We start from the raw sequence: 72089 nt of genomic DNA, 5'->3' as shown, positions 1-72089 counted from the left end.
TGGTGGCATGGTCAGTAACGAGCAGAGTTCCAGCACGAGCAAACAGGTGTATCAGAGGAGGCAAAAACGTAGTCAAAAAACAAGCAGGGTTCAGGCACAGAGAAGCAGGTTAACAGGCTCAGGCAGAAACGTGGTCAAGGACAAGCAGAGGTCGAGAACGGCAAAAACACAGACTATGACAGGATACAGGTGGCTTGGAACGAGGCAGAATGCACAACAAACTAGCAGTGAGCTGCTGAAGACAAGGGGTTTAAATCAGAGGATAATCAGGGCGTGATGATATGCAGGTGCAGGAAAGAAGGCGTGGCTGAGTGAGACGAGTGGAGTGACAGGTGGGCGTGTCAGACAAAAGCAGGAAAAAGAGGAAGATGACAGTGACAGAACAAATGTTAAACAATTAGGAAATAATGATACCTAGAATACAAATGTGGAAACAGAATAAACAAAGGCAGGAACAGAACAGAAAATTAAAGGCTGGACCTAAACTAGATGAGAACTCAACATGTGGCAGGAGTGTACAGAAAACCCTGTGACTGAATAACCAGAAAGTAAAGGATGAAGACTAAACTAGAACAGAACTCAATAAGTGGCTGAAGTGTAACAAATAATCCTCAAAACTTAATGTGATAACACAGTATGACTAAATAAAAAGCAGAGACTAAACTAGGACAGAACTTAACGTGGCTGAAGTGTAACAGATCATAAAACCAAGACCAAAGTGGAAGAAACAGAAAATAAACATTCAGGGTCAGACAGAAGGACAAAGAGAGGGAAACAGACAGAGACTGGGGGACAAAACCAGATTCGGGGCAGGTCCAGGGCTAAAGCATGACAACAAGTCTGGATTGTACACGTATCGATACCTGCAAAAATCACAGAACAAATACAGGACAAACAGATTGACAAATTCATGGTCAGAAACTTTTTTCCAATTAAAATGAGAAAAAATGATGCACAAAAATATATGGCCGGGGTCATAAGTGACCCCACTTGGTTGCTTGAGGGTTAATGACTGTAACTGCATAAGGAGCCACGTGGCTTGTGCCTCTGAGTGTGATCCAGCATGCAAGTGCCTGAGTGCTGAGACCCTCAGTGTCTGAAACGCACCAAGGGAGCAAAATGTTTCACCTCCCTGGAAAAGACTGAAGATTATTTTCAACAGCTGGGGTTGGATTGGTTATCTGTCTGGGTGGTTGCCATCCAGGGTCCAACGGGTTTCTGTAGTGTGGTGAATGTGGCATGAGCACATGCTGACCAGGCCTCACCTGTTTGATGGAAATAAAAAGAAAGCATGTTTCCATTTCAATCACAAACAAACACATTGTAGTAATTCTGCCTATCGTTTACAGGCAGAATCGACCCAAAATTCATTGCGTCGGCGGCATCAGACATTTTCTGTTAGACAGCTGAACCTCTGATCACTTTCATACAGTGAATCATTTCAGGTTGCAGCAGAAGACAGTTGCGTTTTACCTACAGCAAAGCCGTGCAAGTTTATCTGATTTTGGAAGAGCGTGAAAACTCAAAGAGGAACGCAGCCGACAATTCCAACGGGAGCAATGTGTGCGATTCCCTGCTTACTGCCTGTGGTTTGGCAAAGGAAAGAATCAGAAATGTGCAGTGATGGGGACAGTTCTGCTAATCTGCTAACTGCTAATTATTGAAGATAATGTTTTCATTATCAGATTAGCTTTTCAGATAACTTTGAAAACTATCATTCGACCAATTACCTTCCAATACGTTTTGGTCCAATAATTTTTAGACCACTAACATTTTTGCAGATGTAGCTTTTTGTAGTAGATACACAGTTCTATCCTTTACAAACAGAGAACTGCTGGTTCTAGAAAAAAAATCACTCTATCCTCTGCAGGCAAAGCAGAACTGGTCATAGAAAATAAAAAAAAACATTTCCTTTGACCCCATACTGATAAGCTGGCAATAGCACCCAAGACATCCAGAGGCCTACAGTTTTAACTTATGGTTAACCAAACTAATTTCGGAAAATTTATTTAAATTAACGTCACGTCTGAAGTTTTATAAAGTGAAAATATTAAATATATGTTTTAGTTTCAAAGTACAGTGTGTGGTGTCAGACACACGGTAAAAACAACACACACAAACAGATTTCACACATGAACATTCCCAGGTCAAACACCTCACTTTCTGATTGGCTGCATGTCACATTTAGCTCCTCACATCCTTCTTAACACACCACACACAACAGGAATATCTGATAAGATTATATTTAGCATCATCATGATTGTTGGGGCGTTATGACACCGCACCGAGCCGCTAACCAATCGGATGTTATGACACCTCGCGGAGCGACTGATTGATCCGTTATGACACCGCACCAAACATGTTTTCACTATTATTTGATTTCTTTGTGCGACTAGCATCACTAGTCAAGCATTCAAACAGCGATTCCTGTCGCTACACAACTCCAACACACGAGAAAGTTTTTTGACAGTTCTTGTTATTGAAAAAAACCTTGTCTCCCTAACTGTATAGAGTTGTGATGTCATAAAGATCAAATCAAATCAATTTTATTTATATAGCGCCAAATCACAACAAACAGTTGCCCCAAGGCGATTTATATTGTAAGGCAAAAGCCATACAATAATTACAGAAAAACCCCAACGGTCAAAACGACCCCCTGTGAGCAAGCACTTGGCAACAGTGGGAAGGAAAAACTCCCTTTTAACAGGAAGAAACCTCCAGCAGAACCAGGCTCAGGGAGGCGCAGTCTTCTGCTGGGACTGGTTGGGGCTGAGGGAGAGAACCAGGAAAAAGACATGCTGTGGAGGGGAGCAGAGATAAATCACTAATGATTAAATGCAGAGTGGTGCATACATCATCATAAAGATAAAGATAAAGTCATCACGCATGCGCTTAGGCGCTGTCTAGCAGGATTTTGAAAATTTCTTTCTTTTTTTATACAAATGAGAAAAATGACATATTTTACAGAAGCACATTTATTTGTAAACACCAACATGTTACATTGATTCACTTGTGTTGGTTTTTACATAGAATGAATGAATCAACCAATCAGTATGAGCGGAGGCTTAGTTTACCCATAATCCCTTTGGTGTGTTATTGTTCAAATCTTCAGAATTAGTGCATTATTTATAATTAACAGATATGTGTTATATATCACTTTGTACATTTTAAGAGTTTACATTAATGTAGTTATTACCCTCTCAAAAATTCTTGAAAGGGTAGTTGTAAAACAGCTAACTGATCATCTGCAGAGGAATGGTCTATTTGAAGAGTTTCAGTCAGGTTTTAGAATTCATCATAGTACAGAAACAGCATTAGTGAAGGTTACAAATGATCTTCTTATGGCCTCGGACAGTGGACTCATCTCTGTGCTTGTTCTGTTAGACCTCAGTGCTGCTTTTGATACTGTTGACCATAAAATTTTATTACAGAGATTAGAGCATGCCATAGGTATTAAAGGCACTGCGCTACGGTGGTTTGAATCATATTTATCTAATAGATTACAATTTGTTCATGTAAATGGGGAATCTTCTTCACAGACTAAAGTTAATTATGGAGTTCCACAAGGTTCTGTGCTAGGACCAATTTTATTCACTTTATACATGCTTCCCTTAGGCAGTATTATTAGACGGTATTGCTTAAATTTTCATTGTTACGCAGATGATACCCAGCTTTATCTATCCATGAAGCCAGAGGACACACACCAATTAGCTAAACTGCAGGATTGTCTTACAGACATAAAGACATGGATGACCTCTAATTTCCTGCTTTTAAACTCAGATAAAACTGAAGTTATTGTACTTGGCCCCACAAATCTTAGAAACATGGTGTCTAACCAGATCCTTACTCTGGATGGCATTACCCTGACCTCTAGTAATACTGTGAGAAATCTTGGAGTCATTTTTGATCAGGATATGTCATTCAAAGCGCATATTAAACAAATATGTAGGACTGCTTTTTTGCATTTACGCAATATCTCTAAAATCAGAAAGGTCTTGTCTCAGAGTGATGCTGAAAAACTAATTCATGCATTTATTTCCTCTAGGCTGGACTATTGTAATTCATTATTATCAGGTTGTCCTAAAAGTTCCCTGAAAAGCCTTCAGTTAATTCAAAATGCTGCAGCTAGAGTACTGACGGGGACTAGAAGGAGAGAGCATATCTCACCCATATTGGCCTCTCTTCATTGGCTTCCTGTTAATTCTAGAATAGAATTTAAAATTCTTCTTCTTACTTATAAGGTTTTGAATAATCAGGTCCCATCTTATCTTAGGGACCTCATAGTACCATATCACCCCAATAGAGCGCTTCGCTCTCAGACTGCAGGCTTACTTGTAGTTCCTAGGGTTTGTAAGAGTAGAATGGGAGGCAGAGCCTTCAGCTTTCAGGCTCCTCTCCTGTGGAACCAGCTCCCAATTCAGATCAGGGAGACAGACACCCTCTCTACTTTTAAGATTAGGCTTAAAACTTTCCTTTTTGCTAAAGCTTATAGTTAGGGCTGGATCAGGTGACCCTGAACCATCCCTTAGTTATGCTGCTATAGACATAGACTGCTGGGGGGTTCCCATGATGCACTGAGTGTTTCTTTCTCTTTTTGCTCTGTATGCACCACTCTGCATTTAATCATTAGTGATCGATCTCTGCTCCCCTCCACAGCATGTCTTTTTCCTGGTTCTCTCCCTCAGCCCCAACCAGTCCCAGCAGAAGACTGCCCCTCCCTGAGCCTGGTTCTGCTGGAGGTTTCTTCCTGTTAAAAGGGAGTTTTTCCTTCCCACTGTCGCCAAGTGCTTGCTCACAGGGGGTCGTTTTGACCGTTGGGGTTTTACATAATTATTGTATGGCCTTGCCTTACAATATAAAGCGCCTTGGGGCAACTGTTTGTTGTGATTTGGCGCTATATAAAAAAATTGATTGATTGATTGATTGATTGGTTATTCTATCCTGAATAATTTTATTTTTAAAGCAAAACCATAATTCAAACCTGCTTTCCATTTCAAGACCTCTGCCTCATCGAGGGGCCACCGTATCCTGTCAGGTTAAATGATGCTTCCCTACAACAGGGGGCAGAGCGCACAAAGATAATTTGGCTGTTTGACTTTGTGATCGCCGTTGCTTTTGTCAGAAGCTTTTGCAGTGTTTAAACTCAAAATCAACTTCTTAGTAGCTGAGAGTGAATGGGAGGCAAAACTGAAAGTTATCGGTTATCTGTAGCTTCCGATAAGTTTTTAGATAGTTTATCGGTTTAGCGTTAAAAAAGATAACTTTTTGGTTAGCTGTGCCCACCAACACCATTTTAAATGTGACAGTGACAATCAAATGTTGAATGACTGGCATGTAAACCTTTTGGAACTTGGGAGTCGAGAAGCATGCAAAGCCACGTGAAGCCTGAGTATCGTCGGGCAGCAGGACGATATTCATGTGGTTAGTGTCTCACTTGGCTGTGACAGCCTGTGAACGCCATCCACCAGTCAATTCTTCCAGTTCAGAGCGAGGTTCGTTCACATCCCTTCGCCTCTGTCACAGGGCGCTTGTGGGAAAGTCTTCTATTTTCTCTTTTGTTGTGTAAGTTGCAGAGTGTGATGTCACTTCCGTTTGAGTGCATGTGTTGTTTTAGCTTTACTTACATAGTGTAACAGTCGAGGTCGTGTGATGTACCTTTAAGAGAGACTGTGCCACACCACCAGAGGGTGCAACAGTTAATATTATTTGCCAGTCTATGTGGCACTCTCGTTATGGACGTACGAGGTCTATTAGAAAAGTATCTGACCTTATTATTTTTTTCAAAAACTATATGGATTTGAATCACGTGTGATTACGTCAGACAAGCTTGAACCTTCGTGCGTATGTGTGAGTTTTTTCACGCCTGTCGGTTGCCCCGTTCGCCTGTGGGCAGGCTTTGAGTGAGCACTGGTCCACCCCTCCCGTCAGAATTCCTTTGTCTGACTTCTTCCTTAGAGACTGGCGCTTTGCTTGATCAAAATTGTTTCAGAAACTGTGAGACACATCCAAGTGGACACCATTCGAGAAATTCAGACGGTTTTCGGTGAAAATTTTAACGGCTGATGAGAGATTAAGGAGTGTTACTGTCGCTTTAAGGACTGCCCACGGCGCTGAACGGCGCGTCGCGCCCCGAGCCGCCGTCGTCAGCCTTTTTTGAGCTGAAAACTTCCAAATTTAACCCTCTGTTGACCCAGGACGTCATGAGAGAACAGATAAGTTTCAGAAGAGGTCGGGATCAGCAGTTTATCCGGACATTCCACTGTTAAAGGAGATTTTGTAATGAAAGACGTGCGGACGGATTCGCGCGTCGGCACGCAGCTGCTCATCGCACAGAGCCACAGCAAAACACCTCCGTGTTGGAAGCCTCACAGGACAAGTTTGAACATGCCCAGCTGTTAAACAATTTCTCGGATACTCACTCAACTGAAAGCCATCGAAAACCGCCTGAATCTTACGAATGGTTATCAACCCGCAATTTGTATACTCAATTCATGCGCAATTAATCCTCTCCCCAGTGGGACAGGGCCCTTATTTCAGCCACACCAGTAGCGCTCAACATCCGTGAGACTGCCGCATGCCATCATGTGCAAATCCTTGTGCCTGCAAAGACCACACCAGTGCAGATGGACTTTTGCGTGTTTATTGTGTGGTATGCACACACTTCTCCCAGCAGTTCTGCCATTGTTGGAAGCATTTGTGGAAGTTCTCTTTTGGAATGGTGTCCAGCTGGGCCATCATGTTCCACACAATGTTTTCTCGCCACTCAAATCAAGTCCCTTTTAGTGTTGTCTTGATGTTGGGACAGCCAAAAATCAGAGGGAGCCATATCAGGAGAGTAAGGAGCATGGCGAATCACAAGAGTGTTGTGTTTCACCAAGAAAGCCTGAATCAGCTGAGCAGAATGGGCGGGTACATTATCACGATGGAGCTGCCAAGTTGTTTGCTGTGCACAGTGTCACAAAGGTGATGTAGGACCTCCAAATAATACTCTTCATATATTTTGTCCGTCTGGTGCATACACATGATGCACCACTCCACGGGAGTAAAAGGAAATGGTCAGCATGACTTTGACGTTGCTGCACACCTCCTGTGGGTTCTTCAGGCCACAACCACAAATGTTACATTTGGAGAGGAGTCAACAAGGCCTCTGATGAAAGGTACATGTCATCCAACCCTGGGGAAGGCGTTATTTGTTTGCTGGTGTTTCTGCATGTTTTTGTGTTAACCCCAAAAGCACCATAGCGTGTAATGTGGCCAACAAAAGACAGTGGAGTTTGGCAAAGTGGTGTGGTAATCTAAGCTGTGTGGTGTGGAGAACAGAGTACAGGAGGAGAGGTCCGGAGAATCAGGAACCATACTGATACAGGCACCACAGGGCCCAGCTGGATTACTGTCCGGAAGGAGCACCACAACATGGATAACACGCAGCGGCAGGGGGAACCCTGCTGTGTCCGTGAGTACATTTCATGTGTTTGTAGTGGTGCTCATAAAGCCAGAGCCTCTGGCTCCAGAGACGTGTCGCTGTGCGTTCGCTGGTCCTGTGTGTGTCTGTTAGGTGTACAGGAGGAGACGCTGGGAGAGGAGCACGGGAGGGGCAACGAGTACCACGAAGCTGATCACATGCAGCAGCAGGGGAGAAACCCTGCCCCGCCTGGGAAGACTGTGACATGTGCTGGATGTCCAGAAGACCCTTCCCAAACAAACCGATGTCTTGAAGATGCCCCAGCAGGGTGATATTCCTGCGGGCAGTGCGCCATTTCCCCCACGGATCAACCCGACTCCAGACGCTCCGCTTGACCCGGACTGTCTGCCCACTGGCATAGTTATTATTCTTATTTTAGAGGCTATCCATTTTAACTTGTGTTTTCCATTTTTTTAAATAATTTTAATCATTTGTTAACTGTTAATCGTGGTTGTCTTGTTTGGTTGCTCCAGTTCCTCTTTTTAAAACCAGTTCAAATCGGTCCATTTGAGTCATCAAATACACTTTTTTTTTTAACAAAATTGCAATAGTCATACTTACCCTCATCATATACACACTTCCTACTGTGAAACGTAGGTGGATGGCTGATGTTTTGGGGATGTGTGAGCTGCAAAGGCACAGGAAACTTGGTCAGAATTGATGTCAGGATGAATGCAGCATGTTATCAGAAAATACTGGAGAAAAATTTGCACTCATCAGCCCGGAAGCTATGCATGGGATGTACTTGGACATTCCAATATGACAATGATCCAAAACACAAACCTGTCATTGGTTACAGCGGGCTAAAGTGAAGAATACAGAACAGCAGGGCTTCTTAAAGAAAAGCTAACAGGTCTGTGAGAGCCAGAATTCTTGCTGGTTGGTAGGTATTTCATGCAATGAAATACAAATTAATTATTTAAAAATCATACAATGTGATTTACCGGATTTTTTTTTTTAGATTCTGTCTCTCACAGTTGAAGTGAACCTACAATTAAAATTACAGACCTCCACATTCTTTGTAGGTGGGAAAACCTGCAGAATGGACAGTGGATCAAATACTTATTTACTGTATGTAAACTTTTGATCAGGGTCATTTGTGTAGTTCCAGTTGTCATTATGATTTAAAAAGAGTAAAAACAATAAATGGCTTCACCCAACCACTAACCATGAGTGAAAAAAGGTTTTGTGTTATTCATGTTCTCTGAAAAATGGACCAAAAAAAAAAAAAGTCAAAAATTCTGCCAGCTTATGTAAACATTTGAGCACAACTGTATGTTGTGTTTATGTGTACTGTATTTCTGTTGCAGTGAACATTAAATCATAACAAAAAAATTATTAAAAATTAAACAAATAGCTACAGTTGACATGGAAGAATGAACAAACTGTAAACAGAAGGAAAACTCAGAATGCTGGATAGCAAAATCCACAGCAAGTTAGAGTGCAGAAAGAAGCTCAACAAGGAGGCAAAGCAGCGTTATTTGGCCAAAATAGATGGAGGAGTTGATTCATATGAACATCGAGTGGTCTACTAATTTTGATGAGCTATTGATGCTAACATTCCCCAGCATTTTGTCACTGCCTACAAATACGAGCAGTTTTGGAATCTCAATCACTCAAAGTAAGACCCTTCAGCAGCTCCCTTGTTTTCACTCGGGTCACAGCAGATCCAGTGTGATCTGCATGTTGATTTGGCACAGGTTTTATACCGGATGCCCTTCCTGACACAACTCCACATTACATGGAGAAATGTGGCAGGTGTGGGCTTTGAACCAGGAACCTTCCACACTGAAACCAAGTGTACAACCACTTGGCCACCGGCCCTGTTCTCAGTCACTTGATGGCTGCTGCAAGATCTGCAGATTTCTAAATGCAGCAACCAGAAGACCATCCTGGGCACAGATGTAGGTCACCTCCTCACTGTGTGTCTCTCACGGTCACACAAACATGTCCTTGTCGTAACCACTTTAAACACAACAAAGCAACTTATTTTAAGACTATTTCTATGTTTCCACTTCTCTTTGTTCACTTGGCGATTTGAGCTGCTTGATGGCGAAACCTTTGGTTTCCCATTGTGATGTATGAACGGTTGCAATATTTCAAAACACAACAATTCACCAAACTGATGAGTTCTCAATTTCCAAAATTCAACTAATAATGACAGTTTACTCTAACAGTACTTGTGCTAAAGTGTAGCGTGTGTGAACAAAAGGCCCACAATGCATTGCCCTACTGTTGTCTCAGTTCCATTCTCTACCCATTCTTTCATTTTTCAGCTTGTGAGCCAAATTATTTCTCTGTGCAGTGTTCTAGACAAATACTGTTTGTGTCCCATTCTTAAATCTGAGATTGTATGGAACATTTTGATAACAACATGGGCATTATACTAAAAGAAAGTACCTTAAAACAGGAACTATTGAAAGCACCCTTGGATTGTGGGCAGAGGATAAATGAGGTTCAACCCTCTGAGAGCAGCATTTGTAATAATAAATCAATTCTCTCTGATAAAACATGTGCAACAAGGCTCAAATTTATGTTGCACAATGAGAATTATGCTATAGAATAGGATGACTCCAGAAACCCATCATGGCTCTGTTGTCTGCTTCCACAGAAACTCTGCAGGATTCACGCTGGGAGCTCGAACATGAAGCTTCAGGAAAACACAGAGAGCGTTTCAGCCGCTGACCCTGGTGATCTGCACAATGCTGCTTCATCTGCAGCATGTCAAAGATGAATCCCTTCTTGTCTGACTAATTTGACACTTTTGGACAATCAAAGTGAGCACAGAGGCATCTGTCTGCTTCACAAACCTGAGGCAGTCAGCAATAGATTTTAAGTAGCCTTTGTGTGAGTGTGGTGCCACCTTGGATCCATCGTGGGATTACTGCCCGTCTGGGCATCCTGCATATGGGCCCGAGACGCTTCAAACCAGCAACTATTTCCTTGTGTTGCTGGTTCAGCTCAGTCTGCTCTCCTTTGACCTGTTTGTTAACTCGTTCAGTGAGCTGCTGAGGGAAGAGCCAGCTGTCCAGCTGATACTTTTCATGTAAGAATGACAAGCTGGTGCCTCTTCATCATTTGGATTCATTTTTGTTTCTTTCTTCTGTTTTTTTTTTAGCAAAAAAAAAAAAAAAAAAAAGAGTGTACGGTTTGACATGAGGTAAACTAAACCGTATCTTCTGTCATGTAGCATCCAGGATATTGCAGTCCTGTTCAACCTGATCGTCATCACGCTGATGCTGTTTAACACCTACGTGTTCCAGGTCGGCCTGGTTGCGATACTGCTGCAGCGATTTCGAGCGGTGCTACTTCTCTCTGCTCTCTATTTGATGTTCAGCATCATCCTCCATTCCTGGCTCATGGTATGTATGTACACATCATGTCTAAAGCCAAGAACAGCCGGGTCGCGGTGGCAGGAGGCCAAGCTGCTCGTTCCATACTTCCCTACTCTCAGCCAAGTCCTTTAACTGTTCCTGAGGCGTTCCCAAGTTAAAAGTTTAATCTTGGTGAGTAAATTATTTTTCAGAATAATTAATTCATGATATTTATTTTTTTTGTTGTTTTTTTGTCATCTTTGCAGAATCTACGCTGGTTAAATAGCAAAGCATTTATTTGGACAGACGGCCTTCTGGTGTTGTTTGTACTGCAGAGAATTGGTAAGATAACAAAAATGCATCTCTTTTAAATGCTGTGCAAAAAAGTAGTATGCATGTTGCTGGTTGTGATTTTGTATGAATATAATTAATTAAAAAGACACAGTCCAGTTTTTCAAGGCAGCACAGTGATTTAGTGATTAGCACTGTTGCCTCACAGCAAGAAGGTTGTGGGGTTACGTCCCACCAGGTCCTTTTTGTGTGGAGATCCCCATGTTCTCCCCATGTTTGTGTGGGTTTCCTCCGGGTGCTTCGGCTTCCTCCTACATCCACAGACACACAGGTTAGATGGACTGGAGACTTTAAACTGTCTGTAGGTGTGAATGTGTTTGTTTGTCTATGTGACCCTGTGACAGACTGGCGTCCTGTCCAGGGTGAATCACAACCTGAGACTGCTGGGACAGGCTCCAGCCCCACAACCCTTAATTAGAGTAATCAGGTGAAGATGAGTGAGTGAGCCCAACTTTTAACTTTAGGAATTTAAGAGTGCTAAAAAACAAACTTACGTAAATTTTAATGCTTTGAAACAAAAAGGGAGTGTTGGAAGGCAGGTAGTGTGTCACTGTGGCATTTCTGGCATGAACATGAACATGGACACAGACAGTGTCTTAGCCTGTGTGTCAGACCTCACGTCGGGTCTGCTGCCTGTGTGTCAGACCTCACGTCGGGTCTGCTGCCTGTGTGTCTGACCTCACGTCGAGTCTGCTGCCTGTGTGTCAGACCTCACGTCGGGTCTGCTGCCTGTGTGTCTGACCTCACGTCGGGTCTGCTGCCTGTGTGTCTGACCTCACGTCGGGTCTGCTGCCTGTGTGTCTGACCTCACGTCGAGTCTGCTGCCTGTGTGTCTGACCTCACGTCGAGTCTGCTGCCTGTGTGTCAGACCTCACGTCGGGTCTGCTGCCTGTGTGTCTGACCTCACGTCGAGTCTGCTGCCTGTGTGTCATACTTCACGTCGAGTCTGCTGCCTGTGTGTCTGACCTCACGTCGAGTCTGCTGCCTGTGTGTCAGACCTCACGTCGAGTCTGCTGCCTGTGTGTCTGACCTCACGTTGAGTCTGCTGTCTGTGACATCAGATAACCATGTGGGTCTGATTTTCATACACACATATAAGCTGATAAGTGGATAAAAGGATTAATGATGAAGGCATCCTGTTGATGTGATAACAATGTTCTGGAGACGTGTTCTAACGACTGCCCAGACTGTAACGCAGGGTGGGAATCAAGGTTGCACCAGTTCACAGAATCTCACTGATTCTGAACGTCCTGTGTGATGCCACGATCATCTCCAGGTGTGTTGAGTAAATTACTGTTTGCACAGAACAGTCAATAAAGTCAACACACTTACTGAGAACAAACAATATATCTGACATTCAGAAAGGCAGCATGAAAAAGCTGTTCATCTGCTCACACTCGTCTGTGTCTAGGAGAGGAAAACATGATGGTGTCAAACTTTTCCCCCACTTAGAGTTTGATCACACAGGTGGATGCTGAGATGAAGGTTATTGGATTACATACAAAAAAGACCCAGCAGATTAACTGAATGTGCCCACCTGATATGTTCCATGAGACCTGATGTTTTACTCATGGTTTGTCCTGTACTGACTCTACAGCTGCTCATTAGTACCAACTTTAGTCTGCTGTCAGTATCACACGTGCACATGTGAAAAAGCCCCGCAGTGGATTTTGTTGCAGTACCTGTCACGGGTCCTTATTTATGTGTTTGGCTGTTACTTTTGTCTTCTAGTCTCAGTGTTTGGCAGCACGGTGGCTTAGTGGTTCGCTCTGTTTCCTCACAGCGAGAAGGTCATGGGTTCAATTCCCACCTGTGGTTTTTCTGTGTGGAGTTTGTGTGTTCTCCCTGTGTTTGTGTGGGTTCCCTCCAGGTGCTCCAGCTTCCTCCCACATCCACAGACATGCAGGTTAGGTGGATTGGAAATTTTAAACTGTCCATAGGTGTGGATGTGTTTGTTTGTGACAGACTGGCGCCTGTCCAGGGTGAACTGCACCTCATGTCCTATGACTGCTGCGATAGGCTCCAGCCCACTGCAACCCAATTTTGGATAAGCGGTTGAAGATGAGTGTGTGTGTGTGTGTGTGAGTCTCAGTGTTATCTCCAGTTATTATTTTTAGTATCGTGGCGTATTAATTGCTACCTAGTATAAGTTCTTTTTGTGTTCTCTTTTGCTTTTCCTCCCTCGTGTTAGATATTCTGTGTGTTACTAAATCTCTTTTACGTGTAGTCTGTGCAGTTTGCCTTCTTGTTTCTGACCTTTGGGGGTCACATGTCTCTGCACTTGTGCATTTCATTGTTTACTCACTGTTTTAATCACCATCAGTGTGTTATCTCATTGCCAGATTGTTTAGATTCGTACCTGTGCTCTCGCATTATGATCTCCAGATTGTTTAGGTTCGTACCTCTGCTCTCACGTTATGATCTCCAGATTGTTTAGGTTCTTACCCGTGCTCTCGCATTATGATCTCCAGATTGTTTAGGTTCGTACCTGTGCTCTCGCATTATGATCTCCAGATTGTTTAGGTTCGTACCTGTGCTCTCGCGTTATGATCTCCAGATTGTTTAGGTTCGTACCTGTGCTCTCGCGTTATGATCTCCAGATTGTTTAGGTTCGTACCTGTGCTGAAATGAGAGAAATTAGAGGTCTACACAGTCTGTGGGGCCGAGCAGCAAAGCTCGCTGCAATGTCAGTGACTTATGGAAACAAATAGACACGTGTGTGTATAATCATAGTGTGCAGACTCGTACTGTGTATTCTGAGTGCAGTTCTGTGCACCGAACTGTACGGTTCACTACAAATACATGTGACACCCATAATAAACATTTTATATATATACACTTTACATCATATTTTATCTAAATAGAAATGAATATTTTAACTGCCATGGTTGCTGAGTGTATCATAAAAAGCAAAGCAGCTCATGAAAGATCCTACAACAACAAAAAGCATCTCATTCATTTGTCTTGCTGCACCCCCCCCACCCACACACACTTTGGTGGGAATCAGTGCCGTAGCATGAGCTTGACACTTCTGGATGTCACAACCTGAGTGCCAGTGCTCTGGACTCCACAGAAATGCAAAGATTATGAAGCTCTGTCTAAGGTGGTGACAGAAAAATGACATTTTCAATCATCTTGAAAATTCAGTTGCAGTCAAAGAACACCCACACACACACCCACACCCACCCACACACACCCACACCCACACACACACCCACACCCACCCACCCACACCCACCCACACACACACACCCACACACACACCCACACCCACCCACACACACACACCCACGGTTGTAAGGTTTGTTGAGGTGAGGGAAAGGTTTCAAACTGTGAGAGAACTTGACTCAACATGTTGTATTTGTGTGTTTGGGTGGATGTTAAAACGTCTTCATGAATGTCCACAGCTTCAGTGTTGTACTACTACTTCTACAAGAGGACGTCAGAGTATTTGGGGGACCCTCGTCTCTATGAGGACTCTCAGTGGCTGCGAGAAGCCTTGGCTCAGCCCAGACAGTGACGAGTGGCAGATGGCGTGAAGCCGAAAACAGCACCATGAACTCTTCCCCACACACATGCTTGTTTATCACAAAGAACATGATTTTTTATTTATTTGGTTGAAGGAGCCGCCTCTTCACATATGTCAGATTGGTCTGTTAACCTGAACAAGTTGGCAGAACTCAAATAGTGATGTAACTGATTGTCATTTTTTTTCAAGTGTATGTGCTGAAAAATAAATTATTAGGACTGAAGTACATGTTAGATGTAGCTTTTAATTTCAGTTTAAAAAAAGATTAACTTACAATATTCAAGTTAAAAAAATGTAATATTTTTAAGTACAAATAACACACTGTTCCTGAATGGAGGCTTGAGCATGTTGCAGTTTTGAGGCTTTTTCAAGATGTCCCAGTTGGTAGTTTGGAAGCAGTCCTGGAGCTGTGGAATGGCATCTTCAGGCCAGATCTGAACAGGTCTCAGGTCAGGCAGAGTTCTTTGTATGAGAGGCCTGTATGCTGAGGTGAGGAACAGGGACAGATGGTCTGATTGTCCGAGGTGGGGGGGGGACTTTATATGCATCCTTGATGTTACTGTAAGAAGCCTTATCCAGCACGTTATGGCCTCTCGTTACACATGTAACATGCTGGTAAACTTAGGGAGCACAGATCTTAGATCAACATGGTTGAAGTCTCCAGTCACAATGAAAATGCCACCTGGGTGGGTGCAATGTTATTTGCTAACAGCTGTTAGCAGGGTCTTTAATGCTACGTTAGCATTAGCACTAGCACTCTGTGTGTCATAAACTCCAAATCAGGGGAACAGTGTGTCTCATTCACTGTAGCGTTTGTACACCGCCTGTTGTTGGAGTAGATGACCAGTCCTCCTCCTCTGCTTTTCCCCGAGTCACTCGTCCAGTCGGCTCAGTGCGCTGTGCGGCCTGCTAGCACGATAGCTTTATCTGCTACCCCGTAGTGAAACCAGGTCTCCGTCACGACGACGATGCAGCTATCCCGCAGTTTTCTGTGCCTCAATGGTGACCGATAGCTCATCAAACTTGTTGTTCAGTGACCTGAACGGGTCTGACTGAGCGGGTCTCTCCGTAGCCTAGCCTGGACACCGGAGCATCCAAAAGGAGCATCCCCAAAAGGTTCAGCCATCTGTCAGGGTCCAACACCCTTAGACACCAAGGAAAGAATGGACACGGGATGCAGAGCACACAGTCTCCACCTCTCTCTTCAACTGTCTCTCTTTGCTCAGCATCTTTTATTCACTCAAAAAACGTGATGTACATGCAGGGCATGATCGTATAGTTATTGGTTAAAGGCTCACACGAGTCATACAACTTGTCAGTTACCTTGAGTAGAGGCACATGCAAAACATCCTGTGCAGCTGTTGAGCAAAGATCAATTAAAATCCTTTCTTTAGGATTGTTGACTTATACTCCCTTCCCTACTCCCATCAAACAACCCGTCTTCAGGCAGGATGTGAAACCAACTGCTGCTCATCAGTTCTGTTGCTTACTGACTTCCCACTGGAACTTTCCTCGTTGCTGGGCTCAGTGGTCCGCAAGGACGTGTAACACAGCACAGTACAGAAATATACGCATGAGATGATGAAATACTGAACAAGTGATAATATATACTGCTGAGTGATAATATATAATGCTGAACAAACAATAATAACTGTGAAATAATTTCCGTGGTATTAAGAGCATATCCACATCCACAAGCAAAGATGGGGTGAGGATCATCACTTTGTGAACAACTGTGTGGAAAAAGTAGTCCAATAGTTCAAGAACAATGTTTCTCAATGTTCAATTGCAAGGAATTTAGGAATTCCATCATCTACAGTCCATAATATAATCAGACGATTCACAGAATCTGGAGAAAACCAACACTGAATGCCCGTGACCTTTGATCCCTCAGGCAGCACTGCATTAAAAACCGACATCATTGTGTAAAGGATCTTACCGCGTGGGCTCAGGAACACTTCAGAAAACTATTGTCAGTTAACACAGTTCATCGCTACATCTACAAGTTGTTGTGAAAGTGTAGGAACACGGACCCACAACAGGGGGCGCAATGAACGGACAATGGAGAAGGTAAATAACAAGGTTTACTATTGTGAAACGAGCACAATAAATACAACAATCACAATTTAGGGTCGAATCCGCTGGTGTCGTGTGGGCAGGCTCGAAGGTAGGAGACGTCCGTCTCAGTCGAACCGGAACCACCCAGATCTCCTCTGCCACCGAACCCTGGAAATACTGGAACCGCCAAGTCCCGAATTCCCAGGTGGCCACTGCCTCCGCTCGTCGGATCCGGTACTGCTGGCGGGAGAGAGCAACAACACACAGGTGTGGATGCGACCGCACCCAGTAACGGAGAGGGGAGAAGCCGCCTCCACCTCTTGTCAAAGTACAGCAGGAAGGTGAGTACTTACCCAAGCAATGAAGCTATCAGTAGTCAACAGTCCTGAAAAGGTTTAACAAGTTTAGCTGGTTGTTCAGAATATAAATGCAGAGAATATTACCTCAGTCTTAGGCGATATCTCGGCACTGAGGTGGAGACGCCGTCCTCCTGATATACCTCTGTGCTGAGTGGAACAGCTGTGTCTGGTGATGGGTGACAGCTGTCACCCAGGCTACTCCCATAAGGCGGCAGCGCCCTCTGGTGCCTGGAGCCCGCACTCCAGGCAGGGCGCCCTCTGGTGGTGGTGGGCCAGCAGTACCTCCTCTTCAGCGGCCCACACAACACAAGTGCAACTTAAAGCTTACAAAGCGAAAGCCATACATCAACGACATCCAGAAACGCCGCCGCCTTCTCTGGGCCTGAGCTCATTTGAAATGGACAGACGCAAAGTGTAAAAGTGTGCTATGGTCTGATTGGGACTTTTATACTCATTGGTTTTATGGTGATATTTGGGTTAGGGTTAGGGTTAGCTAAGACATCAGGCAGTCTAGCTTCGAGTTCAATCGTAGTTGAGGAGTTGATGCATCACCTTAGTGATATATAAGGTTGTTGTTCATAAATAAGGTGATAATTAAGGTTGATGTTCCACTAAACATGGCAGCAAAACTGTAAACTTAATAAGTGAGTGATCAGAGACCACTGATGTAAGAGGCATGATGTCAATATTCCTGACAGCAATACCACGTGCGCAAACCAAATCCAGGGTACATCTACTTATGTGCATCAAGTCCTGAATGCATTGCCGAAATCCTATTTCATCCACAATTTCCATAAATGATTTGCAGAGGGTATCAGAATGTTAAAGTCACCAATGATCAGAATGGTATCAAGTTAGAGATGAACGCACCAAATTCATTTAAGAATTCAGAATATGGGCCAGGAGGCCTATATACAGTGACAAAGTATTAAGGGTGATTTTTATTCTTCTGATCTTGGCAATATGTAGCATCATGGGCAGAGTGGAGAATCAGATACTCAAATGAGTTATTTTTGTAACCCCCAACAGCTAATAAGCTAAACCTAGATTTATAAATAAGAGCAACACCCCCACCTTGCTTCTCATCACTAGGGACATGACTAAATCAGGGGTGGCATTGAGGCAATATGGCTAAGCCTGAAACTAATTTGTTGAGGGGTTTGGGGGCTGCCTAGGTCCCCAATGGGGTCCAGGGGCAAAGCCTTGGGCTGGGGGTTGCGATTTTAGGCCTTTTCAAACCTGTTTGGAAGCTCTCAGGAACATCCAATGTTAAAGATTTTAAACAATCATTACCATCTTTGAGATCAAGTGGTTTGTATTTTACAATGCAGTTTTCTAAAGCAAAAATAAAATAACCACAAACAAAAATTGGGCATAGGTTCCCCTAACATGTGCAGGTTTTGTCTACATACTACCATCACTGAACACTGTTGCTGCTGGGCTCATATTTTCAGGGCAATTATTTTATAGTTTATTCAACAGACCAGTCCAAGAGAACATCAGTGTGGAAAGAAAAGCAAGGCAGAAAATGAAAAGGGTTGGGTTCGCATCCACTCCGAGTTTCAAATATGTGAAAAATAATTATTATTTCAATAAATGAATGGTTATTAACTTACAACATGAGCTAAGCATTTTGTTTTCGAAATGCCAAAATTCGTAAGCAATTTGAATTTTGAAATTTATAGAACACTCGTCATGGATGCTTAATCCTTTTACTAAGACCTCTTCAAACTACATAGATAAAAAACATAAAATACTACTTACGGCAATCGGCTGCACTGGTCAAAATCATATCCACTAAATAATCTCTTTCTTCAGTTTGATCACTTTGTCTAACAGGCGCCTGCAAAATGCTAAGAAAAGATTTTTGTTCTGATACAGATCGAGCCACATTAAAACACATTCAATGATTGGTTATCACATCGAGCTAGACCGATGAAAAATCATGTTATTAAACAAAGAACAGGGTCTATTTCAAGGCTCTTATTAAACAAAGAACCGGTATATTTCCTGGTGCTAAACGTCATTCGCGGACCATCCCCTCAAACTCTGTCATAATTGTGTTATAAACCAGTCACCATTTGTTTTATTACACATCTGTGTAATTAATAAAATGATCTTCATAGGGCTGTCACGATTAGGAATTTCTGGAGATGATTAATTGTCAGACAAATAATTGTGATTGATGAATATATTGTCTATTTATTTTCTTTTTTTTCCCTTCCTTATATTCTACTATCGTAGTATAATGGGCCTTTCACACTGAATACGTCAGACGCATCAAATGCGTCAAAAATCAGTCTAAAAAACATTATTTTCAATGAGATGCATTGCTTTTTAGATGCGTCAGATGTGTCGCATCAAAACCCGACCTAAACCAGCACTTCTGACGGGAGCGCGCATCGCCGCTTGTCAGCAGACTGACACGGTCAAAGTTCAACCCAATCCAACTTTCGATGCTCTGAGCTGTGACGTAGCTTCGCGCTGTCCAATAGGAACGATGTGTCGGGCCAAAACACGGAAGACTAGCGGCAGAAACCACTGATCTGTACAAAACAGAAACGTGTGACAGGACTGCTTATTTATAGAGCAGTTTTCTGAAGAAAAATCCTTGGAAATGTTTTTGTTGTTGTTTGGTACCTCAAAATTTCTGATTACTGTTAAAAAAGTTTAGAACACTAATTAAAATAGCTAAATAAATCAATAAATGGTTCTTTAGAAACCTTTCATCTGTAAATTAAAACCACCTGTTATTTCAGATTAGATAATTTCTTGTTTAACATAAGGAACCTCAGACATTTATTTTTAGACAAAACAACATGGAAATTTGTATAGTAGAGAAGCTTGAATCTTCGACTGGACTGGGTTGTTTGACGCGAGGACGTTTTGCTTCAAATCGCAGTAGCTTCCTCAGCTAAAATTCCCTCAGTAACGATCAGTGGTGGCACCAGGAAGTTTTTGTTGGGGGAGCTGAGGGGGGCTGGGGTAAAAGTTGGAGGGGCTCCACAAAATGCCGTTGAAATGAACAATATATAGTAAATTGCTTTATAAATACCAAGGTATATGTTTTAGTCACCCGTGCCCCTCTAAAATGTGGCATCAATGCACACACACACACATCAGTTAGAATGATTGCCGAACAACGATATACAGCCTCTGTATATTCTGTGTTAGTGCACAGCTGCAGCTGACGTGCTCGATGAATCCCTGCACAAAAAGTAGTTCCCAGATAACTGTGATATATTCCTGTGAGATAATAAGTATATCTCATCTAAATCAATTCTAAAATGTACCAGTAATAAAATTATAAAGATAAGTGAAGTTTTAAGAGTGGCCATAATAAATATTTAGGAAACCTAAATTTTTGGAGTATGGAGTTAAATTTGTCTCATTAATACTTGCAAATGCACAGAGGCTGATTTACAAATATCCTTTGATTTGTACACATGGTTTGTGATTCACAAACACAAATTTCTGATTTGTAACATGTGTGGGTTTTTACAAATAAATGTTTATTTGCAAAACTGAAAATTCTGTTTGTGAAGGGTGATTCAGTATTGGTGGATCACTGAACACACACATTCATCACTTTGCTCACCTTTTGGGAGTTGCACTCAAATCTCGTAATGCAAATTACAATGGCAATAAAGGCGATTGATTCTTACGCAATATTGACATTCTCAGCGCAAAACTGCAGTTGAGAGCCACTAATATGTCAGTTGCTATTCACATTATTGGCAGAATTAAGGGGGGGAGGGGAGCTTGGCTTATTATTGAGGGGGCTTAAGCCCCCCCTTGGTGCCGCCACTGGTAACAATGGCTACATTCCTTTGTTAGTAGGGTAGTACATTTCTCTGTCCAAAAGAGGGCGGTATTCTACCACTTATGAGTGGCCTGAATTTGAGTGCATTTTTCATGCTGGTTTGAAATGTAGATTTAGATTGTATTATATAATTATTTTTCCTTTTATTGTTTTACAGAAACCACACACACTTGATACTTGCATGTTCTAATAAAGTCCTGGAACCCAAAGGCTGTGGATAATTCTTCACCTCAAGTCTCCTGTACCTTCTGACAGAGGACAGGAATATCCAGCTGTAACTAGCCAGTTAATACACACACACACACACACACACACACACACATCATTCAGAACAGGTTGATTGCCAGAGACAGGACATGTCCACCTCAAGCATAAACTCCAGACAGACATCTCCATGTCACTACATATCCACAACGCGTCCTTCCATAGGGATTACATGGCAACCTGTCACCTCCGCTGCATATATCTGGATCCCAAAGCCAGAAATCTGGCTCAGGCCAGAAAAATACCAGGCCTATAAATGTATATGTTGGTGGGCAGGCCTCATTTAAGGGGAGGACATTTATATAGGGCTTTTCCATCTGCATCAGACGCTCAAAGTGCTTTACAATAATGTCTCACATTCACCCCGATGTCAAGCTGCTGCCACACAAGGTGCTCACTACACACTGGGAGCAAATAGGGGATTAAGGAACTTGCCCAAGAGTCCTTAGTGTTTTTCCAGTCAGATCCTCTGGTCTCAAGCCCAATGCACTCAACCATCACCTCCCCTACAGTGAATAGACCTCAGACTTTCACATCTGCATTTGTGTGCCCACCTTTGTGGTCCTGTCACGGGATACCTGGTCGCCTGGTACATCTACACCCAAAACTCCACCACATCTAAAGAAGCAGAAACGTTTGAGAATGTACAAACGTGAATAGGAAGTCAAACCCCTGGTGTGACAGCGTTAGTGGCAATGGGTTCAATGCAAACTGTAGGCAAACAATTATTTTTATTTCCTCTTAAAGTAAAAATGTCCTCACTTTAAAGATTAAAATTATTGGTCTGTTTTCCTTAATATTTATGTTTATTATTGCACACTTCAGTGACTGCACGGTTTATCATTAACAGTTTTATGCTGATAAAGCACTTAAAGCTTTAAGTGTGACTAAATGCTTTTTTTTCTAAATTAAATATACCACTTCTTGGGTGGTGGTCGTGGACCCAAGGAGTCGTGGTGGGCATCCTTTATTTTCATTTCTGAAAGGTGGCAACCCTATCCCTGATTGCTCAGTTTAGATGGGCAGCCAGCTCTAGGAAGAGTCCTGGTGAATCTGAACTTCTAACATTTACAGATGATGGAGTCCACTGTGCTCATTGGGACCTTCAAAGTAGCAGAAATGTTTCTGTTCCCTTCCCCAGATTTGTGCCTCCAGACAATCCTGTCTCTGAGGTCTACAGACAATTCCTTTGACTTCATGCTTTGTTTGTGCTCTGACCATCAACTGTGGGACCTCATATGTAGACAGGTGTGTCTTTCCAAATCATGTCTAATCAACTGAATTTACCCCAGGTGGACTCCAATTAAACTGTAGAAACATCTCAAGGATGATCAGTGGAAACAGGAGGCACCTGAGCTCCATTTTGAGCTTCATGGCAAAGACTGTGAATACTTATGGACATGTGGGTTTTTATATATACATATAAATTTGTAAAAAAAAAAAAAAAAAAAAAAAAAATCTGAATTTGCTCTTAGAGAATATCTCAGGATGGAAAACCTGATGTAAATAAAAAAAAAAAACCTGAGGCTAATTAAAAAGAGAGAAATTGAGATTTATGAAAGTGAGACTTGTAACTGAATTGCTAAACAAATGATGAGATATTTATCACCACAAAACATTCAGGCAGTCAAGTCACTTTACAGAATACAGATCGAGACAAAAAATAAATCTTTTTCTAACCTTTATTCAGCAATTTTAGTCATTTCCCCACATCATTAATATTACATATAATACACACTTATGAAGCTCACAACACATTTTGTCAGCTTGTTGCTGCACAAAACAGCATTTTCAGATCATTTTAACCCATGTTTAAGTCAGCGCATCATTGATTTCTATTTAATCTAATGACTGACGACATAGCTGTTTATTTGTCAGATCAGAGTATAAATACTTTAATTTGCAAATTGATTCATAATGCAGAACAAATAACAGTCCAGGAGACATCATCTTTGATACCACAACTCTTCATGGGGGAGGTGATGGTCTAGTGGTTAAGGTGTTGGGCTTGAGTCCACAAGATCATGGGTTCAAATCCCCACCTGACTGGAAAATCACTAAAGGCCCTTGGGCAAGGCCTTTAATCCCCTGTTGCTCCCGGTGTGTAGTGAGCGCCTTGTATGGCAGCATCCTCACATCGGGGTGAATGTGAGGCATAATTGTAAAGCGCTTTGAGCGTCTGATGCAGATGGAAAAGCGCTATATAAATGCATTCCATTTACCATTCATAATGGGCCCCTCTAGGTTAGAATTTTACATTCATTCATTCCTTATTTAGTGCTTTATAATGAGTTACATCTGACTGGACAAATAACCACTATCATCTTGTAAGTTTTTTTTTCCCTACCGTCTCCCCCATTTCCTTTTGCTACCAAACAATCAGTGACCCTTTAGCAGCACCTATGTAAGTTCATAAATCTGCTTGACTCCTTATACGGTCACATAGTGTGTCAGTAATATCTGATGTGGTTACAGTTGTGTTGTTGTATGTTTCACGTATGCTAATACATTTTTGCTTCACCCCTTTCTGAACTATGTTGATGACATTTATTTTTTTTAAACTATTTTACAAAGCCCAGACAACACTTAGAAACATTGTCATTGTGGTTCCGAATGCTGCAGTCAGTTTGTGTTTCAGAAATATGAACCATAAAGCAGCTTTAACAAACAAGCTGTGAAGAATGTCCCCATGATAAAGAGGTGACTGAATTTGAGCAGTGCCCTCTTAAGGAGTAAACCCGCCCACCACAATCAGTAAAACATTTTCACAGGTTCAAAAATAAAATAGTAAGTACATGGCAGAGGCACATGTCTGCGTGTCATATGGATTTGGACAGATCATGCAATGAAAACACAATTTCAACATGGTCACAAACCTGTTTCACAGTACTAGAAACAAAGCAGTTTCATTAAGCTGGAGGTGCAGAGATCTCACTCATATCAGCTGTGAGGAGGAGAGGTAAAAAGAATGAGTTTTGTGCTGAAATTCAGAAGAGTGTGATGTAAAAATAATATGAATCTGCATACAGACCCGTGCCCGATTTTGTGTGCAACAGCACAGCAGAGACTGTGACATTCAAATGCACCTTTTTACACACCGCCATGCCAGACATGAACAATGGAAAATGCTTGTTACATAGATGCTGCTGTTCACTAAATATTAACATACATAGTCTGGGGCAATCTGAGGTCATTTCTATGGGTCATTTTACAGAAGGTAAAAGGCTGCATTCACATGCCACAAATGACAGGATTTCATCCACCTCCCCATATAAAGCCATGTAAAGCCTGATTTATGAAATGATCATATTGCATACTTAAGATTTTCTTGGTGGCAGAAAATATTTTTCCACCTGACGTTTCAATCATCAGTAAGAGAAGAAACTATTTAATGTTTCTGAATAAAGACTATTATCGAAGTAGTAAGAATATTAGTAGTCCATGGGCTAAGCAGGTTTTTGGTACCACAAAAATATGATAACCAACCCAGGGTGGGGTCAATGAAGAATTACAGAGGTCGTAGTCGTACGTAGTCTAAACTCTACCTTTTTGGAATCATTACAGACAAATAATGTCGTATAGTTTTAGTAAGTAAGTAAGGTTTATTTATATAGCACCTTTCAAGATAGAAATCACAAAGTGCTTCACATAAGAACAGAGAAATTAAAAACAGCAGAAACATAAAACCATAAAAACTAGGTAAAAGCCAGCCTATACAAAAGGGTCTTTAGCTTCACTTTAAATGTTTCAACAGAGTCCACGGAGCGTAGGTCCAAAGGCAATGCATTCCACATTTTAGGTGCCACCACCTCGAAAGCACAGTCTCCCCTGGTCTTCAGTCTTGTCCTAGGCACAACCAATAGGCCCAGGTCCGAAGACCTCAGAGGCCTACTTGTCACATATGGATGTAATAGCTCGGTGATATAAGATGGCATTTGACTATGCAGAGCTCTAAAAGTCAGTACTAGAATTTTAAATTGGAGTCTGAAATGGATGTGGAGCCAGTGCAAGGAGGAGAGGATTGGGGTTATATGTGACCTCTTAGATGACCTCGTCAGCAGCCTCGCAGCTGCATTCTGAACCGTTTGTAAGCGGTCCAAAGAGGACTTGCTAAGGCTAAAAAATAGATACAGTAATCCAAACGTGATGACATTTATTTATTTCAACACGATTGAAGCTTTTTTTTTTTTTTTTAACCTTTTTACCTCTGTGTAATTCTTCATTAGCCCGTAGCTGGATTCAGCTACCACCCTGTGATGGTTATCATACATTTTTGTCTAGGATTCTAAGTGTCGTTTTGTCACCTTACATGGTATTGATTAGGTCAGAATTGATGACTGGCTCATAGACTATAACAGTTACTGTTAAATTGAGCAGCTGTCAGTTTGACCACTTGACAGAAAAATGGACTCGTCTGTACTTCATCTTTTCCACACTTGGTCTATGGTGTGCTCCATCTGCTGGACCACACCATAGAATACCTCTGCAAGTTTACCAGACCATCGCCAACAGGACCTCACCAGCTATGGCCCAGAATGCTTACTCAAAGTGGAACAGTACCAAAAAAAAAAACACTTCAATTTTGTTGTGAACTGCTGCCATCTTCATTGTGTGCTTTTTTTTTAAAGCTTGTGACACACTGCCACCCAATCAAGACACACAATGAGATAAGAACGTTGGAGTGCACTGTGTCTGGATGTGATCCACAATGTGCTGTAGGAGAGCTCACTTCTTTGTGCATTTACTTTTCCAGTAAGGATTTCACACAAGACACTGCAGTAGGAATCGTTAGGGAGCTGATCAATGATGGCACCACTCTCTAGAAAGGTAAAGGTCACATACACACCCCAATCAGCTCCTGCTCATGTGGACAGATGAAAAAATTGAACCTAAACATCTACAGATCACACAAGGTCAAAATGAAGATGGCATTCTGGTTTCAGGACTGTTTTTGTTGTTGAATGGCACATCACATGGTAAGTCAGCTAGCAATAGCAAATTCAAAAATACAGTATGGTGCTGACACTGGACCGCTTATCTTTAAATGCATTGTTCACAGGTGGTGAGAGGATATCAGTAAAGGAGGAAATGACAATAACGCTATAAATAAATCCTATTACCCATATGGCAACATATTTAATACATGCTGTGCATTTGCTCTCTGAATATAAATTTTGTTATACTCACAGTATGAGGGTTGCAGTTTTCATTTAGCAACAGAGGCCATACATGTCATGCTGTTAAGGTTATAAAAAATGTGTGCACAAACTCTTATTGTACTCTCACAAGCAATGTAAAACCAGGTTATCCTCTGACACGACACTAGATACTGAAGCAGATGTTCAGCCATTGATTGAGAAATGTGGTAAGAACGAATTCTATTAGTCTGCAAACCCACTCGGTAGGACCAAAAAAAAAAAAAAAAAAGTAGAACAGCGGATATATTGTGGTGCCTCATACATAATGTCAATGTGGTAGCACTGTACAAGCAGAGGCACCAGTGGTACTACATGCTCTGTTGACAGTTTCAGGTAATAATTATTTGTAGCTCGGCAGCCTCAAAACAGGTCTGAACTAAATGATTCCTCACCAGTATGAATTTTTATGTGCCTGTACACACTGCTCTTTACTTTAAACCTTTTACCACACTCAGAGCAGCTAAATGGCTTCTTTCTTTTATGAATTTTTTTGTGGTTGTGGAGCTCATCCTTTTGTCCAAATCCTTTTCCACATTCAGTGCAAGCAAATGGTTTCTTTCCTGAATGAATTCTCATATGTTTGTTCAGATGATCCTTTTGTCCAAATCTTTTTCCGCATTCAGTGCAACCAAACTGTTTCTTTCCTGAATGAATTCTCATATGTTTGTTCAGATGATCCTTTTGTCCAAATCTTTTTCCGCATTCAGTGCAACCAAACTGTTTCTTTCCTGAATGAATTCTCATATGTTTGTTCAGATGATCCTTTTGTCCAAATCTTTTTCCGCATTCAGTGCAGCCAAATGGTTTCTCTCCTGTATGAATTCTCATGTGTCTGATCAGATTCCCCTTAACTCCAAATCTTTTACCACAGTGAGAGCAACCAAACAGCTTCACAGTTTCATGAATTATCATGTGCTTCTTCAGATGGCTGTTTTGTCCAAATCGTTTTCCACACTCCGTACAATCAAACGGTTTTTCTCCTGTATGAATTCTCATATGTCTGATGAGATTACCCTTGACTCCGAAATTTTTACCACATGCAAAGCAGTCAAAACTGTTCTTCCTTGTGTAATTTCTCACACGTGTGTCCAGATGGCCTTTTTGAACAGACCTTTTCTCAAACTCTGAGCAGTCCAACGATTTATCTACTAAATTAATACTCATGTGCCTGTCCAGACTGCGCTTTTGCCCAAATTTCTGACCACTTTGAAAGCAACCAAATAGTTTTTCTCTCTCTGTTTTTTCTCCTTTACGGGTTCTCATGTGTGACTTCAGATGGCCCGTTTGTCCAGTCCTTTCACTAAATTCAGAGTAGGCAAATTGGCTGTCTAGTGAATGAATTCTCATGTGCTTGTTCAGACTGCCTCTTTTCCCAAATCTTTTACCAACTAGTTTTCCTCCTGTATGAAGTTTCATATGTGTGTCCAAATAGGCTGTTAGCCTCAATCTTTTCCCAAACTCAGAGCAGTCAAGGGGTTTCTCTCTGGAATGAATTCTCATGTGCCTGCTCAGGCTGTCGGGCTTTTCAAACATTTTACCACACTCAGAACAGTTAAACTGTTTCTCACCTGTATAAACTCTCAACTGTGCATTTAGACTGTCCTTACATGCACATCTTTTACCACACACACAACAGACAAATGGTTTCATCTGTTTGCTTGAACCGTCCATTTGTCTCCACCTTTTATCATACTCAGAGGAGCCAAATGCTTTCTGATTTGGTGGTGTCATCTTGTGTCGCTTCAAATCATTCATATGTGCAAATGTACAGTTTTTCAGACAGTTTAAACTTGAGTGAATGTCTCCGGTCTGCTCCCACTCATGACTGTCATCCGTCTCGGTCTCAGAAAAATCTGAACTCCAGCAATCATTATCTGGTTGCAGACAGCTACATATAGTTGAGTTGCTAACTGGTTGTGATCTTTCACAGTCCTCTCCATCAGCTTCTGTTTTGCATGTTTGGGATTCACTTAAGATGCTGCCTACAGGCTCTGCCTCCAAGCTCTCATCAGGTTGATTTTGATGAAGCTGTGATGTCTGTATTTCTTCTTCAGCAATTTCAATCTTCACAGGAAAGAAGAACTTTGTGATATCAGCCTCCTCCAGCCAGTGAAGCTGCTGTCCCTCCTGATTAGCCCAAAGGTTCTCCTCCACTTCCTCTTTAATTTTTGTGGGCTTGGAGGACAAATGGTAGAGACTCAGATTCCATTTCAGCTGCTCAGGGAGAATCTCTTCTTTACTAACCAAGAACTGCTGCATATCTGCATGGAAGTAATTAAATTAATTTGAAATAAATAGAACATTCTTCATTCAAATGACAATAAAGCAGTAGAGAGACTGGAGTGTTACTGTGCAGACAGAAATGAACTCAACTTCGCTAGCGGTTAGCTTTCGCTAGCTATGTCGAATCCCCCCTCCCCCGCCGTTACATTTATAGCCGTTTCTTTTTTACCTGTTTAGTACTTGTTAGTTTTTCAGTGTAACTGCTGTGAATTTTAGGTCATTACTTTAATCCTGTGTAAATCTTAGGAGTGGCTAGCATTTTCGCTAGCGGCTAGCTTGCGTTAGCTAGTTCGAACCCCCCCCCACCCCGTTTCTTTAATACTTTTGTTAGTTTTTAGTGTAATTGTGAATTTTAGCTTAGTACTTTACTCATGTTTTAATCTTAGGAGTGGTTTACTCGAAGGTTTTTTTTTTTTTACTGTTCCTCAAGTCTAACACGAGGTCTGTCCACAAATTAACCGGCCTTTTTATTTTTTTCAAAAACTATATGGATTTGAATCACGTGTGATTGCATGAGCCAAGCTTGAACCTTCCAGTGCATGCGTGAGTTTTTTCACGCCTGGCGGTTGCGTCATTCGCCTGTGGGCAGGTTTTGAGTGAGCACTGGTCCACCCCCCTTGTCAAATTTTCATTGTCAGGTAAATGTCTGAACGATTTGGAGCTTTGCTGCATCAAATTTTTCCAGAAACTGTGAGAGAGCCAGGTGGAAACCATTTGGAAGATTCAGATGGCTTTCAGGGACGATTTTATAGGGATCACACAGATTAAGGAGTGTTACAGCCGGTTTAAAGACGGCCCACAGTGGCTGAGAGTGCGCCACGTTCCGAGCGGCGATCGACAGGCTCAAACGAGCAGATCATTTCCAAACTGAACGCTGTGTTGATCTGGGACATCGTCTGACTACCACAGAAATGGCAGAAGACGTGGACATTAAGACTTTTTCGGCACATTCCACTGTTACAGGAGTTTTTGTCATGGAAAGAGGAGCGGAGGAATGCGCCACCGTGCAGCGAATGGCGCGGAAAACCACAGAAATTCACGCGTTAGGACGGAGCCGCAGGCACAAAGCAATGCCGTGATGAAGCCTCACAGGACATGTTCTGGCATGTCCAGCTAATCCACAATTTCTCGGATAGTCACACGACTGAAAAGCCACCGAAAGCCGTCTGAAAGCTGTCTGAAAGCCATCTGAAACCCGTCCTGTGAGACCAACACGGAGGTGGTTTTGTGCCGCGCCATTTGCAGCATGATGGCGCATCCCTCTGCACCTCTTACCATGACAAAAACTCCTGTAACAGTGGAATGTGCTGAAAAAGTCTTGATGTCCATGTCTTCTGCCATTTCTGTGGTAGTCAGACAACGTCCCCGATCAACACAGCGTTCAGTTTGGAAATGATCTGGTCATTGTGTCGATCGCCGCTCAGAACATGGCACGCCCTCCGCCGCTGTGGGCCATCTTTAATCCGGTTGTAATGATCCTTAATCTGTGTGACGCCCAGAGTATCCTCACCAAAAGCCGTCTGAATCTTCCGAATGGTTTCCACCTGGCTGTCTCTCACAGTTCCTGGAAAAATTTGATTCAGCGCTGCTCCAATCGCTCAGCCATTTCCCTGACAATGAAAATCCGACGAGGGGGTGGACCAGTGCTCACTCAAAGCCTGCCCACAGGCGAATGACGCAACCGACAGGCGTGAAAAAACTCACGCATGTGCACGAAGGTTCAAGCTTGGCTGATGCAATCACACGTGATTCAAATCCATATAGTTTTTGAAAAAAATAAAAAGGTCACTCACAAACTCGTAGCTTAAAGCAGATAACCCGTAAGTTGGAGAGGAAATGGCGTCTCACTAATTTAGAAGATCTTCACTTAGCCTGGAAAAAGAGTCTGTTGCTCTATAAAAAAGCCCTTCGTAAAGCTAGGACATCTTTCTACTCATCACTAATTGAAGAAAATAAGAACAACCCCAGGTTTCTTTTCAGCACTGTAGCCAGGCTGACAAAGAGTCAGAGCTCTATTGAGCTGAGTATTCCATTAACTTTAACTAGTAATGACTTCATGACTTTCTTTGCTAACAAAATTTTAACTATTAGAGAAAAAATTACTCATAACCATCCCAAAGCCGTATCGTTATCTTTGGCTGCTTTCAGTGATGCCGGTATTTGGTTAGCCTCTTTCTCTCCGATTGTTCTGTCTGAGTTATTCTCATTAGTTACTTCATCCAAACCATCAACATGTTTATTAGACCCCATTCCTACCAGGCTGCTCAAGGAAGCCCTACCATTATTTAATGCTTCGATCTTAAATATGATCAATCTATCTTTGTTAGTTGGCTATGTACCACAGGCTTTTAAGGTGGCAGTAATTAAACCATTACTTAAAAAGCCATCACTTGACCCAGCTATCTTAGCTAATTATAGGCCAATCTCCAACCTTCCTTTTCTCTCAAAAATTCTTGAAAGGGTAGTTGTAAAACAGCTAACTGATCATCTGCAGAGGAATGGTCTATTTGAAGAGTTTCAGTCAGGTTTTAGAATTCATCATAGTACAGAAACAGCATTAGTGAAGGTTACAAATGATCTTCTTATGGCCTCGGACAGTGGACTCATCTCTGTGCTTGTTCTGTTAGATCTCAGTGCTGCTTTTGATACTGTTGACCATAAAATTTTATTACAGAGATTAGAGCATGCCATAGGTATTAAAGGCACTGCGCTGCGGTGGTTTGAATCATATTTGTCTAATAGATTACAATTTGTTCATGTAAATGGGGAATCTTCTTCGCAGACTAAAGTTAATTATGGAGTTCCACAAGGTTCTGTGCTAGGACCAATTTTATTCACTTTATACATGCTTCCCTTAGGCAGTATTATTAGACGGTATTGCTTAAATTTTCATTGTTACGCAGATGATACCCAGCTTTATCTATCCATGAAGCCAGAGGACACACACCAATTAGCTAAACTGCAGGATTGTCTTACAGACATAAAGACATGGATGACCTCTAATTTCCTGCTTTTAAACTCAGATAAAACTGAAGTTATTGTACTTGGCCCCACAAATCTTAGAAACATGGTGTCTAACCAGATCCTTACTCTGGATGGCATTACCCTGACCTCTAGTAATACTGTGAGAAATCTTGGAGTCATTTTTGATCAGGATATGTCATTCAAAGTGCATATTAAACAAATATGTAGGACTGCTTTTTTGCATTTACGCAATATCTCTAAAATCAGAAAGGTCTTGTCTCAGAGTGATGCTGAAAAACTAATTCATGCATTTATTTCCTCTAGGCTGGACTATTGTAATTCATTATTATCAGGTTGTCCTAAAAGTTCCCTAAAAAGCCTTCAGTTAATTCAAAATGCTGCAGCTAGAGTACTGACGGGGACTAGAAGGAGAGAGCATATCTCACCCATATTGGCCTCTCTTCATTGGCTTCCTGTTAATTCTAGAATAGAATTTAAAATTCTTCTTCTTACTTATAAGGTTTTGAATAATCAGGTCCCATCTTATCTTAGGGACCTCGTAGTACCATATTACCCCAATAGAGCGCTTCGCTCTCAGACTGCAGGCTTACTTGTAGTTCCTAGGGTTTGTAAGAGTAGAATGGGAGGCAGAGCCTTCAGCTTTCAGGCTCCTCTCCTGTGGAACCAGCTCCCAATTCAGATCAGGGAGACAGACACCCTCTCTACTTTTAAGATTAGGCTTAAAACTTTCCTTTTTGCTAAAGCTTATAGTTAGGGCTGGATCAGGTGACCCTGAACCATCCCTTAGTTATGCTGCTATAGACGTAGACTGCTGGGGGGTTCCCATGATGCACTGTTTCTTTTTCTTTTTGCTCTGTATGCACCACTCTGCATTTAATCATTAGTGATCGATCTCTGCTCCCCTCCACAGCATGTCTTTTTCCTGGTTCTCTCCCTCAGCCCCAACCAGTCCCAGCAGAAGACTGCCCCTCCCTGAGCCTGGTTCTGCTGGAGGTTTCTTCCTGTTAAAAGGGAGTTTTTCCTTCCCACTGTAGCCAAGTGCTTGCTCACAGGGGGTCGTTTTGACCGTTGGGGTTTTACATAATTATTGTATGGCCTTGCCTTACAATATAAAGCGCCTTGGGGCAACTGTTTGTTGTGATTTGGTGCTATATAAAAAAAAAATTGATTGATTGATTGATTGATGCTGTAGAAGGGAAAACAGACTAAGAAACATGACATGAGATATAGTCACACCGTTATTCATGTCGGCACAAATGATGTCAGGATGAAGCACTCAGAGGTCATAAAAATGGACATAGAGAGGACTTGTGACCTTGCCAGAAAGATGTGTCGGCATTGAGTAATAGTCTCTCGTCCCCTCCCAGGGTACTGATGAGGCGTTTAGCAGGCTGACATTGTTAAATAGGTGGCTGGCGCAATTTTGTAGACAGCAAGGCTTTAGCTTTATTGATACCTGGCCTTTGTTCTGGAGCCGCCGTGGCTTGCCAGACGGCCTCCACCCTACTGGGGAAGGCGCCGCCATCTTGTCTGCGAATATAGATAGAGCTCTACAGGGAGGGTAACATTGGGAATTTACAGCAGGCCACGGAGCAGGCGATTAGAGACCCTTCAAGGCTTATGACAAATATGGGTGTGGAATCCATTAGCTTAGCGGAGAAAAAAGTGCAGAAAATCCACTATGGTGATAGTGCAGTTAATCTGCCAGGGAGGGAAATTCAACAAGTTGAGACTGTGGCCTGCTTCCGTAGATGTGTCCATAAAAATCATAGAGGGATATGCTTTGCAAACTTAATCTCCATTACTATATTGGATGATGTTGAACTTGAGGATGGCCCAGTGGTTGTTCCAGCAATAGCAAAGATTTTGTGTCTGCTATGTACAACGGGCGTGGAATGTCTCAAACGTAAACCTACTTCTAGGCATCTTATATATGCTACTCTGGAACCATCCCTAAACCCAAACAGTTCAACTGTCAACCCCACTGAGGTCCTTAGTCTGGGTCTCATTAACGTCAGATCACTGTCCTCAAAATCATTGTTGATTAATGATTTAATTACTGATCATCACTTAGATATGATTAGGTTTTGTGAAACCTGGATTAAACCTACAGCTGTCCTCCACTTAAAAAAGGACTGCCCACCAGCATATACATTTAGTCACGTCCCTCGTGATGCGAAGCAAGGCAGGGGTGTTGCTCTTATTTATAAATCTAGGTTTAGCTTAATAGCTGTTGGGGATCACAAATATAACTCTTTTGAGCATCTGATTCTCCGCTCTGCTCTGGATATTACGCATTGACAAAGCCAGAAGAATAAAAATCAGTCGTATTACTTTGTCACTGTATATAGGCCTCCTGGCCCATATTCTGAATTCTAAGATTAATTTGGTGCATTCATCTCTAACTTGTCAACTAGTGCAGATAACATTCTGATTATTGGTGACTGTAACGTTCATATAAATAAGCCTTCTCATCCCCTCTGCAAATCATTTATGGAAATTGTGGACGGATTAGGATTTTGGCAATGCATTCAGGACTTGACACACATTAGTGGAAATACCCTGGATTTGGTTCTCGCGCGTGGTGTTGCTGTCACAAATATTGACATCATGCTTCAGTGGTCATCAGTGGTCTCTGATCACTCACTTATTACCTTTATACTTTTGCTGCCATGTTTAGTGGAACAACAACCTTATATACCAAATGCAGTGTAGAACAACACTGCATTTGGTGGTTGGCTCTCACTGCGGTATTGTATCACTTCCTGTTCCGGAGCACAGCGGTGTTTTTCTGTATCTGTTAGCTGTTTAATCTGCGCAGCTAGATTGATCTAGTTATCTAGATTACGATTTGTTTCCCAGTGTAATCTTTACGTGCCTTAACTAAAGCACTCCTTCTGCTGAATCACCTCTAAATTATTTACACATTATTCACTTTGCGTGTTTTTAGGAATCCGCTAGCTTAGCGTAGCTACTAGCTCTTAGCCGATTTAGCATGGCGGCTTCTCCTGTCTCTCCCGCACTTTTCTGCTCTGGGTGTGAAATGTTTAGTTATTCCTCGGCCTCCTTTAGCAGTAATGGTACTTGTAATAAGTGTAGCTTATTCGTAGCTTTGGAGGCCAGGCTGGGCGAATTGGAGACTCGGCTCCGCACCGTGGAAAATTCTACAGCTAGCCAGGCCCCTGTAGTCGGTGCGGACCAAGGTAGCTTAGCCGCCGTTAGTTACCCCCTGGCAGATCCCGAGCAGCCGGGAAAGCAGGCCGACTGGGTGACTGTGAGGAGGAAGCGTAGCCCTAAACAGAAGCCCCGTGTACACCGCCAACCCGTTCACATCTCTAACCGTTTTTCCCCACTCGACGACACACCCGCCGAGGATCAAACTCTGGTTATTGGCGACTCTGTTTTGAGAAATGTGAAGTTAGCGACACCAGCAACCATAGTCAATTGTCTTCCAGGGGCCAGAGCAGGCGACATTGAAGGAAATTTGAAACTGCTGGCTAAAGCTAAGCGTAAATTTGGTAAGATTGTAATTCACGTCGGCAGTAATGACACCCGGTTGCGCCAATCGGAGGTCACTAAAATTAACATTAAATCGGTGTGTAACTTTGCAAAAACAATGTCGGACTCTGTAGTTTTCTCTGGGCCCCTCCCCAATCAGACCGGGAGTGACATGTTTAGCCGCATGTTCTCCTTGAATTGCTGGCTGTCTGAGTGGTGTCCAAAAAATGAGGTGGGCTTCATAGATAATTGGCAAAGCTTCTGGGGAAAACCTGGTCTTGTTAGGAGAGACGGCATCCATCCCACTTTGGATGGAGCAGCTCTCATTTCTAGAAATCTGGCCAATTTTCTTAAATCCTCCAAACCGTGACTATCCAGGGTTGGGACCAGGAAGCAGAGTTGTAGTCTTACACACCTCTCTGCAGCTTCTCTTCCCCTGCCATCCCCTCATTACCCCATCCCCGTAGAGACGGTGCCTGCTCCCAGACTACCAATAACCAGCAAAAATCTATTTAAGCATAAAAATTCAAAAAGAAAAAATAATATAGCACCTTCAACTGCACCACAGACTAAAACAGTTAAATGTGGTCTATTAAACATTAGGTCTCTCTCTTCTAAGTCCCTGTTGGTAAATGATATAATAATTGATCAACATATTGATTTATTCTGCCTAACAGAAACCTGGTTACAGCAGGATGAATATGTTAGTTTAAATGAGTCAACACCCCCGAGTCACACTAACTGTCAGAATGCTCATAGCACGGGCCGGGGCAGAGGATTAGCAGCAATCTTCCATTCCAGCTTATTAATTAATCAAAAACCCAGACAGAGCTTTAATTCATTTGAAAGCTTGTCTCTTAGTCTTGTCCATCCAAATTGGAAGTCCCAAAAACCAGTTTTATTTGTTATTATCTATCGTCCACCTGGTCATTACTGTGAGTTTCTCTGTGAATTTTCAGACCTTTTGTCTGACTTAGTGCTTAGCTCAGATAAGATAATTATAGTGGGCGATTTTAACATCCACACAGATGCTGAGAATGACAGCCTCAACACTGCATTTAATCTATTATTAGACTCTATTGGCTTTGCTCAAAAAGTAAATGAGTCCACCCACCACTTTAATCATATCTTAGATCTTGTTCTGACTTATGGTATGGAAATAGAAGACTTAACAGTATTCCCTGAAAACTCCCTTCTGTCTGATCATTTCTTAATAACATTTACATTTACTCTGATGGACTACCCAGCAGTGGGGAATAAGTTTCATTACACTAGAAGTCTTTCAGAAAGCGCTGTAACTAGGTTTAAGGATATGATTCCTTCTTTATGTTCTCTAATGCCATATACCAACACAGTGCAGAGTAGCTACCTAAACTCTGTAAGGGAGATAGAGTATCTCGTCAATAGTTTTACATCCTCATTGAAGACAACTTTGGATGCTGTAGCTCCTCTGAAAAAGAGAGCTTTAAATCAGAAGTGTCTGACTCCGTGGTATAACTCACAAACTCGTAGCTTAAAGCAGATAACCCGTAAGTTGGAGAGGAAATGGCGTCTCACTAATTTAGAAGATCTTCACTTAGCCTGGAAAAAGCGTCTGTTGCTCTATAAAAAAGCCCTCCGTAAAGCTAGGACATCTTACTACTCATCACTAATTGAAGAAAATAAGAACAACCCCAGGTTTCTTTTCAGCACTGTAGCCAGGCTGACAAAGAGTCAGAGCTCTATTGAGCTGAGTATTCCATTAACTTTAACTAGTAATGACTTCATGACTTTCTTTGCTAACAAAATTTTAACTATTAGAGAAAAAATTACTCATAACCATCCCAAAGACGTATCGTTATCTTTGGCTGCTTTCAGTGATGCCGGTATTTGGCTAGACTCTTTCTCTCCGATTGTTCTGTCTGAGTTATTTTCATTAGTTACTTCATCCAAACCATCAACATGTTTATTAGACCCCATTCCTACCAGGCTGCTCAAGGAAGCCCTACCATTATTTAATGCTTCGATCTTAAATATGATCAATCTATCTTTGTTAGTTGGCTATGTACCACAGGCTTTTAAGGTGGCAGTAATTAAACCATTACTTAAAAAGCCATCACTTGACCCAGCTATCTTAGCTAATTATAGGCCAATCTCCAACCTTCCTTTTCTCTCAAAAATTCTTGAAAGGGTAGTTGTAAAACAGCTAACTGATCATCTGCAGAGGAATGGTCTATTTGAAGAGTTTCAGTCAGGTTTTAGAATTCATCATAGTACAGAAACAGCATTAGTGAAGGTTACAAATGATCTTCTTATGGCCTCAGACAGTGGACTCATCTCTGTACTTGTTCTGTTAGACCTCAGTGCTGCTTTTGATACTGTTGACCATAAAATTTTATTACAGAGATTAGAGCATGCCATAGGTATTAAAGGCACTGCGCTGCGGTGGTTTGAATCATATTTGTCTAATAGATTACAATTTGTTCATGTAAATGGGGAATCTTCTTCACAGACTAAAGTTAATTATGGAGTTCCACAAGGTTCTGTGCTAGGACCAATTTTATTCACTTTATACATGCTTCCCTTAGGCAGTATTATTAGACGGTATTGCTTAAATTTTCATTGTTACGCAGATGATACCCAGCTTTATCTATCCATGAAGCCAGAGGACACACACCAATTAGCTAAACTGCAGGATTGTCTTACAGACATAAAGACATGGATGACCTCTAATTTCCTGCTTTTAAACTCAGATAAAACTGAAGTTATTGTACTTGGCCCCACAAATCTTAGAAACATGGTGTCTAACCAGATCCTTACTCTGGATGGCATTACCCTGACCTCTAGTAATACTGTGAGAAATCTTGGAGTCATTTTTAATCAGGATATGTCATTCAAAGCGCATATTAAACAAATATGTAGGACTGCTTTTTTGCATTTACGCAATATCTCTAAAATCAGAAAGGTCTTGTCTCAGAGTGATGCTGAAAAACTAATTCATGCATTTATTTCCTCTAGGCTGGACTATTGTAATTCATTATTATCAGGTTGTCCTAAAAGTTCCCTAAAAAGCCTTCAGTTAATTCAAAATGCTGCAGCTAGAGTACTGACGGGGACTAGAAGGAGAGAGCATATCTCACCCATATTGGCCTCTCTTCATTGGCTTCTTGTTAATTCTAGAATAGAATTTAAAATTCTTCTTCTTACTTATAAGGTTTTGAATAATCAGGTCCCATCTTATCTTAGGGACCTCGTAGTACCATATCACCCCAATAGAGCGCTTCGCTCTCAGACTGCAGGCTTACTTGTAGTTCCTAGGGTTTGTAAGAGTAGAATGGGAGGCAGAGCCTTCAGCTTTCAGGCTCCTCTCCTGTGGAACCAGCTCCCAATTCAGATCAGGGAGACAGACACCCTCTCTACTTTTAAGATTAGGCTTAAAACTTTCCTTTTTGCTAAAGCTTATAGTTAGGGCTGGATCAGGTGACCCTGAACCATCCCTTAGTTATGCTGCTATAGACGTAGACTGCTGGGGGGTTCCCATGATGCACTGTTTCTTTCTCTTTTTGCTCTGTATGCACCACTCTGCATTTAATCATTAGTGATCGATCTCTGCTCCCCTCCACAGCATGTCTTTTTCCTGGTTCTCTCCCTCAGCCCCAACCAGTCCCAGCAGAAGACTGCCCCTCCCTGAGCCTGGTTCTGCTGGAGGTTTCTTCCTGTTAAAAGGGAGTTTTTCCTTCCCACTGTAGCCAAGTGCTTGCTCACAGGGGGTCGTTTTGACCGTTGGGGTTTTACATAATTATTGTATGGCCTTGCCTTACAATATAAAGCGCCTTGGGGCAACTGTTTGTTGTGATTTGGCGCTATATAAAAAAATTGATTGAATTGATTGAATATATCACTGCGGCGATGCATCAACTCCTCAACTAAGACTGAATTTGAAGCTAGCCTACCTGATGTCTTAGCCTCATTTTTGACAAATACCCAGTCAGTAGACAGTCTTGTGGATAGTTTAAACTCAGTGCTCAAAACTACACTCGACATGACTGCACCACCTGTGTTAAAACCGTGATCCCCCAAAACACAGTCACCTTGGTTTAATGATTACCTGCGTGACCTCAAGTATAAGGCTAGAGGTCTAGAACGGAATTGGCGTCGTTCAAAATTAGAAGTATTCCACCTTGCGTGGCGTGATGCTATCTTAGACTATAAGCATGCATTACTGGCTACAAAGTGGACCTATTACTCTGATTTGATCAACAAAAACAAGCATAACTCAAAGTTGTTGTTCAACACAGTGGCAACACTTATTCATGGACAACCACCTGTAGTTCGCTCTCCTTTTACAGCACAAGATTTCCTGGATTACTTTGGGAAGAAAATAGAAGACATCAGGTGAAACATATCTCGGCATGCCTTAATCCAGCCACGACACCCTGCTATTGAGGTGGGCGCCATTACTGAGGTATTACCTGGATTTACAGAATTTGACAGTATCTCACTAGACATGCTGACAAAACTTGTAACGTCAACAAAAAGCACAACCTGTTTATTTGATCCTATACCAACAAAACTGTTTAAGGACCTGTGGCCCACTCTTGAACTGAATGTGCTGGAAATGATTTATCTCTCATTTACTTCTGGATCTGTTCCTAAATGTTTCAAATCTGCAGTGATTAAACCATTACTTAAGAAACCTAATCTTGACCCTAGTGTATTGAAAAACTATCGGCCGATATCAAATCTATCATTTTTCTCTAAAATTCTGGAAGAAGTGGTGTCACGGCAGCTCGTAGACTATCTTACTGAGAATAATCTCTTTGAGCCACTGCAGTCTGCTTTTAGAAAATATCATTCCACAGAGACAGTTCTCACTAAAATGGTGAATGATCTTCTGCTTGCAATGGATTCAGACACCACTACGGTTCTGTTGCTGTTAGATCTCAATGCTGCATTTGATACAGTGGATCATCATATTCTACTTGATAGGCTGGAAAATCATTTTGGGATTACTGGGAGTGCCCTTGCATGGCTGACGTCATACTTGACCAGTCGTTCTCACTGTGTTTTGTACAGTAACACTACCTCTAACCTTAGTGACATGAAATTTGGGGTTCCACAGGGGTCTGTCTTAGGCCCCCTGCTTTTCTCCCTTTATATAGCATCCCTTGGGCACATACTGCGGCATTTTTGGATTACCTTTCACTGCTATGCTGATGATACTCAGTTATATATGCCGATCACTGCTGGTCTCGTTCGCATAAAATCCTGAGAAGATTGCCTTGCATCAGTGAAAAGTTGGATGTCAAGAAACTTCCTACTTTTAAACTCTAAGACTGAAATGATGGTTCTTGGTCCAGTGAGACATCAGCATCAATTTGACCAGCTAACGTTTAACCTAGGCTCGTGTGTCATACTTCACACTGAAAAAGTGAGGAACCTTGGGGTAATTTTGGATCCTACATTGTCCTTTGACCTCCACATTAGAAATATTACGAGGACTGCTTTCTTCCACCTGTGAAATATAGCAAAGATTCGTCCCATCTTATCTATGGCTGATGCTGAGACCCTGATCCATGTGTTTATCTCTTCTAGATTGGACTACTGCAATGTTCTATTTTCTGGTTTACCACAGTCCAGCATTAGGGCTCTCCAATTGGTTCAAAATGCTGCTGCCAGACTTTTGACACAAAGCAGAAAGTTTGACCACATTACACCCATTTTGGCGTCTCTTCACTGGCTTTCTGTTCCCGTTAGATCAGATTTTAAGATTCTGCTACTAGCCTATAAAACTGTTCATGGACTGGCACCTCCCTACCTAGCTAACTTAATTTAACCCTACGTACCGGCCCAGGCTTTGCGTTCTCAGGATGCAGGATTACTAGGGTGAATAAAAAGTCTATGGGTCACAGAACTATCTCTTATCGTGCCACTGTTCTGTGGAATGATCTCCCTGCATCAATAAAACAATCAGATTCTGTGGAGATTTTCAAGTCCAGACTTAAGACACACTTATTTTCCCTTTCATATGGCTAGCATACTGGCATAGTATGTTACTATGCTTTTTCTCTTTTCAGTCATTTTACTTCACTGGCTTCCTGTCCCAGTGACATCAGATTTTAAGGTTCTGTTACTAGTCTATAAAATTGTTCACGGACTGGCACCTCCCTACTTAGCTCACCTAATTAAACCCTACGTACCGGCCCGGGCTTTGTGTTCTCAGGGTGCAGGACTACTTAGTGTCCATAGGGTGAATAAGAAGTCCACGGGTCACAGAGCTTTCCCTTAGCGTGCCCCTGTTCTGTGGAATGATCTAACTGCGTCAATAAAAGAGATTCTGTGGAGACTTTCAAGTCCAGAAATAAGACGCACTTATTTTCCCTTTCATATGGCTAGCATACTCGTATAGATTTGTTTTTATGCCTTTGACTCTTAATTAATTTTATTAGGAAACTGAGTGTGCCACAGCCTCAACTTTACCTAAATACTTTGTCTTTTAGTGAAGCTTAGGGCTAGTGGCCGGCGATCACCTTAATACGAGGTCTGTTAGAAAAGTATTGGATCTTTTTTATTTTTTTGTAATAACCTTATGGATTTGGATCACGTGTGATTGCATCAGCCAAGCTTGAACCTTTGTGCACATGCGTGAGCACGCTTTGTGGGAGGAGTGGTCCAAGCACCCTCGGCTGATTTTCATTGTCAGGAAAATGGCCGAGCGACTGCTGCTTTGCTGCATCAAAAGTTTTTCAGAAACTGTGAGAGACAGCCAGGTGGAAACCATTCGTAAACTTCAGATGGCTTTTGGTGAAGATCTTATGGGCATCACACAGATTAAGGAGCATTACAACCGGATTAAAGACGGCCCACAGCGGCTGAGGGCGCACCGCGCTTCGAGCAGCCATCGACAGGCTGAAAAGACCAGATCATTTCCAAAGTGAAGGCTGTGTTGATCCGGGACGTCGTCTGACTACCAGAGAAATGGCAAGACAGCTGGACATAGCACTTTTTCAGCACATTACACTGGTACAGGAGATTTTGTAATGTAAGACGTGCGGTGGAATTCGCGCGTCAGGACGGAGCCGCTGATGGCACAGAACAAAAAGCACCTCCGTGTTGGAAGTCTCACGGGACATGCCCAGCTCTTCCACCATTCGGAAGATTCAGACGGCTTTGGGTGGCTTTTCAGTTGAGTGAGTGTCCGAGAAATTGTCGAAGAGCTGAGCATGTCACAACATGTCCTGTGAGACCAACACGGAGGTGCTTTCGTTCCGCGCCATTAGCGGCTCCATGGCGAATTCCTCCGCTCCTGTTTTCATGACAAAATCTCCTTTAACAGTGGAATGTGCCAGGAAAGGGCTATGTCCACCTTTTCTGCCATTTCTGTAGTAGTCAGACAACATCCCGGATCAACACAGCATTCAGTTTGGAAATGATCTGGTCGTTCGCCGCTCGGAGCACGGCGCACCCTCCGCCATTGTGCGCCGTCTTTAAACCGGCTGTAATCTGTGTGATGCCCATAAAATCGTCCCTGAAAGCCATCTGAATTTTCCAAATGGTTTCCACCTGGCTGTCTCTCACAGTTTCTGGAAAAATTTGATGCAGCGCTGCGCAAGCCATTCAGACATTTTCCTCACAATGAAAATCCGCCGAGGGGGGAGGACCAGCGCTCAGAGGCGAATGACAACCGACAGGCGTGAAAAAACTCACGCATGCGTACGAAGGTTCAAGCTTGGCTGATGCAATCACATGTGATTCAAATCCATATGGTTTTTGCAAAAAATAAAAAGGTCCGATACTTTTCTAACAGACCTCGTATTTCTTGTTTTTTTTTTTCTTGTTTTAATGCTGACAAATTATATTGTATTTCTTGTCTTTCTGATGCCTGATTCTGTTTTTTTCTGTCTGTTTAAGGTGCAGCTCCATCCAGAGATGGGAAATGTATTTGTGCTGGAGACCCTCCTGTCCTGTGCACCAACAGCATTTCTGCATTTCTTATATATTAATTTTGTGAATTGTTCTGTAATTTGTTTCTGTATCATGGCCCAAGCAGAGGGTCACCCCTTTGAGTCTGGTCTGCTTGAGGTTTCTTCCTCAGAGGGAGGTTTTTCTTACCACTGTCTCCTGTGTTCTTGCTCTGGGGGTTAGTAAGGTTAGACCTTACTTGTGTGAAGTGCCTTGAGGCAACTCTGTTGTGATTTGGTGCTATTTAAACTAAAATAAACTGAAATTGAAATTACATTGCTTCACTGGCTCTATGTATATGCCAGAGTAGAATTTAAGGTTTGTTAGTCAACATGCAAAATACAAAATAGTTCTGTGCCACTGTAAAGTGTGTGTGTGTGTGTGTGGGGCGCCTTACTTCTCACCTTGAGTTTTGATCTTTCAAGATACGACAGTAGCAGTGTTACTGCAGTATTGCTGGTCTCAACTTGCCTTTTTTGCTCTGACAAAGAAAAAGAGTGCAAAATGTTCAGCCCACAGCTACATGACCAAAATGCTGGGTGTTGTCAAACTAAGAACAGAGTAGTTTCAACAAGCCAAGATATTTTATGGTGAGTATAAAAGTTTAGATGGAGATGCTGACAAAACTATTTATGAAATATTTTGCTGCTGGCCAAAGCTTTAGCAGATATAACATCTGAGAAATGGGAAGAAAAAAGTCAAATTATAGGCCAATCTCTTTGTTACCACAGTTTTATAAAATTCTGGAAAAAATATTTGTAAAGAGGTTGAACGATTTTATAGAAAAACATCACGTACTTTGCGAACAGCAGTATGGTTACAGAAAAAAAAAAAATCAAACAACTTCTTTGGCTTTAATAGACTTTGTGGAACAAGTTACAAATGCAATAGTGAAGAAGCAATACACTGTTGGGTTTTTTTTTTTTTTTTTTTTTGATTTACGGAAACATTTGATACTATTGATACTATTAATTCATATTATTGTAAAAATTACAGATGTGTGGTATTGGAGGACTGGCCTTTAACTGGATAGCTAGCTATTTACGTAATAGGTATCAGTGTGTTCATCTTGGTGGGATAAAATTGGAATTTTTGAGGATTACGTGTGGGGTGCCCCAGGGGTCAGTCCTCAGGCCATTATTGTTTTTGTTGTATATTAATGATATAGGTTTGGTTTCTAAGTCTTTGAGTTGTATTTTGTTTACTGATGATACAACTGTGATTGGTAGTGGAGACAATTTGAGACAGCTCTTGAACTTGGTGGAGAGGGAGCTGCAAAAATTTAAATATTGGTTTGACTAATAAATTATCACTTAATTTCAGTAAAACTGAGTCCATTGTATTTGGAAATAAGCCTTGAAATTTAAGCAGTAAATTATCGTTGAATGGCACTGAAATTGAAACTCAACAAAAACTCCAAGAAATTTGGTTTAAGCTCAGTTGGAAAACTCATAAAACATATTGAGTACAAAATATCAAAAGTTATTGCTATCTTGTATAAGGTACAATACTTTCTCCCCCAACATCTGTTGGTTTCATTGTATCACTCATTACTTGTCCCTTATAGGACTTATTGCATTGAAGTTGGGGAAATACATATAAAACAAATACTAATCTAATATTTCTGTTACCAAAAAAAAAAAAAAAAGCTATAAGAGTGATAAGTAAAAAAACGTATCGTGAACCAACAAATTCATTGTTTGTTCGTCTTCAGTTTTTGAAATTTTATGACTTGGTTGATTATTTTACAATACAGATAATGTATAAAGTTAAAAATGGACTCTTGCCTCATCATGTCCAGGAGCTGTTTAAAATGAGAGAGTCCAGTTATAATTTGCGTGGAACTTTGGTATTTGATAAAAGAAAGATTCAAACTACTGCTAAAAGTAATTTTGTGTGTTAGAGTGTGGAATGATTGTTTGGATTGTATTAAAGTATCTAGTACATTGGCTTATTTTGACAGACTGTATAAAAATATATTAACTTGTTACAGTTTGAGTAATTAAGTAAACTGCCTGTGTGGCTATTTTTTGTTTGTCTGCTATATTACAGTTTGTTCATGTAAATGGGGAATCTTCTTCACAGACTAAAGTTAATTATGGAGTTCCACAAGGTTCTGTGCTAGGACCAATTTTATTCACTTTATACATGCTTCCCTTGGGCAGTATTATTAGACGGTATTGCTTAAATTTTCATTGTTACGCAGATGATACCCAGCTTTATCTATCCATGAAGCCAGAGGATACGCACCAATTAGCTAAACTGCAGGATTGTCTTACAGACATAAAGACATGGATGACCTCTAATTTCCTGCTTTTAAACTCAGATAAAACTGAAGTTATTGTACTTGGCCCCACAAATCTTAGAAGCATGGTGTCTAACCAGATCGTTACTCTGGATGGCATTTCCCTGATCTCTAGTAATACTGTGAGAAATCTTGGAGTTATTTTTGATCAGGATATGTCATTCAAAGCGCATATTAAACAAATATGTAGGACTGCCTTTTTGCATTTACGCAATATCTCTAAAATCAGAAAGGTCTTGTCTCAGAGTGATGCTGAAAAACTAATTCATGCATTTGTTTCCTCTAGGCTGGACTATTGTAATTCATTATTATCAGGTTGTCCTAAAAGTTCCCTAAAAAGCCTTCAGTTGGTTCAGAATGCTGCAGCTAGAGTACTGACGGGGACTAGCAGGAGAGAGCATATCTCACCCGTGTTGGCCTCCCTTCATTGGCTTCCTGTTAATGCTAGAATAGAATTTAAAATTCTTCTTCTTACTTATAAGGTTTTGAATAATCAGGTCCCATCTTATCTTAGGGACCTCATAGTACCATATTACCCCATTAGAGCGCTTCGCTCTCAGACTGCGGGCTTACTTGTAGTTCCTAGGGTTTGTAAGAGTAGAATGGGAGGCAGAGCCTTCAGCTTTCAGGCTCCTCTCCTGTGGAACCAGCTCCCAATTCAGATCAGGGAGACAGATACCCTCTCTACTTTTAAGATTAGGCTTAAAACTTTCCTTTTCGCTAAGGCTTATAGTTAGGGCTGGATCGGGTGACCCTGGACCATCCCTTGGTTATGTTGCTTTAGACGTAGACTGTGTTTCATAATTATTGTATGGCCTTGCCTTGCAATGTGGAGCGCCTTGGGGCAACTGTTTGTTGTGATTTGGCGCTATACAAGAAAAAAGTTGATTGATTGATTGATATATTACTTCATTTGTTTTACTGCGTTACATTACTGACTGGTATTTGTTTTTGTGTTTATTTTTTGTTTGTACACAGAAACTGATGTACGTGGTGGGCGTTTAGAAGCTTCTGTCCACACCCTTTCAGCAGCACTAAATTGGTAAATTGAGTTTTGTTCTGTATGTTTTAATTTTTGTTTTCTCTTGTTTTGTAAATGAGAGATTCTGTTTGTGCATGCTGAATAAACCATTCATTTATTCATTTATTCGTGGACTCAGACCACAGCACACTTTTCCACTTTGTGTCTGTCCATTTCAAATGACCTCGGGTCCAGAGAAGGCAGCAGTGTTTCTGAATGTTGTTGATCTTTGGCTTTCACTTTCCATGGTAGAGTTTTAACTTGCACTTGTAGACGTAGTGACAAACTGTGTTAACCGACAATGGTTTTCTGAAGTGTTCCTGAGCCCACACGGTGAGATCCTTTACACAATGATGTCAGTTTTTAATGCAGTGCCACCTGAGGGATCAAAGGTCACGGGCATTCAATGTTGGTTTCTGGCCTTGCTGCTTACATGTAGAAAGTTCTCCAGATTCTCTGAATATTTTGATTATATTATGGACTGTAGATGATGGAATCCCTAAATTACTTGCAATTAAACGTTGAGAAACATTGTTCTTGAACTGTTGGACTATTGTTTCCACACAGTTGTTCACAAAGTGGTGATACTCGCCATTAAACGTTGAGAAACATTGTTCTTGAACTGTTGGACTATTTTTTCCACACAGTTGTTCACAAAGTGGTGATACTCGCCCCATCTTTGCTTGTGAATAGCTGAGACTTTTGGGGATGCTCCTTTTATACCCAATCATGACACACACCTGTTTCCAATAAACCTGTTTACCTGTGGAATGTTCCAAACAGGTGTTCACTGAGCACTGATCAACTTTCCCAGTCTTTTGTTGCCCCTGTCCCAGCTTTTTTGAAATGTGTTGCAGGCAACCATTTCATAATGGTAAATAGCGCTTTTCAATCTGCATCAGATGCTCACATCTTATGCCTCACATTCAACCCGATGTCAGGGTACTGCCATACAAGATGCTCACTACACATCGGGAGGTGTATTGAAGGCCCTTAGTGATTTTCCAGTCAGACGGGGATTTGAACCAGTGATCTTCTGGACTCGAGCCCAACACCTTAACCACTAGACCATCACCTCCCCTATAATGAGCAAGTATTTGCACAAAAACAAAGAAGTCTATCAGTTTGAACATTAAATATCGTCTTTGTGGTGCATTCAACTGAATATAGGTTGAAGAGGATTTGAAAATCATTGTATTCTGTTTTTATTTACATTTCACACAACGTCCCAATTAAATTGAAATTGGGGTTGTTGATATGATACCCCTCTTCTTTCGGCTGCTCCCATTAGGGGGCGGCACAACAGATCAATCGTCTCCTTGTCCTCTGTATCTTCTTCTGTCACACAAACCACCTGCATGTCCTCCCTCAGCACACCCATAAACCTCCTCTTTGTCCTCCCTCTTCTCCTCCTGCCTGGTGGCTCCATCCTCAGCATCCTTCTCCCTATATACCCTGGGTTAAAGCAATAAATTTTCATCTGACTGAAATTTTTCCTGGCAAAAATCAATGCCAGCAATTCTCTAAAATGTGGAGTAGTGGGGGCACACACTCTTTTTTTCCTCAGTAAGTACAATAAACACATTATACAGTATACAAATCTATTCTAAATAGCCTCTAAGGAGAGACAGACAAAGCATAAAAAGAATGCAAAACCTGAACATAAAGGTACATAAAAGGGTGGTGGGGGGCAGGGTGTAGTCTTGATTGTGGGCGGTTTGGGGGTGCTCCCCCAGAACATTTTTTAAAGACCAACTCAAATTTTGTGTATTCTGGTGAATTTTAATGGGTATGAAGCCCTCTGAAACAAATAAAACTCACTTCAAACTGAAGTTAAAAACATTCTATTGATAATGGGGGGGTCTGGGGGTGCTCCCCCAGAATTTTTTTTAAAAGAGGAAGTCAAATTTTGTATATTTTGGAGAATTTTGATGGGTATGAAGTCTCCTGAAACAAAGAAAACTCACTTCAAACTGTCAAGTAAAAATTCTTTGTCTTTAACTTTAACTAGTAATGACTTCATGACTTTCTTTGCTAATAGAATTTTAACTATTAGAGAAAAAATTACTCATAACCATCCCAAAGACATATCGTTATCTTTGGCTGCTTTCAGTGATGCCGGTATTTGGTTAGACTCTTTCTCTCCGATTGTTCTGTCTGAGTTATTTTCATTAGTTACTTCCTCCAAACCATCAACATGTTTATTAGACCCCATTCCTACCAGGCTGCTCAAGGAAGCCCTACCATTATTTAATGCTTCGATCTTAAATATGATCAATCTATCTTTATTAGTTGGCTATGTACCACAGGCTTTTAAGGTGGCAGTAATTAAACCATTACTTAAAAAGCCATCACTTGACCCAGCTATCTTAGCTAATTATAGGCCAATCTCCAACCTTCCTTTTCTCTCAAAAATTCTTGAAAGGGTAGTTGTAAAACAGCTAACTGATCATCTGCAGAGGAATGGTCTATTTGAAGAGTTTCAGTCAGGTTTTAGAATTCATCATAGTACAGAAACAGCATTAGTGAAGGTTACAAATGATCATCTTATGGCCTCAGACAGTGGACTCATCTCTGTGCTAGTTCTGTTAGACCTCAGTGCTGCTTTTGATACTGTTGACCATAAAATTTTATTACAGAGATTAGAGCATGCCATAGGTATTAAAGGCACTGCGCTGCAGTGGTTTGAATCATATTTAGCTAATAGATTACAATTTGTTCATGTAAATGGGGAATCTTCTTCACAGACTAAGGTTAATTATGGAGTTCCACAAGGTTCTGTGCTAGGACCAATTTTATTCACTTTATACATGCTTCCCTTAGGCAGTATTATTAGACAGCATTGCTTAAATTTTCATTGTTACGCAGATGATACCCAGCTTTATCTATCCATGAAGCCAGAGGACACACACCAATTAGCTAAACTGCAGGATTGTCTTACAGACATAAAGACATGGATGACCTCTAATTTCCTGCTTTTAAACTCAGATAAAACTGAAGTTATTGTACTTGGCCCCACAAATCTTAGAAACATGGTGTCTAACCAGATCCTTACTCTGGATGGCATTACCCTGACCTCTAGTAATACTGTGAGAAATCTTGGAATTATTTTTGATCAGGATATGTCATTCAATGCGCATATTAAACAAATATGTAGGACTGCTTTTTTTGCATTTGCGCAATATCGCTAAAATTAGAAAGGTCTTGTCTCAGAGTGATGCTGAAAAACTAATTCATGCATTTATTTCCTCTAGGCTGGACTATTGTAATTCATTATTATCAGGTTGTCCTAAAAGTTCCCTGAAAAGCCTTCAGTTAATTCAAAATGCTGCAGCTAGAGTACTGACGGGGACTAGAAGGAGAGAGCATATCTCACCCATATTGGCCTCTCTTCATTGGCTTCCTGTTAATTCTAGAATAGAATTTAAAATTCTTCTTCTTACTTATAAGTTTTGAATAATCAGGTCCCATCTTATCTTAGGGACCTCGTAGTACCATATCACCCCAATAGAGCGCTTCGCTCTCAGACTGCAGGCTTACTTGTAGTTCCTAGGGTTTGTAAGGGTAGAATGGGAGGCAGAGCCTTCAGCTTTCAGGCTCCTCTCCTGTGGAACCAGCTCCCAATTCAGATCAGGGAGACAGACACCCTCTCTACTTTTAAGATTAGGCTTAAAACGTTCCTTTTTGCTAAAGCTTATAGTTAGGGCTGGATCAGGTGACCCTGAACCATCCCTTAGTTATGCTGCTATAGACTTAGACTGCTGGGGAGTTCCCATGATGCACTGAGTGTTTCTTTCTCTTTTTGCTCTGTATGCACCACTCTGCATTTAATCATCAGTGATTGATCTCTGCTCCCCTCCACAGCATGTCTTTTTCCTGGTTCTCTCCCTCAGCCCCAACCAGTACCAGCAGAAGACTGCCCCTCCCTGAGCCTGGTTCTGCTGGAGGTTTCTTCCTGTTAAAAGGGAGTTTTTCCTTCCCACTGTTGCCAAGTGCTTGCTCACAGGGGGTCATTTTGACCGTTGGGGTTTTTCCGTAATTATTGTATGGCCTTGCCTTACAATATAAAGCGCCTTGGGGCAACTGTTTGTTGTGATTTGGCGCTATATAAATAAAATTGATTTGATTTGATTCTGTAGTATTTTGATTGGTTCTAATCTGGTAAATGCACCAAATGCGTGCTGCGTCGCTGGTTGTACAGTCAATAAAATACAAAATTACGGCCAAAAGCAACAGACAACGTTGTTTTGCTGTGCACAAAGTAACACTGTCACCAGTTTTGAAAACGCATGCACACTGAGAAACTCAAAACTGGCTTATTCACATTTAATCGGTAAAATGCACTCACTCGTAAAACAAACTTGGGCTGCAACTAACGATTATTTTAGTAATCGATTAATCTTTTTTTTTTGCTTGTTTGTTTTTACTTACATTGGAGTTTTGCCATTATTTCTTGAAGTGAGTTATTATTATTATTGACCTTGTAACAAAGTTATTATAAGTATTTTAAAGACCTGACTAAAGATATGTGATCTTTAATAAGTTATTTTCAAGAAAAAAAGACACAAATGTGCAATTTACTGCATTTTATTTTTTCTTGTGTAAAAACACAGCTTAGATGTGGTTTGACCAAAACAAATTGTCATTAAACTTAAATAAAACAGTTGTGTATATGTATAATAAAAATGTTATTGTGCTGTTTTGCACCTGTCTTAAAGTAACCCTGAGAATGTATTTGTTATTTAATTTTGTTTTAGCACTCTGGGGTCAGTCTGAACTGGGAGCGAAGAGCTGGATGTACTTATTATTACACTGATAGCACGACTTTGTTTTCGTAGCCACTAACGACTGGGAGTGAAGCATGCTGGGATCATTCTGAACTGGGAGTGAAGAACTGCTTTTATTATATCTTTGAAATAACTTTCAGATGCCTGTTGATTAAAGAAATTATGTGCGCCAGGGAGGTTGAGTTGGCCACTCACCCTCCCTTCGCGGACACACTAGAAAAGAGGGAGTAGAACCATGCTTCAACAGAGTCTGCTGCGGGTTAACGTACGAACGCCCAGCCGGTTGACAGGCGCACTCTGCTGAAGGTGTTGGCTCTCCACCTTAAAGGCGTCACGGTAAGAGAAAAATGCGCTGCAACCACTTGTGTTTGATGTAACTGCTTTTGTGGGGAATAAATATACGCCTTTTTATTCTAGCAAAATGCAGTCTGTGTGATCATTTCTGTGTGCCGATCTGACCGAACCTTGTGTTTCAAAACATTTTTGGCGTTGTCGGCAGGATACGGTTACGCTCAGACTACACACAGAAATGTCTTGCTTTAGATTGGGAAAGAGAGATGCGGAGGTGGCATCTCAGCAGGAAGAAGTGGTCCCGGGGTGGGATGGGATCACTTTTAAGGAAATAGGCCAGCTTCTACGGCGACGTGGGGGACGCCCTGGGCCGTGGACTGGAGCGATTCCCACCGCGACTCCGCCAGTTTTATGTGAAATGTTAAAACGGGTGGAGGTTAAAGAGAAAGCTCCGTTGGGAGGTATTCATGAAATGATGTGGATTTGTGCAGAAGCCTGGAAAGAGCGGGTTTTAACTTTAGATACAGTCCGCTCATCAGAATGTGCTAAATCACAAAAGGTGACAAGATTAGAACAACAAGTGAAGCAATTGGAAATTCAAGCCGAAGAAATAGACGGTGTACCAACTTCCTTCTTGGCTGAAAAATGTAAACAAAAAGGATTGAAAGTGACTTGTGTGTCAGGGATGCGCCCTGATATGTTTGAATTGGCCTCATTGTTGAAAGAAATTGTGCAGGGAGAAAAAGGAGTGAAACCTAGTGCCCCTCCCCTACAGGAGGAGGAGGAGGAGGACTCTGATGATGATCAGCTGCAAATAGCTGCAGTCCGGAAAGGAAAGAAAGACAAAAAGAAGGGGAAAAATAAAGAAAGGCGTTCTTGGAGCTTTGACCCTTGCGAGGAAGATTAGGATGATGGTCAAACTCTTGTGGCCCGCCGAGAATTAAAACAATGGTTCACAAGTGATATTAGACCCCATGTGTGATTGGAAATATTTTGGAAAAAATCAGTTCAAGTCACCTCGGCTTTAGTGGACACAGGAGCGGAGGCCTCATTGATTCATGGAAATCCAGAGAAAATGAAGGGACCTACAGTTCCCTTAACTGGATTAGGCGGACAATTGGTGTATGGAAAAAATATATCGATACCGCTTAAAATTGGAAATATGCCAATTAAAGTGTACACTGTAATAGTGACTCCAATTAATGAATGGATAATTGGCATGGATATTTTAGCTGGAATGACTTTGCATTTAGAACAGGGTAAATTTCAATTTGGGATAGCAAACATAAGAATGATTCTGGTGGGAAAAGTAAAAATGAAACCTTTTCCCATTCCAGAGGCTACATGTGTGATTAATCAGAAACAATATCGTATTCCTGGAGGACAAGCAGAAATTACTGCAACCATAAAAGACTACTTGGAGGCAGGAGTTTTGAAACCAGTGACAACAAAATGGAATAATCCATTGTGGCCAGTCCGTAAATCGGATGGTACATGGAGAATGACTGTAGACTTTAGAGGTCTAAATAAACATACACCGGCTTTGACTTCAGCTGTACCTGATGCTGTGAGTATAATTGAACGAGTGCAACATCATAGTGGTACGTGGTATGCTGTTATAGATTTGGCCAATGCATTCTTTACCATACCAATCCCAGAGGATAGGATGGAACAGTTTGCATTTACGTGGGAAGGACGGCAATATACATTCACAAGATTGCCACAAGGATATTTACACAGTCCCACTATTTGTCATAGAGTGGTGGCGGAGCATTTGGAACAGTTCCAGGTTCCAATGAGAATGATGATCTCACATTACATTGATGACATTATGCTTCAAGGAGATACAGAAGCAGAAGTAGTGGAATATCTACCGAAATTAGTGACTCATATGAAATCATTTGGCTGGGAAATTAATCCAGCAAAGATTCAGGGACCAGCTCAAACAGTGAAATTCTTAGGAATAGTTTGGAATAAAGGAGAGAGGGAAATCACACAGGAAGCTAAAGAGAAAATAGCTAACTTTCCAGTACCTCACAGTAAGACAGACGCACAACGATATATTGGTTTATTTGGATTTTGGAGACATCATATTCCACATTTGGGACAGCCTTTATATCGATGCACTAGAAAGAAAGAAGAGTTTGTATGGGGAGAGGAACAACAATGCTCATTTGATATGGCAAAGGAAGCCATACAGCAGGCTGTGTCCTTAGGAAAAATGCAATCAGGACCAGTAGAACTTCAAGTGTCTGCTCTAAATGATTATGCTAATTGGAGCTTATGGCAAAAACAAAACAGGATACGAAAACCTTTAGGATTCTGGTCGAGAAAACTCCCGGACGCAGGTATGCGTTATACACCTTTTGAAAAACAGCTTTTAGCATGCTATTGGGCGTTGATTGAAACTGAATCACAAACGGTGGGACATGAAGTAATGATGAGGACACAGATACCTATTCTCTCATGGGTGATGAGTAATCCCACCACTCACCGAATAGGGACAGCTCAGGAGGCTAGTCCACAATTAGGTCAGTCTCTGGAAGAATTAGGAGAAGGAAAAAGCAGTCAGTGGGCGGAGTTGAAGGCCGTGCATATGGTGGTCATGCAGGGAGGACCACAGGGCCTCCATATTTATACAGATTCATGGTCAGTGACCCAAGGACTACTTACCTGGATGCCTACATGGCATGCCACTAATTGGAAAATACATTCTAAAGAAGTTTGGGGAAGAGAATTGTGGGAAGACATTTGGGAAAAGGCTAAAACAATTCCTATTACTGTGATGCATGTAGATGCACACACTAATGGACAAGACTCAGAAGCTTTATATAATAAAGCTGCAGATCAATTAGTAAAAGTAATGATTGAATTAAGACAATCCAGCCCAGGATTGGCTAGATGGGCTCATGTCAAAGCAGGACATTGGGGGGTTCAAGGTACCCTAAAATGGGCCAGAGATCGAGGTATTGATCTAAAATTGGATGATGTGAAAACAGCAATCACTGAGTGTGAACAATGTCAACACCACCGGAAGGGTGTACCTCAACATTTGCATGGGCAGTTAAATCGTGGAAAAAGTCCTGGTCAAATTTGGCAGTTAGATTTTATTGGACCACTGCCCATGTCTAAGGGATGTAGACATGCATGCACTGCTGTAGATACATTTTCTGGGGTCTTGGTAGTGCATCCATGTAAATTTGCAAATCAAATGGCCACACTTAAGTGTTTAAAAATAATACAGCAGTATTATGGTTTGCCAGTACAGATTCAAACTGATAATGGCACTCACTTTACAGGAAATAAAGTGAAAGAGTGGGCCAAAGAACATCATGTTGAATGGATTTATCATATTCCCTATTACCCGCAAGCGGCGGGGTTAATAGAGCGAATGAACGGGCTTCTTAAAGAGACCCTACGGAAGCTGTCAAAAGATCGCACTATGCGACAATGGAAACAGGATTTGACCACTGCTGTGGATCAGCTGAACAATCGACCTTTAGGGTCAGGATCCACACCCTTGATAAGAATGATTTCAGGAGAAATGATAGAGCATACTACAGAAAGCATCAAAATGTGGAAAATTGATCCACAAGCAGAATTACCTGTCAGAGCAACTCCAGGCTCAGCAGGACTAGACTTAAGAACATTGACTACTGTCACATTGGTACCTGATAAAATTCAAGTGGTAAAAACAGGGCTAGGCCTACAGTGTCCGAAGGGCACATATGGGCACATCCTGCCACGCAGTGGTCTATCACTTAAAGGGCTGACTATTCAGGCCGGAGTGATAGATGCAGATTATCAAGGTGAGATTGGAGTGGTTTGTCGATTATTTGGAGAACAACCCCTGATATTGAACAAAGGGGACAAAATTGCTAATAATTAAACCCTGTGAAATGGGGTTGGTACAGGAGATACCAAAACCCGTAGTAATAACTACACGAGGAACACAAGGTTTTGGTTCCTCAGATCAAGCAGGTGCCAAAGTTTGGGTGAAACAACCTAACGGACCGCCTAAGGCGGCAGAAATTATAGCTCAAGGGAATGATGCAACTGTTAGTATACTCTATCAGGGTGAAGAAAAATGGGTAAATGTGCCTGTATCAAAGTGTTATGTAAGAGAAGACTAATCGTTGTCATTCTACCCGTAGTTACACTTGTGTTGTCTAGGCTCGGATTGATGCCCTGCTGGGAGTTGCTGATCGGGCGATCGAGGACCACAAGAGGCGGGCGTCGCTATGGCAACCAGTGGAAGCCCCGGGATTGGAGGTGTCGGCTGCTGGGTCATACTCCTCCTTGTAGGTGGTGCCATGGTCTCCGGTTGTTGGGGAATGACGGAAGGACATCAAGTGAGAGAAGTCCAACCACGAGTGGAGCTCGTCTGGAGAAATCTCACTAAAACAAGTCAACAGGACAATTTTACTTGTGCCACAAGCAACAGTGAAGACAAAGGTATATTGGCAAGTTACCTTTCCAAAAATTCAGAAGACGTCGAAGGGCGTGGTATGACACTCTATTAGGAGGAACAGGAACTGTCCTGGGGGTGTCGAATACAGTAGATAATGAGGTAACCAGAACAATGTTATCAAACACTGGGAAATACTCGTCCCAAGTAGTTCATCAGGTTGGAGAGTGGATGCCCACAGCATTGGTAGGACTAATTTGTGGCAAAAGAATTTCAAATGGCAATTGGCATTCAGCGTATAGTTACAACGGGGAGCTATCATGATTGGAGAAGGATTTGGAACATTAGCAACACCTTATGGTTAAAGCTACATCCAGAATATACACAATGTAATGAAAAATAGAGTCACATACGTCCAACATCTCCAGTCTCATGGTGTCTACATTGATAGCTAGTGACCGGGTAAAACATGTGGCAAAATTAGTACAGCAAGCATCAGCACATCATTGGTGGGATATCTTTTCAGGGATGTCTGTCACTGCCAGGAGTACCTTAGTGCCACCTTTGATACTATTAATTATAGCAATATGTGTGATGACTTTTTGTAACACTTTTACATGTATCTATGTTATACGTTTAAGGCGAGAGGTGGAATGGGTAATATTTCAACGAATGCGATGAAACTGACACTGTTAATTCATGATCCTTTTGGAGTAAACCAATATAATGTTACATTAGACCCCACAACATCGGGTTTTGTATATGAGTATATTGTTTGGGACAGGTATAATCACGACTATATTACTCAAAATTTTGTTTGTGAATCACTGGAAGAAATGTGGGAAATGCTATGGCAGGACATAATCGCTGGAATAGGCTGGAGCCCAGCCTTACCTGAATCTGTTGGTGGTTACATAAATTGACTGGTGCAAAACACCAAGAGTGGAATGTATAATAAAAATGTTATTGTGCTGTTTTGCACCTGTCTTAAAGTAACCCTGAGAATGTATTTGTTATTTAATTTTGTTTTAGCACTCTGGGGTCAGTCTGAACTGGGAGCGAAGAGCTGGATGTACTTATTATTACACTGATAGCACGACTTTGTTTTCGTAGCCACTAACGACTGGGAGTGAAGCATGCTGGGATCATTCTGAACTGGGAGTGAAGAACTGCTTTTATTATATCTTTGAAATAACTTTCAGATGCCTGTTGATTAAAGAAATTATGTGCGCCAGGGAGGTTGAGTTGGCCACTCACCCTCCCTTCGCGGACACACTAGAAAAGAGGGAGTAGAACCATGCTTCAACAGAGTCTGCTGCGGGTTAACGTACGAACGCCCAGCCGGTTGACAGGCGCACTCTGCTGAAGGTGTTGGCTCTCCACCTTAAAGGCGTCACGGTAAGAGAAAAATGCGCTGCAACCACTTGTGTTTGATGTAACTGCTTTTGTGGGGAATAAATATACGCCTTTTTATTCTAGCAAAATGCAGTCTGTGTGATCATTTCTGTGTGCCGATCTGACCGAACCTTGTGTTTCAAAACAGTATATAATTCTCATTTTACATTACTTAGTCCACATTTCACTTTATTTTATTTTACCTTATGTTTATATTAGTTGTGCATATACTCAATTTACCGTTAAATTTCACAATCTCTTATTTGACTAAAAATTACTCAAACCACGGAAAGCACATTTTTGGAGTTGCACTCAAATCTCGTAATGCAAATTACAATGACAATAAAGGCGATTCTGATTCTTCTGACTATTATTATTAATATATAAATAAAAATAATTACAATTCGTAATACATTTGACTCTTTTAGGACAACAAACACTAAGCCATTATTTATTATACAGAAAACAAATGCACACAGACTGTGCTGAGATGTGAACAGCTTAATGCTAACTTTAACATTGAAAACGCCATACACACGCTAACGCGTTAGCATCTGTCCCGTTTTTAAGTTATAAAATACATCAGCTGTTTTAGAAGACCATAACAGGTCGGTTTAATATAAAAAAAAGGTAAATATTACTCACAGACATATGCTCTTTAGGGTTTTAGCAGGGGACATTAAGACAAAGCGACAAACCATCAAAGCAGAGTCGGATCACTGCTTCATTGGTTCAAAGCAAAGCCACGCCTCGCTCTACTTGGGGAGTGTCTGCCAATGTTCCCACGAAGACGGGGAGGAGAAGGACCTTGGCTCATGGCAAGCAGTAAACAGAGCGGAGAGGAAGGAAAATTCACACATTCCCGTCCTCCGCAGTCCACGCTGACATTGCTGCTGCTTTGATTAGTGCAGAATGGGATGTTGCTTTGACAGTAAGACTATCATATTTCGGCCCCAAAACACGCATGACACCACATGCGCACGCGTATGTGTGGTTAAATTTTCCAAATGATGGAAATCCGTCGTGGTGACGGAGGACTTTAACCCATGCTATATACCCTGGGTCTTTCCTCTGCACATGTCAAAACCATCTCAGTCTCACCTCTCCAACTTTGTCTCCAATCTGTCCTACCTGATCTGTCCCTCTAAAATGTTCATTCGTAATCCTGTCCATTCTCATCACTCCCAAAGAGAATCACAACATCTTCAGCTCCGCCTCCTGTCTTTTTGTTAGTGCCACTCCTTCACTCTTGCCGATATTCTTCAGTCACAAATCACTCTTGCCACCAGAGAAACTAGCCCAGGACTGGTGTTGTTTTGTTTCATATTCATATTCTTATTCATACTTGGATTCATAGTAGGAGGGCTGGTACTAATTGGGTTATGTGCTGCCCTGACCTACCGGAAGATTGGCAAGATGGCTGCCGCCAAAACCACGACCCCTCGCTTGTCCGTCATGATTAATGAGTTGGGCGAGGCGATGCATTCTCAGACTGCGTTAACCCTTGAACTCATGCAAATTGGATAACATCTCGGAGCAAATGCGCACCTTGCAGGAGAAGGTGAAGATTTCAGAGGCCGGGGAATTTTCATAATTGGGATTTGGTTTGTTCATGTGAAGCTGGAAAAGTTTTTTTCACTGCTCAACCACAAACACAGCAGGCTTATCAGCCTCTCAAGGATAAAATGCCCCAGTGTTTTTCCTCCGGAAGAATTTCTACAGCCTTAGGAAAGTTGGCTGCCTCTTTATCTCTCTTATTCCTGTACACAAGGGCAGATAGACTCACACATGGAAAAAGACTGAAATTTTTTTGTTTGTTTTTTTAGCCTTTTATGACTGTTGTTCGTTGCCTTTTATTTTGAAAGCGTCAGTCGGCAGCGAGCTTATGCTGTTGCTTCCTGCTGATAGCTGAGTTCACACAGAAAACAACACGAGGATCGAGAAAAGTACAGGCTATGCAATGCACAACAAAACAAAATGCAGAAAGACGCCAAACTTTTGAATGGACATTTTCGGTACAAAGTTCTACAGGATCAGGCCCGGATCCAGACCGGTTTGGACAGATGCCGCTGCATCGGTCAAATGTTTTTACGCAGCGTTCGTCATCAGTAAAACATCTTGAATAATCCCGAATAGTGCCGAACGTGTCCCCGCGGTGAACACAGCTTTTCAGTGGTTTTCATGTCAACCTACAGTCGGTAAGTTATACGGATTTTTCCGAGTTTCAGAGTCATAGGACGTACAAATAAAGTCGGATATTCAGGGTTTGGTCTGTAATCAACCGTTTCTGCAGTGCGGCTCCTTGAAACCATGAACCATTGAAGCAATGCTTCGATCCAGTAGCTCGTTGGTTCTTTGATTCAATGCTCTTCAGAAACGGCAACTCCGCTTCTTAACTCCTCTCAAAGCCATTAAAATATTGTCTCGTCACTTTTGTGTGGATTAAAGTCACTAACTGGTACTCATGTCTTGTTGCTGTCAAGAAAAGATAATCATCCTCCGTTCCGTTCACACAGCTCGAAATGCTGCGCGGCCGAGACAGAGTCCGGTCGGAATTAATAACTTCAAAATGAATCGCCGCTTTAAATAAAATGATACCTCTTTCCAAATGTTGTAATACAGATAAGAAACTACAATAGACTAAAACATTTTTTTTCCTCCCAAAATGAAATGTGCTGTATTTTCTTTTCAAATTACATCCTGAAGTGAAGCACAGCAGCTGTAAGCGCTCAGCTCAGATATATGGAAACACATTCATGTCAATAATGCCTGAAAGGAAATGCTTTTGACAAAAAACAGATTTTGTTTATTCCTATTTATGTCCAGAGATCAAGGATTCACCATGTAGTTTATTATGTCCAAAGTTTAAGGATCCAGTGACCAATTTCATATTTATTTAAGCCTCAATAATTAGAGGAATTAGAGGTATTGCACATCAGTGGGTAAAAAGCTACTTAGAAAATAGAAAACAGTTTGTTCAGATAAATAATACTAAATCAGAATTGTGTAACATTATTTATGGAGTACCACAAGGGTCGGTACTTGGACCCAAACTGTTTATTTTGTATATCAATGACTTTGTGAATGTATCTAAAGTACTTGGCAGCATATTATTTGCTGATGATACAACATTATTTTACTCTGGATCAGATATACAGGAAGTAGTACAAGTGATAAATACAGAGTTGCAAAAAGTTAAACACTGGTTTGATATAAACAGACTGTCACTAAATCTTAATAAGACAAATTTCACATTGTTTAATGACAGAGTGGGAAAAAAATGATGTGTCATTAAAATAGATGGAATGGACATACAAAGGGTAAAAGAAACAAAATTTCTAGGAATCATGATAGATGAAGATCTTACATGGAAGTCACACAAATTACACAAAAGGAAAAATAGCGAAAGCCATTGCTGTTTTGCATAAAGTAAAATTTTCATTGAATAGTTATGGTTTATTAACATTGTACAATTCATTGATTGTCCCATATTTAACTTATTGTGTAGAAATCTGGGGATGAACATATAAAACTTAAACACAACCATTATTTATTCTGCAGAAAAGAGCTTTAAAAATGATTAGCAATAGTCGTTTTAGAGATCCATCTAATCCATTATTCATTAAGTATAGGGTACTTAAATTTCATGATTTAATTGATTTGAAAATATTACAAACAATGCACCAAGCTAATAAAAATACCTTACCAATAAACATTCAAAATATGTTTGAAAAAAGAGTAAGTAGTTATAATTTGAAAGGAACAGAAGTCTTTAAAAAACCAAGATTCAGAACCAAAGTAAAGGAACGGAGGATTGCAATGAATGGTGTAAAATTATGGAACAACCTCAACAAAGAAATCAAAGAATCAAGGTCGCTTAACTTAATTAAAAAACGTATTAAACTAGATGTATTAAATAAGTATGAAACTATGAAATAAGTCAGTGGGTTGTAACTAAAGTGACTAAGTCTAAAATGTAATCTGTTAATAATGTCTAAAATGTTTTAAGTCTAAAATGTAACCTGTTAAAAATGTAATCTTTTAAATAATGGCTAAAATTATGAAATAAGTCAGTGGTATGTGACAAAGTCAAAAAAATGTAATCTGTTAAATAATGTTGAATAATGATGTTTAAAATTGAAAGATTGTATTGTAAAAAGGGGCAAAATATAAGACTTGTTCTTCTCTCTGCTCCTTTTCATTCAGTGTCTTGTAATGTACTCTTTTCTGCTTTTCTTTAAAATGAATGAATGAAATAAATATAAAAAAAAAAAGTTCAATTTCAATTCAGTTTAATCGGCTTATAAAGCACCAAATCACAACAAAATCTAAATATACTAAAACAAATACATCACAATTGTACACATATCAAATTGTGATATGTGTACAACTGTGATGTGTTTTAGTATATTTAGTCATGGACAAGATGAATATTGTTACCTGCTGGACTGTTTCTAATTTTGATTGGTATCAATGGAAAATGTCTTCTGTGAACTGTCTGTATCTCAATATATTATTAAGAATATATGCAGTCAATTTTTTATTGATTTTATCAATTGAAAAAAATCATATAGACTCAGTTATAATTGAAAGATTTGGATAATAAATTTGATCCTGTTTACAGTCAATTTTTGTTAGTGTTTTTTTTTTAGGACATCATATTTATACAAATAAGAAATGTTCACTATGGTCCATGAAGTATAATAAATATATTAAAAGAAGTGTGACAGTGTATGTTGCACACGAATAAAAGAATGAAGATTATTGAATAACAAGACGCGTATGATTTTTATTTTATCATTGGGTAAAAATGCATCTGTCAGATTTTCACTCTGGATCCAGCCCTGAGGATGGCGCATTGGAGAAAAGCAAAGTTATCTGTAATTATTGCAACGCAGAATTTGCGTTTCACCGAAGCTATACAAGTCTCAGGTACCACCTCAATGGTTATTGTTTTTTTTATTTATTTATTTTTACAGATTCTCATTTTGATATGAAACAGGATAACAAATGACCTGCCAGTGGTTTTATATTTGATTTTCATTAGAGTGTTTCAGTTGAAATTTACTTTTTCAAATATATGCAACGTTAATTTACATTTTCAAATAAAACTGTGCTTTTAAGCGACTTTTGAATTCATTTTTGGGTTTCACATATACCATTCGATTAATCACGATTAATCACAGAAAGTCACTGAGTTAATGCAATTAAGATTTTTTATGTTTGCCACCCCTTATATATATACACAGTGAGGAAAATAAGTATTTGAACACTCAATTCAAATTCAATTCAATTTATTTTCATTTATATAGCGCCAAATCACAACAGAGTTGCCTCAAAGTGATTCACACAGGTAAGGTCTAACCTTACCAACCCCCAGAGCAACAGTGGTAAGGAAAAACTCCCTTCGGTTTTGCAAGTTCTCCCACTTAGAAATCATGAAGGGGTCTGAAATTTTCATCTTACGTGCATGTCCACTGTGAGAGACATAATCTTAAAAAAAAAAAATCTGGAAATCTCAATGTATGATTTTTTTTTAGAATTTATTTGTATGTTACTGCTGCAAATAAGTATTTGAACACCTACCAACCAGCAAGAATTCTGTCTCTCACAGACCTGTTACTTTTTCTTTAAGAAGCCCTCTTATTCTGCACTCTTTACCTGTATTAATTGCACCTGTTTGAACTTGTTACCTGTATAAAAGACACCTGTTCACACAATCAATCACACTCCAACCTGTCCACCATAGCCAAGACCAAAGAGCTGTCTAAGGACACCAGGGACAAAACTGTAGACCTGCACAAGGCTGGGATGGACTACAGGACAACAGGCAAGCAGCTTGGTAGAAGACAACAACTGTTATGATTATTTATTAGAAAGTGGAAGAAACACAAGATGACTGTCAATCTCCCTCGGTCTGGGATTCCATGCAAGATCTCACTTTGTGGGGTAAGGATGATTCTGAGAAAGCTCAGAACTACACAGGAGAACCTGGTCAATGACCTGAAGAGAGCTGGGACCACAGTCACAAAGATTACATTAGTAACACATGATGCTGTCATGGTTTAAAATCCTGCAGGGCAGCAAGGTCCCCCTGCTCAAGCCAGCACATGTCCAGGCCCGTTTGAAGTTCACCAGTGACCATCTGGATGATCCAGAGGAGGCATGGGAGAAGGTCATGTGGTCAGATGAGACCAGAATAGAGCTTTTTGGAATCAACTCCACTTACCATGTTTAGAGGATGAGAACAACCCCAAGAAAACCCTCCCAACCGTGAAGCATGGGGGCGGAAACATCATACTCTGGGGGTGCTCTTCTGCAAAGGGGACAGGACGACTGCACCGTATTGAAGGGAGGATGGATGGGGTCATGTATTGCGAGATTTTGGCAAACAACCTCCTTCCTTCAGTAAGAGCATTGAAGATGGGTCATGGATGGGTCTTCCAGCATGACAATGACCCCAAACACACAACCAGGGCAACTAAGGAGAAGCTATGTAAGAAGCATTTCAAGGTCCTGGAGTGGCCTGGCCAGTCTCCAGACCTGAACTCATAGAAAATCTTTGGAGGGAGCTGAAACTCCAAACCTGAAAGATCTAGAGAAGATCTGTATGGAGGAGTGGACCAAAATCCCTGCTGCAGTGTGCAAACCTGGTGAAAATCTACAGGAAACGTTTGACCTCTGTAATTGCAAACAAAGGCTACTGTACCAAGTATTAACATTGATTTTCACAGGTGTTCAAATACTTATTTGCAGCAGTAACATACAAATAAATTATTTTAAATAATCATACATTGTGATTTATGGATTTTTTTTTTTCTTTAGATTATGTCTTTCACAGTGGACATGCACCTAAGATGAAAATTTCAGACCCCTCCATGATTTTTAAGTGGGAGAACTTGCAAAATCGCAGGGTGTTCAAATACTTATTTTCCTCACTATATATATATATATATATATATATATATATATATATATATTAACTTTGTGTTATGTCTTCAAAATCGGTCTTTTGTGTGCTCTCCTGTGTTGCTGCACAGCTCTGCACTGCTTTTAGCGGCTTCACTGGAGTTATTTCTTCTGCGGCTTTAAACACACATCCACTTTCACACAGTCATCCAAATTTTAACATTGTGTTTGTCCAATACTGACTGAAAAATCACTCTTGTGAGCCAGCGTTCTGCCTAAATGTTCCTTTGCAGCGTGATGACTCACTGCATCAGTGCGCACACACAGTGGAGCTCATGTGATCCATTAACAAGATATTAAATCAACCACAGACATACTTATACAGATAGGAAATTTTTTATGAAGCTATAAAAACATTTAAAAATAGTTACCTTAAGCTGTTCAAAATACATTCCACATGGAGCAGGAAAGAGAGGAAAAAAAAGCATCCAGATAAAACAGTCCTCTGTGATTCCAGAAGTGATTAGAGATGTTTTCAGCATCCAAGGTCTGGCAGAAAATGATTAAGCCGCTACAAAACAATTATTTTATACACAGCGTCCAGCTCACAGAGCAGGTGGAATTGTGTGCTCAAGAGGGCAGCTGCTCAGGTCCTGCGTAGCTGCCAGGTGCACAGATAATGGGCTTTTAGCAGACTCGTAAGCACCACACACATGCCTCTAAGTCATCGCAGTAACTCATATACAAACTGCGCCACACTGTTGTTGCTAAATTTTGAGCTTCTTTTGAAATTAGCACCACACTCAGAGAGGAGCCTTGTTAACTGAAGATAACGCCTCTAAGAGCTACCCAGAGCCATGAAACTCCCATGATGGTTGAAGAAACCCTCTTGTAGCAAAGAAAACATGCTGCGTGGCTCCTTCTTCATCCTTCATTATTTGGTGGGACTCTGGCTTAAACCAGATATTCACAGTCACCGGACAAAAAAAGTCCCCAAGTCTTTGTATTGTTTTCCATGTAATAAACACCGTATATAAAGGATTTTTCACTCACATTGGATAAAATGTCCCATCCAATCGCAATTTATTTCCATTAAACCCCTCGCATGTTTCCGTGATTAAAAGCCCAACCGTTTATTTTTTTCACACCGTGCTCAGACTCGGACAGCCTGAAGCCTGACGTGCACCTGTTAAATCAGACACAAAAGGCTGTGATTTCACACTTTGCTGCTTTTATTCCTTTGTCTGCCATCATATTATAATAGTTTTTTCAGTGTTCAGAAAAGTCCACACATTTACAGGACAAAGTCAGTAAAAGAGGAAAATGTTCAGTTTACCTTTGATTTGGAGGTGATGATTGTAGAAAAAAGCTTGTTGAGGGTCAAATTAGACCAGAATAAAGAATAATCCAGAGATGGAGAACTTTAAACTGTCACACGTCACTATATGACACGTAGTTACAGAGCTGCAGCTGCATACATCAGGCTTTCAATTAATGAAATAAATCATCATAAATTGTAAATTTATCCAAATTTGACAGCTTAACTATTTTTATATTTATTTTGATAGCACCTGTACCTGGATGTGTTGCTGTATGTGCTTAAATGTTAAAAAAAAAAGTTGAAAACAAAAGTTCATTCAGTAGTTCAGCGCAATTGGAACTAAAACGGCGCCACATTCAGAGTTAACGTCACTCTCCAATCAAGGCACTGGAACCAAACAGCCAGGTCACATGACACACTTGGAACGAGTGCAATATATGTTTTTGGGCAATATCCACAGTTCTGTACACAGTTTTTTTATATGCCATCTCTTTTTTTGCTGCTCCATTCTTACATGTTTTTTTTAATTTGCGCTCTGGACACACCTCTTTCATTCGGTTAAATTTTATGTTTATTTTCTTTGCTTCACCAGACCTTTAAAGTCTGCACGTGGTTTACTCGGGTTTATTTTTGCACTGAAAGGCTGCACCTTACCTTTCATTGTACTTTGTTACAATGACAAAGTATCTCTATCTCTTCTTCTTCACCTCTAAAGTCATCCTACAAACCTCCATCCTATGCTGTCTAGCTACACTCTCCCCTGCCACCACCTTACAGTCTCCAATTTCTTTTTGTTTGCACCTCCTACACAGAATGTAGTTCACCTGTGTGCACTTTCCTCCACTCTTACATCACCCTGTGCTAGTAGTCCCTTTTCTTAAAGTAGGTGTCACTACAGCCATTTCCATCCTTCCTGTCCTTGATACCATATCTACCCATTACTTCCTCATCACCTCTGTTCCCTTCACAAACTTGCCCATTGAAGTCCGCTCCTATCACCACTCTCCACCACCTCATCTAACTCACTCCAGAACTCTTCCTTCTCCGTCATCTCACAACCTACCTGTGGGGCATATGTCCTGGTGATATTCATCATCACCCCTTCAATTTCCAACTTCACTCATCACCCTGTCGGACACTCGCTTCACCTCCAACACACTCTTAACATACTCTTCCTTTAAAATGACCCCAAAACCATTTCTCTTCCTATCCTCACCATGGTACAACAACGTTCTCCCTCCTCTTCTTCTTCACCCAGCAGTAGCCCAATTTCCACCAGCACCCTGTTGGGCAACGGGACTGGTGGCAGTCATTGTTAACCCAGGACTCGACCGATCCGGCATGGAAATTTGATATAGATATGCTATTAAATTATATCTGACATATAATAAATAATCTTAATAAATTTGGCAAGGACTCTATATCATTTGAAATGAGTAAATCCTAAGGTAACTGCTTTTCTTGGCACTCTGGGTGGCAAAATAACTCGATTACAACTCTGAGCAAAAACATTTACAGGTAGATCTGCAGCTGTGTCCAAAAGTGTCCCTCTATAAAAAAAAGCTTCATTTTAAACAGCAAACTACTTTTCTTTTTTCGATCCAGGAGTGCACACTGTGCAAGTGCTATAAGAAAGATATGGTACGTCATTTTGCCAGCTTCTGATTGGCCCATTCGCCACTTTCTGAGCTGTACCTCATGCCGAGTTGACCGCTGGTGGAGCCGAGTACACCTCGCGTGCAGCATACTGCTAGCCAATCGAGTGACGCCTTCTATCGATAACGACCAATCGGATATCGCAATACAACGCCTACTTTGGCCCACTTCGAGTTGCGCCGTGCGTCGTCATGACGATGCCGTGTACACAAACAGGACATGTCCACATCAAGTATAACTCCAGACAACTCAGACGGTTCGTTCGCACGCGCATCTCGCGGTCAAAGTAGGAAAGATAAACTATAACGGAACTCAAAGCGCAGGCCTGTAGCTCTTCACAAATATAAATGAGAATTTAAGTCAGAGTTCACAGTCTGTCTGCAGCCAAACTGCACTCTGATTCCTCTGTGCAGAGAACCTGCAGGTTGCGTTCTCACCTTCTCTCTGCCCCCTGCTGCACCTGACGCAGACATTCCTGCATCGTCATGACACCACAGGAAGCTTGAAGCAGCCCCGTGTTAAAGGGGCATTAGAGATTGTGTTCATGAAGTATTTTGGACCTGTTGGTGCAGTATGACAGTAATAATAAAGAGCTGAAACTTGAGATTGATTTTTCAGTTTTATTATGTTTGACAAACTCCCAATTTTCTTGTTTACCATATAATAAAACAGTTAGACTTTTAATTTCAGCGTACCCATGATTATGCGTACCTGGTCAGGATGAGGTTCACCTCGGCCAAGGCCTCGGTGCCAAGCTAGAAAACTGCTGCATCCTAGTAAGAGCAGAATACTACTGGAATGAATTTGAATAAGGAAAGTTGGGTTTTTTTCCCCTCACTAAATGGATGCTGCACTCACTGCAGTTTATCATCTGGAATAGTCCCAGATTGCTCTGCAGAGCTTCCAGAATTCAAATATTTCCGTGAGTGTGGTGCTGAGGGGTAATTTTGGGTTTCAGCTTTTTTTTTTTTTTTTCACACCACTTTCATCCCTGAATATGTCAATCATGAGTCACTTTTGTGTGGACTAAAGTCACTAACTGGGACTCCTGTCTTGTTGGGAGAAAGAAAAACGAGAATCGTCCTCCGTTCTGTTCACACAGCTCCAAATGTTGTGCGGCTCTCTGCCGAGTCAAGTTAGAATGATAAGAGTCCAGTCGGAATTAATAAATTCAAAGCGAAACGCTATTTAAATCAAATTACACCTCTTTCCAAATGCTGGAATACAAACAAACTGCAATCGATCAAAACATTTTTTCCTCCCAAAACCAGACGTCCCGTGCTGATGTGCAGCAGGTGGCTGAGCTCAGAGGTACGGAGAGACATTCATGCCAAAATGTCTGAAAGGATATGCTTTTGACAAAACCACAGATTTTGTTTATTTTTATTTATGTACAGAGATCAAGGATCCAGTGACCAATTTAAAATGTTGTTGACATAGAAAACCTGTACAGCCTACTTTTAGTACACAGAAAATTCACAAGAGGTATTGATAAGGGAATTGATAAGGAATTGGATCGATAAGCGGAAATGACAATGGCATCAATAGACAAAATCTTATCAATACCCATCACTCGACATGACGCCTCCTAACCGGGCAAAATATTAAAGTTTCCAGATGTTAATGCATTTTCAATGGGGATTCGCGACTGAACACACTCAGAAAAACACTTGGAAAAAACATGTTAAAATGCCATTCTGACCTGGATATCGAGCCAGTAAAATGAATTAACATTAAATCATGTCAGGAAAGTATTAAACTTAGTCTCGACACCAACACATTCTGAAATATTAGTGTTGAAAGTTACATGGATCTGCGCTGTTAAGCTGCACTGCTGAACCGAGCTGCTGCTGTTTTCAGCAGAATGTGGTTCCTAAAACCATTACCAAATATATATATATATATATATATATATATGTATATGTCAGTGGTGTGTGTTTGCACATCTCTGTGTGTGAGTGGTGTGTGTAAGTGTGGTCCGTGTCCTTGGACGATACACAGGCACGGGCAGAAAACATACATCTGTTTATCAACCAAATGTCACAAAGTGAAAAGAACCAAAACCACTAACTTATGGAAGGAAATATTGTCTCCCTTGTTCCTCCGTTTGTGGCTTTGCCAACATGTGCAGCTTTCCAGCATATTCCACGTGTTTCTTGAGGAAAGTAATAGAACTTTGATGAGTGAGCCTTAGTAAACTGCACTTGTCCCCAACAGAGGACGACCCCAACCAGTGACGTCAACCGGAAGTGTCCTTCACTGACTTCATTCAATGGACATTTACATGTCAATTTAGCGGCAAATTTGATTCAAGTAATATTATTATCTACACTGCGCTCAGACATTCTGCAAGTATATGAATAACATTTAATTTTTTACCAAGGAATGCACAAACAAATTCTCAAAAAGCGTTTCTGTTCCCCTTTAAAGTGTTGAGCATGAGACCAGAGGATCCTCAGTTCAAATCCCAGCCTAACCTGAAAATCACCAAGGCCCCTTGGGAAAGGGCCTTAATCCCCTAGTTCCTCCCGGTGTGTCGTGGACACCTCGCATGGTAGCAGCCTGACATCGGGGTGAATGTAAGGCATTACTGTAAAGTGCTTTGAGCATCTGATGCAGATGGAAACATATAAATGCAGTCCATTCGGTGTTTCACAGTTGTGAATCTCACGCCGTCTGGCGGTCCGTGACTCACGCAAGAGGTCGGTTTCAGCAGAGTTCCGGGGTCAGAAGCTCAGCACTCAGTGTAAACACATCTTGTTAAATACGGCCAGTAAGACAACACCGGGCACTGCAGCACTTCCATCACAGGTGCTACACCTCCTCCTGATAACCCTCTCAACTTGGGAGATTGTATAATCATTATAATCGCACGTGAACTCGCTAAATTAACGCCATCCACGTCCTCACTTTGCCATGTTTACATGCACTGAGACAGTGGAACTCTGCTGGCACCGCGGTGCATTCTGGGAAGTGCAAACGGCCGCCAGGGGCATTAAGGGAAACGCTGAAACACCGAATTTAGCATTTATTTACCATTTCACCGAGCGGCCAGTCGCAAAGACCGAATCCTCGCCTTCGGATTGGCCACAAGGCCGAAGTGACGTGGCGCGACCTGGAGAATAGAAAATGTCTTCTCTCTGCCGCCGTTCTTTCAAACTCAAATATCTCTCGATTAGCAGCATTTAGCTGTTGTTTCAACAACACTCTGAGCAGCTGCACTTCAAACATTTACAGAAAGCGTCAGTGTGAAAAGTGAGAACAGCTCTGCTGTTTTTCGTTTTGTTTTTTTTACCTGGTAAATCCGTCCAGTTATCCAGTTTACGCTTCTTCCACCATCTTCTTCTTCTTCTTCTTCGTTGCCTCTCTCTCTCCCCTTTCGAATTCAATGGCGGACGGCACCAACGCAAGATGCATTTACCGCCACCTACTGGGCTGGCGAGTGATCGCTAAAAAAAAAAGTAAAGTCTCCTCGCAAGTTGAGTTTTCTCCCTATTGTGTGCAGACCGCTGTTCAGTGCTGTGTTTCCTCTTCTTAACCTGGTGAACCAGGTGTTGAACTTTCCTACTCAGCCCCTGGGCCGTGGTTCAGTCCTCCAGGGCTGAACTACTGTAGCTTCAGGTTCGACAACCCGATTGACTCTGCACGGCAGCCAGACGGACACACTTTGCCCTTCTAACCCTTATATTTATTACAGCAGTTATTAACCGAACACGTCTTCCGCAAAGTCACACTTTTCTTTTTGATATTGTTCTCTCTCTCTGCTAACCTGCTACGTTCCACACTCGTCTTCTCCCACTCAGCCCCACACACACACACCCACACACCCACACACACACCCACACACACACACACCCACACACACACCCACACACACACACACACCCACACACACACACCCACACACACACACACACACCACACACACACACACACACCCACACACACACACACCCACACACACACCACACACACACACACACAAACACCCACACACACACACACACACCCCACACACCACACACACACCCACACACACACCCACACACCCCCACACACCCACACACACACACACACACACACACCCACCCACACACACACCCACACACCACACACACCACCCACACACCCCCACACCCACACCACACCCACACACCCCCACACCACCACACACACACACACACCCACACACACACACCACACACCCACACACCCCACAAACACACACACACCCACACACACACACCACACACACACACACCCCACACAACACACCCACACCACACACAACACACACCCCAACACCAACCCACACCACACACACCCACTAACACCCACACACAGCCCACACACACACACACACACACACGACACCACACACCACCCCCACCCCGCAAACCACACCCGTCACAACACACCCCACACACACACACACACCCACACACCCCCACACCCACCCCACACCCACCCACACACACACACACACACACACACACACACATACCCACACCCACACCCACCCACACACACACACACACACACACACACACACACACACACATACCCACACCCACACACACACACCCACACACATACCCACACCCACACACACACACACACACACACACACACACACACACACACCACACACACACACACACACACATACCCACACCCACACACACACACATACCCACACCCACACACACACACACACACACACACACACACACACACACACACACACACACACACACACACACACACACACAGCTCTCTCTCTTAAAGGGGAAGACTCCTCAGAATTAGCTGCTCTCATAACACAGGTGTCCTCCCGGCATGTGACTGAGCTGATTTTTAAACTGTTTGTTGAATACTGTATAGATGCCTGCTCTTCTCCCCCTCATCCCATTTGTCTTGCCAAGGTTTCT

General features: G+C 41.5%; 2 protein-coding genes across 4 annotated transcripts; one reads left to right on the top strand and one right to left on the bottom strand.

Moving 5' to 3' along the window:
• Positions 1 to 10079: 10079 nt before the first annotated feature.
• On the top strand, positions 10080 to 14673 carry LOC117503278 (transmembrane protein 138-like). The gene is made up of 4 exons (XM_034162493.1): positions 10080 to 10508; positions 10653 to 10824; positions 11043 to 11118; positions 14535 to 14673. Exons 2-4 carry the CDS (start codon positions 10699 to 10701, stop codon positions 14645 to 14647), a joined length of 315 nt encoding a protein of 104 aa, XP_034018384.1. The 5' UTR covers positions 10080 to 10508; positions 10653 to 10698; the 3' UTR covers positions 14648 to 14673.
• Positions 14674 to 25372: 10699 nt separating this feature from the next.
• Positions 25373 to 70504, bottom strand: LOC117501342 (gastrula zinc finger protein XlCGF57.1-like). Of its 3 annotated transcripts, XM_034160212.1 has the most exons (4): positions 70454 to 70504; positions 43470 to 43546; positions 27942 to 28619; positions 25373 to 27857 (listed from the first exon to the last, which is right to left on the bottom strand). In XM_034160212.1, exons 3-4 carry the CDS (start codon positions 28615 to 28617, stop codon positions 26719 to 26721), a joined length of 1815 nt encoding a protein of 604 aa, XP_034016103.1. In that variant the 5' UTR covers positions 28618 to 28619; positions 43470 to 43546; positions 70454 to 70504; the 3' UTR covers positions 25373 to 26718. The 3 variants fall into 3 exon arrangements, with proteins under 3 accessions (XP_034016103.1, XP_034016096.1, XP_034016090.1); XM_034160205.1 differs by having other exon boundaries at positions 25373 to 28619; positions 43463 to 43546; positions 70454 to 70496; XM_034160199.1 differs by having other exon boundaries at positions 25374 to 28619.
• Between the last annotated feature and the right edge of the window lie 1585 nt (positions 70505 to 72089).

Source organism: Thalassophryne amazonica, chromosome 2 (genome assembly GCF_902500255.1).
Source record: "Thalassophryne amazonica chromosome 2, fThaAma1.1, whole genome shotgun sequence".
NCBI classification, from domain to species: Eukaryota; Metazoa; Chordata; class Actinopteri; order Batrachoidiformes; family Batrachoididae; genus Thalassophryne; species Thalassophryne amazonica.
This window is presented reverse-complemented; position numbering and strand designations above follow the sequence as displayed.

Coding starts and splice junctions, on each gene's coding strand:
- LOC117501342 (XM_034160199.1), bottom strand. CDS start 28,617: ATGCAGCAGTTCTTGGTTAGTAAAGAAGAGATTCTCCCTGAGCAGCTG.
- LOC117503278 (XM_034162493.1), top strand. CDS start 10,699: ATGCTGTTTAACACCTACGTGTTCCAGGTCGGCCTGGTTGCGATACTG. Junction 10,825..11,042: donor TCCTCCATTCCTGGCTCATG/GTATGTATGTAC, acceptor TCATCTTTGCAG/AATCTACGCTGGTTAAATAG. Junction 11,119..14,534: donor GTTTGTACTGCAGAGAATTG/GTAAGATAACAA, acceptor GAATGTCCACAG/CTTCAGTGTTGTACTACTAC.